Below are 50649 nucleotides of genomic sequence, written 5' to 3'. Positions count from 1 at the left end.
AATATTGTCAAGACCAGATGCATTACCATTTTGTAACTGTTTGATCTCTAATGTCACCGGCCTTTTTTCTGCTGGGTAGGTTCATTTTTGGATGAAGATGTAGTTTCCATCTAGTGTGGAGGTTATGTTTATGCTGGGGCTGGGTTTGTATTTGCTTTGAATTTATTTGGGATAACTGACATGTCTGTTGATTATTTGTGAATGTTTAGAAGACTATCCGGGTTGCTCTGATCAACAGAAGGGCACTCTGTCATTACAGAGTAGTAACAATCAACATAAATCATTAAATAAGTAAGAATTGACTGTGACTGTGAAAGACCAGTCTGAACAGCCCCATACTTGAGGGAACTCCAGATCTGAATGTCCCTGTCCCGGCCTTCATCCCCAATTCTATAATGAATGAAAACACAACATATGGACCCTGAATGCTCTGACTTTCTGGAGTATTGGCTACAGATCTGAACTCTGAGGTTCATGCTTGTCTCTAGCAAGAATCTAATAAATAAACAACATTTCTGTTGCATGGGATCTCAGTGTGTTTTGCAGCCTGCGTGGACAGTGCTTGCTTCCTTCATCTGTGGGATATTATACAACAATCCAAACCTGGAAGGGAATAATATCCCAGGTTTTATTCCTAACAGTGCATTAAAAGGAGGCAGTGAAAAAATACTGCCCCTTTTTAATCGAGCAGTAAGAATTGTAGAAACGCAGCTAGAAATATACATGCTATTAAAGGAGCTACAGGATTTGGGCAGGGACACCTAAGATGCATAGGAACCTGGGCAAAGAATCCTCACTGTCATGTTGGGTGCTTCTCTTCCCACACTCCAAACCCAACTACTTCCTCTCCTGTGAGGAGGGCTGACCCTTTTCTAGTGACAGGATGCAGCTACTCAGAAAGGCCTGGTCCTGGCAGAGACTCTTTAGGGCTATGGGAAATGCCTGAGTCTGCGTGAGTGATTCACTGATGAACTGTGCCTCAGCCAACTTTCACAGGTTCACTAGCCACCCCTCCATTCTCCAGTCACTGCCTTTGACATCCCCAGTGGACCTCTGTGAGTTTTGGGCTGAGAAGCTGCCTCTGCCACAGCCCAAGCCCTTCTGGGCATGCCAGCTGGCTGCTTTCCCACAGGTGGGCACTTTGGTGAGGACCACTGCTTCTGCCAATCCTGAGGGGTCTTCTGAGGGACAGGATGTGAGCCCCTCTTGTCTCACCACATCCGGCGGAGCAGGATATGTGTCTCACTACACTTCTACCAGAGAGAGAGAAGTAAAAAGAGACCAGAAAGGTGTTCATCCTGGGGCTATATAGGGAAGATAAAATAAAGCTGTCCATGGTCACATTTGAGGTGCCTCATCCCACCGGGGTGCTCTGCCTCAGCTCCAACAGGCTTTTCTCTCTGCAACAGAAATTTCTTTGTATAGATGTGCTGGAGGCTGACACCAGTGGCAATGTCAAGGAAGCAGCTACAGATAAAGAACTAGAGCAGTGGTTTTCAACCTGTGGTCTGTGGACCCCTGGGGGTCCGCAGACTATGTATAAGATTTCCAAAGGAGTCCGCACCACCATTTGAAATTTTTTAGGGGTCTGCAAAGGAAAAAAGGTTGAAAACCACTGAACTAGAGCATTACGTGGTATCTGGACAGTGCCGTAGCATAGCAGTCTTATGTTAAATGGCTACCTGGCAGGGCAAAAGACACAGACAACTTTGTAAAACAATAGATATACTATTTGCAACATTCTGATCCAATGCTTGAGCACTGGATCAGAACTGACCCAGAGGGAAGAGAACCTCCTACTGAATCACTAGCACTGCAGTACCCTACAGCTTTTTCCTTGGAGGGGTATATTAAAACAAAAAGATGGACAATCAGCAAGAATCTTGGAATGGGCTGGAAGTTTGTTTTTACTAAAATATGCATTGACTTTTCAGAGCATGTCATAGTTGACTTCTTGCTGCTGTTCAGAGCAAACTGCTGATTTCTGAGACGTTTCGGGAAATTATATTGTTTTCTATAAGGACAAGACATTAAACCAAGGTGTTGATCTTATGTAGACCTCTAAGATCCCTTGGTGTTTTTTTTAAGAGTAGGGGCATTAACATTGGTATCCTGGCTGAATTCCATCTCAGGTAATTCTGCCTATGGAAATTCTCTCTGCAGTTTCAACTGTATGTGTTATTCTTTACTTTCTGCCCTTAATGGTCACGCAGTCCTGCTGTACACCGTCAAACAGTGGCAGAGTGCTTTCCCGAAAGGTGGCTGCGTTTCAGTGGTGGTCTTGATTAGAAATGCACCAAAAAAAAAAAAATTAAAAAAAAAATCCAAACATTAAAATAAAAACCTCAGATTCATTTCAATGGTGTGACAATTTGGAGAATCTCTGTTCCACTTATGAATTCCAGTTTGATTTTATGAACTGTCTGTATTCATATATCTTACAAGAGTCTTTTACTGTGTACTGCCTCGTGTCCCTTTTGCTAAAGAACAGGGGAATGCTGCCTACAAATCTGTCTTTGAAAGAGCAGGGTGACCAGATGTCCCGATTTTATAGGGACAGTCACGATTTTTGGGGCTTTTTCTTATATAGGCGCCTATTACCCCCCATCCCCGCCCGATTTTTCACACTTGCTATCTGGTCACCCTATTGAAGGAGAGAGTGGTTAAGGGCTATCAACTAGTGAACCGATCTGGCCCATACGACAATAGGAAGGATGAAGTCTGGGGGAAGCCAGTTTTCTCCAATTTCCCTGTAGGGGGTTTGGACAGAGCAATGCAATTTCTCAGCAGCAGACAAAGGAACCAGGTGTTAGCGGCAGGACTTACAAACTTGAGGGATTCACAGGCCAAGGGAAAGAGGAAGCCTTTGACACAAGATAGGAACAAAATAGGGTATGCTTTTGTATCATGGGGGATTATTTTTGATGGAGAACCTAGCCAAGACCAAAGGAAGCTAATCTGGAAGAGGGAGAGAGAGAGTCTCCATGATTCAGAGAAGTCATAAACTGCTTGGCAAGGATCTTGGACAATCTAGAGGACTCTGACCTAAGCCCAGATAATGCTCCAGAGTGGTGAGGAAACTGAGGTAGGGAAATGTCTGGAGGTGTGTTTATTATTTTTGTCTGGCTCTGTATATATTTTGTGTTATATAAGGTAAAGAATGATTGTGTTTAAAAACCTTTGCAAAACAATTGGATCTATTTACTTCAATGATCACGTGTCATAGCATCATAGGGTTAGAAGGGACCACAAAGGTCATCTAGTCCAACCCCCTGAATGTCCTTCATGTCCCTGAAGAGGTGAACTTTAAACCCAGAGTACCCACAAGGTTAGAGTTCTGGGAAAGGCTGTGCTCCCAAGCTACTAGAGGGTCTTTTTTCGGCATTGGGGGCAGCATTGGTCCTGGGGACTTAGGGTAGTTGGGTTATAGAGCCTGGTTTCTGTGAAGGGGTAACGGAGAGCCTGTACCTGGGGAAGTGTACCACAGAGGCCAAGGGGAGAGACAGCACTGCCGCCTACTCAGACCAAGAGATGCTTAAAGAGCATACGGGCCCTGTGTGTGAGGCCCAAACCCCCTGCAACCCCGTTAGTCCCTTTCTACAAATGTTCATGTCAGCACATGTTTGTTCACAAGAATATTCACAGAAACAAAAAGCAGCAGCTGGCACCCATCCTGAGAGCTCATGCAAATGTTGTACTTGCACCATCAGGGTCTGGCAGCTATCTTAGAAGTGTTTTGTGGGTTTGGGAATCATCCAATCAGGGAGCAGAAACATTATCCTGTGACTGAGATGTCCAATCACACAGCACAAAGAGTGTCTATTCAAGCAAATACTCAAGGAGTATTGCTAATTTTTCTAGTATAGAGAGCATAAGGTTCAGAGGATTTGGCCCATTATGTCATTATTTTATTTAGGGCTCACTGTGACATCTGGTGGTAACAGTGCATCAATTTCAAGAAGTCTAGTTCTATAGATATTCCTTTCCACCCACGTGTATCAGTGGGTCTCTGAGATTTTGTTTTAAATTACTAGCTATCCTAAGAAGCAGGTGCTCTGTTAGCATCAGAAGTAGGACATTTTACTTCAGCCCAGGAGCAGACGCTTACAGCTCAAAAGCCATAGACTGAGACTCAGTGATCAAAATTAACACTGCTTGGTGTCCAGGAGATTGACCTTAAAGAATTAGACATTGAGTTGTCATGTGTGTCAAAAAGAAAATATCATTTATATGACATTAAAGAAAAGCAAGGGGTTGATGAATGCCCACAGCTAGCAGATCCTGGCAACTGCTAATAAGAAAGCTTGGATGAGTTAGACAATTTTTATGGCTGAATTTACAAGCTGTGACTGCCAGAGAATTGTCATCACTGTCCTTTTGTTTGCTGACTTTACAGATACTTTTGATATGCTAGATTTAGATGGATGCATAAAATGTGCGTTGGATGTAACATTACTGTAGCGTTTCAGGGTGTACAGAGAAACAGAATGTCCTACCAGAAAGAGAAAAATTGACTTGCATACTGAGGAAATCTGTACCTGGTTACATGTGCCTTCCGTCAGAATTATGGGTCAGTTACATTCAGGCTCTTGAGAGTCTTACACAGTGGGGCTGGAAATATTTGCATAAGGGGGGTGTATGTGTGCTAAGAGCCATTGAACCAAACTGTAAACCATGTATATGATGGAAACCACTTCAAACCAGGGGGTGTCGCAGCACCCCTAGTTCCAGCCCCTGTGGTCTTACATATCTGGAATTTGAGAGTCCACTGACGTAGTTAGGGTATAGATTAGAGATGGGCCCAAGCTACAAGCCTAAGATGTAAACTTTGAGGGTGTTTGTATCTGAACAATTCCCTCTGCTGTAGCTGTGAATCTTTTAAATAACACAGATGCAGGTGGATCTGGCTTTTATTCTTGTATAGTATCTTTATTTCCAAAGAGTTTAAAATTCTGACTTCAGAAATAATAAAATGTCCAAATCAGGGGAAGTCTAGTGAGATAGCTTAATCCTATCCCTCCGAGTGACTGCAATTTCTTTCCCTACATATGCTATATTTGTAGGCGCCCATTTCATTCTCATCTTACTGGTAAGGACATAATTTCATAGGCCAAGTAGTGTGTACAAAGCTATATATAGAAAATCTCCACTTAGCATTAGTGTTGCAATCAATTTAGGGCTAAGGCTGAGGAGAGGAATTTTACACTCTGACCCTACAGCTGATTTAATGCAGTGTTCACTACAGTGTGGGAAAGAGACTGGCAAAAAACCCCAACCACCGGGGACTAGTCCTAAAAATACCTTCTGTCATTTGTGCCAATAAGACCATTTAAAATATGCTACTGGAGCCTTTATTCACATTTCTTTACAAGACATAGCATTATATTGTTAGCTGGAAATGGGCCTGATCTAAAACCCTGGAAACTTTTGAAGCGTTCTTAGGCCCATGCCATCCAAGGGACCAGTACAATATAACAAAGCCCAGAGCAGGCAGGTCATATTCACAGGGGATTTCCTCCTCCCTTGGCAGAGATTAGATGTCTTAGGTACACTGCGTCTCTCTTGAAATATCAGATTCATTGTTCCATTTGACCTGCCTGCAGGAATAGGAAAATGACATGCTGAGTGAATTGCCCACATTAGCCTTGAACTTTCTCCGTGTGCAGAGTTCTCAAACTAAACTCTGGTCTGAACATCTCCAGTCCGGCCTTGGGAAGGGAAGGAGGGAGGGAGAGGCTTGGAAGCACAAGGAAGGAAAGGGAAAGACCAAAAATAACGGATGCATGCTGTATTATGAAAGCATCATAAAAAATAACCCGCAAGGTTACTGTCCGGCTATTCCTGTGTAACAGTTCGGCCTCCTCCTCCTCGCCACGATTCTTCCTTAACGCAGACACTCCAAACCTAGCGAACTCAGGCAATCTTGAGGCTGGGGAAAGATTTCACTGGGTCTGCAATGTCCTCTCGACCTGTCAAAGCCCAGATAAATAGCCACTCAATCCCCCTTCCCACAGCTAGCCCCATAATAAGGGAAACCATGAAACAATAGTGGCGGAGCATAGATGAGTTCTGCAGACACTCTGTCAGGTATTCCCCCGGTGTTGGTTTGTGGGTGGTGCAGATCATGGTCTATGTCAGGTCACCAGCAGCTCTATTCAAAGGCAAAATGTTTAGGCATTACTAGAGGACAGTTTTCAGCCTTAATGCTGAATGTCTTGGTTGTATCCAGTTTACGCCAGATAGTTAAATGTGATGTAAAACAGGTCCTGACCGTTTGGTTGATTAAGGATCCCACTGCAGTGTAGGAATGTTGACCTCGCTGTCCTGGCAAAGCACCAGGTTGGCTAACTAACTGCATTCTGCCAACCTAAATGCCCCCTAAAATTTTAATGGAACAATTTGGGGATTGGTCCTGCTTTGAGCAGGAGGTTGGACTAGATGACCTCCTGAAGTCCCTTCCAACTCTGGTATTCTATCATTCTCATTTATTCCATTTATTTACATTTTCTTCTCCCAGAACAACTTGTCCCTTGTATCTCTAGGGTAAGAAATGGCTGTCTTACCCTAGCGATACATGCAGAAACTCTAAAATGCAGCTATCATCCATAGGGCCAGATAGTCCCCTCTGAGATTTGTCCAGGGAGCAATGGAAGTAGAGGAAAACCCATTACAATGGCTGAAAATGGGAGCAATAGGCGTTGAGCCAAATGGCATCTTAGCATCCCCTCCTTCTGAGTCTGTGGAACATTCCTCTCTGTGCCTGCGGCACCTCAGATTTAGGCGGGCATGACAGGAACAGAGAGGAGCGGGGCTGAGTATGTTGATAGAAGCATTCCTCTGCTTGGCCTCGTCTTCCAACAAATCAGAATGAACGCTGAGCCCTCCACGCAAAATCCTGGGGACTTTTTGCCCCACACTGGCACGCATCTCTTGGAAAGAGGAAGTGGGGACAGGTACAGACAGGGAGGCAACGGCAGCGTGGCTCAGGCTGGAGAAGACCTGCCAAGGAGACCTGGGGCCAGGGAATAGCATGGATATCTGGAGATCCATGGGACTGCCTAGTGGATTTTGAGACAGTCGTCGGTTTGGCAGGGCCATGCCACCTACTCGGAGGTAGAGCTGGTCAAAAACATTTGCAAGAATTATTTTTTGAAAAGTTTTCATCCCATTTACAGCTTGGCCAGACTTTTTCAAATAGCCAAAATTTCAACACTATTTTTTAAATTTTCAGTTTTTATTTATTTTTGACTGGCTCTGTTTACCAGAGAAATTTGTATGTACTTTATGTATGCAAACGTGTGGGGGTTAAGCATCTTTTTACCCTCTAAGGGGTTTATTCTGTCTCATAGTTTGCAGAGCACTTTGGAACCCATGAGGATGAACTGTAACGTGCAAATGCAATTTACTATTGTTTGTATTCTTTTTATTTGTACCTTTCGTGTTTAGCATCCTGCCCTTTCATACCATCTCATTTTCACTGAATGCTAAGGGTGCTTCACCTCTTCTGTCTCGTTGTTAAACCATAATGCATAATAAATCAGATCGCTAAGCAACAAAACACTCATGTCTGTTTAATTTTTCCTCTTGAAATGGCCTGAAAAGTTACGCTTGAACCAAGCAAAGTGGTTTTTGCGTTACAGCAAAAATCTTCCTATAAATCTTCTATGTTTTGGGCACTTGTAACAGTTGGTAGAGCTCTTCTGTAGACCTGTGCCCGCAAGGGCTAGTGGGGAAGATACCAGCGAAAGGAGGACACTCAGGCCTAAGAATAGTAAACTATGCTTTATTAAAGGAAGGAAGAATTTACGCTCCAATCTGTGTGGGGAGCCCCTAGGATGTGTGGAGGGGCTGCAGGGGACTCTGGCCGTTCGGGACAGCTGACCAGGCAGGACTCCGCTGGGGGGAGTCCTCTGCGGCGCTATATTCTCCGCGTTTATCTCGGGGTTACATGGGGTCAACAGCTGGCTACATTCTTATATGTACGATTTATGCTTATTACATAAACTGACTCGTTTACAAGCAAAAATATGCTGAGCTATGCTACAATATCTTTTGGCAGGGTCTGTCGGACAAAGTTCATTGAAACTGCCTGCATCCTCCGCTTACATCCAGTCACCTACTCAGTCCACCACGTAGCTCCTCGCCAATCTTCCGCAACCTTGCCCCTACAAGACCCCTCCTGTTAGCATTTTTAAATGAGAGCTGATGAAAGCTACCAGATTGGCTATCATGGAGACTGAAGTCCTCTGTATATCCATACAGTATGGATACAGGACGGGCAGCAGCCATGCCACATGCCACTCTGCTGACTTGTCCTCAATTGGGAACAAAATCTGTCTGTGCTGCCAGCCTGTTCAATCCTTGGCCTCTTTTTCTGAGGCCACTAAGATCAAGCGGCCAAACATGGTGTGAGAGTTTTTGTAATGTGGACTGAAACCACTCAGCAACTGAAGGTGCTAATGATGTTTCAGTCAGTACAGGGCTGGATCTGTAAGGCTTTGTATCTCTGGAGCCCTCCAATCCCCACTAGAGTGAAATTTATGGCTAACTTCAGTACTCCTGCCAGTGAAACTTTATCCTGGAAGAAAGGTTGATAGACACTCAGCTTTTTGATATTGGGAACTGGGATTTTGCTGCTAAAGCAATCATGTCACAACTTCACCACAAGCCCTTCCAGATTAGAGATCCCCTCTAGAGTCAGTCCCCAGACTGGAGGTGGGAATGTCATTAAGGAGTGACACAAGGTGCTTCCCTCACTTTCCCAGCCAGCCCCAGCCCCCGTTGAAATCTACCAGAAACTCAGGGTTTGGAGTTAAGTGAATGCAACTTCCTTGGAGGAATCTAGCAACGTGCAGCAGACACATGAATTGCAGTGCAAGTTAGCTGGAAAAACAGGCGTTCCTGGCAAAAGAGCGGACCCTGATAATGGAGTGGGAAAGCAGACGCGGCCTCCTTTGCTGTTCCGTCTACACCCCCAAAGGCTATATCTACACTGTGAGCTGAGGGAGTGATCCCCAGCTCGCGTACTCCAGAGGGGTAGCTGGTGTACAAACGGCAGCAGGGGCACCGGCTTGCTGGGCCACCTACACACAGACAGGACTCAGGCGGGTTTGTAAGTGGCTTGGCTAAGCTCTGCTGCTGCCGCCTGCGGTCCCGTGGCTACACTGCTCTTTGTGCTCCTGCTCGCTCTCATCAAGCTAGTGCGACCACACACACACACGCGCTGGGAATTACCCTCGCTCCTAGTGTCGGGGCAGCCTTCGATATACTCACCAAATGCTCAGCCTGTGCTGCGTTACCGCTTACGCCCACTTTCTACACGTGTTACCAGCATTACACCGGCACTCAGCTGGGCCCTCACTGTGTTATTCCCTGGAATAAAGGTCACTCAAATGAAGTACCCCATCTCGCAGGGGTCAATTAACGCAAGCTCAGAAGACCATGTGAGGGGCTGTGGGACTACGTGGTTTGGTTCATTTCAGGTCCCAGTGAAGCTTTGGCGCCTTCTCCTTCCAGGGCTGGCAGGAAAGAAATTACTTGGGAACCTTCCTGCTGCTACTGAAGCTAGTGGCAAAACCTCAACTGAGCTGAGCAGAAATGAGCTTATTTTACCCTTCCCATATACTGAGCTCAATTAATCTTGGGTGCAATTTCACTGGCTCCAGTGAAGCTACACCGGTGATTATAATTAAGATTCCCAGAAAGCAGCAGGAAATTTTAATGCAGATATTAACCAGTCATGAGCCACCACAGGCCCAATAAGGTTGTTCTGTACACAGGCAATACAGATTGTACCAGGGATGGTTTGCGTCTATTGTAGCCTCTAGGCAGGAACAGGGGTCTCTTTAAGAAACTTTTTTATTCTCTTTAAGAAACTCTTTTATTCCACTATATAAGGGAGATGAGAAAGAAACAGTCCTGACTTCTTTTTTTTTTTTTTTAAACTTTTTTAATAATGTTTTAGGACCAGGGTACAAAAAGGTTAATGCATTCATTTTTAAAAGATAAATGCACTGCAGTAAGCACATCCTACATACATAGAATATATTTCTCTATAGAATATCAACACAGATATAAAATAAGTTATACTTGTCTTGGTCTTTTCATCACAGCAGGAGCTCAGCATATAGCAAGTGACAACAGGAGGTGGAACCACAACCCGTCTCAAATGAAAAAAGTAAAAGGGGTGAAGGGGAAAATGAATCTAAAATGGAGGGATTATTACCAAAGTAAAATCCCAGGAAATCAGAAATTTCATAGTGAATGAAAGGAAGAGTTGAACATTGCTTGGCTCAGGATGGAAGTTCTGGATGGAATAAAGAGTAATTGTCTGCGGGCTAAGCAAGGACTCATTACCGGTATCCAGGCTATTGCTCACAAGGACACAGAAAATACAGCAAGCCCTTCCTACTGCTACATGGTGCCTCTGTACGCTTGATAATAGATGATTCATCTGACAGTGTTGGATTTTGTTTTTATAAGATAAGAACATGAGTTTGCAGTTTGCATTGTACACACTTCTGTGATAACAGGGAAACATATAACTTTCTAGGAATGATAAATACCATCCATTGTCCAGAAAGCTTTCAGAAGGGGAAAACACTGAGCAGTTCCATATGACACATTCAGTGGATTATTTGAGGATGATGAAGTGGGGGAAATTCCTCCCCTCTAAACCAGCTGATCTCTGCCTCTAAACATTCAACTATTTCCATGCCTTCATCCCCTCCTTCTCTTTGTTTTCCTGTGGGTTGTATTATCATTTTCTTGGCCATGTACTGAGTGGGAATCTCCCACTGGTGTCAAGGGGAGATACAGGTGCTCAGTAGCTCATTGGATCTGACCTGCTGTGGTTAGAGGAATTCAAGCTGCCAAATTCAGATCCAGATTTCAAAAGCACTGAAGTTTGGGTGTGTTCAGATCTGCTGTTTTGGCTGAGCCCACTCGAATGACAGGGGCCACTTGGAAAATTCATAACTAGATCTGGATCCAGATTGCAGACACCTCTATAGACCCTGTCCATGAGGGCTTTTATCTGGGGTTTCTGTGGGGGCTCATCACTAACTGTGATGTGCTCTTTTACTTTGATCTGCAGCTCAGGGATTTTTTTGTCACTTCTCCTTTCCCATCAGGAATTTCACAGATCTCAGGCTGCATCTGAACCCAACTAAACAGCGTGGATGAAGTTGAGGAATGACTCTGGAGATTATCCTCAGACAACTTGCGCCTAATCCAACTCCAGAAGACACAACCTACTTGATTCTTCCCTCCACCCTCTTCTGTCAGCTTCTGCTACTGCTTCTAAGCCTTTCCTTTCTCTTCATCTTTACAGACTACACATTAGGAAGCAAAGACATTACATAGGGAGAGTTAGTTGCATGTTATTATGAAAAAGGGCTGGGCTTTTTTGTTTTGCTTTAGGTTTTCCTTTGTACATTAAAATTGTTATAAATCCAAAGGCGACCTCACATCTAAAGGTATAATTTAAGTTAACGTGTCTCTGTGTCTTCTCTCTTTCTCCCTCCTCCCCTGTGTCTCTCCAGTGACCTTCCTTTCACTCTGTCAGTTTCCTCTTGGATGGAGGGAGGAGATGGGAAGGAAGTTCATTTGGGAGCTCATGACCTTCCAACTTGACCTTAATGAGATGATTAGCCAAGGCAAATTCCTCATCATCCAGCATTCCATCCTTGTCGATGTCAGCCAGTTTCCATATCTTGCCCAGCACGGTGTTGGGCAGCTTGGATCTCACCATCTCCCTCTTGGCGTTGGCCCCAGTTATTTTACCATCGACGGGTGACAGTGTGTAAAAGATCTCATCGTACATGGGCTTGTCCCTGGCCACCACCCACTCTGCATCGTCGATTCCTTCTCCCGCTCCTTCACCGTAGCCATGTCCAAATGGGCCATGCAGGGTGCCCTCAAAGGCACCTCCCTTCACCATCTGCATGGGCTTTTGGGATTCTTCCTGGCGTACCAGCACCATGAGCTGTGCAATGTCATTGGCCAGCATGTCTTCCACTGTCTCCAGCAGTTTACTCTTCAGTGGCTGGAATTTGCTGAAATCTTGACCCTGCAGCTGATCCTTAAAGCAGGACAATGACAAAGAGAGGTTAAGCTGCAAGCATTAGTGAGACTTAGCCGCGCTCAGTACGCCTCTTTTCTGCCACAGATCCCAAAGCACTTTCATAAAGGGGGGTGGGTAAAGATCAGGGACTCGAGTAAGGGGGACCAGGGGAGAGCACAGCTCCCCCGCTCTGCTAAAAGCAAAGGGAGAGCTCTCTTGTCCCCTTGGCCGGTACAGCTAAAAGTGCAGAAGGTAGACGGACCCCTTCCTTCCTGGCTGGTGTGGCAAAAGCTCTCACTCCTGATTCATCAACTTTAACCCTTGGTAAAGATTCTTATCCCCGTTTTATAGATGGGGAGAGACAGGGTGCAGATAGGATCAGAGACTTAACCAAGGACCAGGAATAGAACCTTCTTGCCAGAAGGAGACACAAGTAGTACCATGCAGGGCACCCTCCCTGAAAGCCATGACTCCTTGACCCATTCAGCCCACATCTGCTTCTGCGTCTCAGAGCACTTCTGCATGGCTTGCTACACCCCAGCTGGTCTCGCCAATGCTCTGCACGGCAGAGCTCCCACACCCATGCTCCACAGAGGAGGGAGGCCACCGCTGGGGCAAAAGAATTATTTATATGGCTTTGATTTTTGCCATCATGAACCACAATTTCAAGACCTCAGAAAGAGGCCAATACTTTATGGCATGTATTACGGAACATACTGCTCCATATTACTGTGTGGGAACATACAACCCTAGTATTACATGGGAATGTGCTATCTCATATTACACTAAAGAGAGGCACAGTTCAATCTACGTCCAAACAGTTTTAGAAGCAACTGCGACATTTCAGGAGTAAACCTTCCTTTAAAAATGCACGAGCTCCCCTCTCCACTATCTTATGGAGCAAACTGAGGGAGTGCCTGGCATGAGCTATAATTTCATTCTACCCTTTGTACTTCAGGTTTCTCATGATTGCCCATGAGAATAAGGAGGGGAATTTTCCCCCTTAAGCGCAGCATTGCGCAAATTGTTTTCCTCTGAAACATCAGATGCCAGTCACTTTCTACACCTGTGGACTGGCCTGGAACTTATCTGATGTGACAAACTCTACTGGCCCCACTTTTCACAGCTAAGTCAAAGTGCTTAGAGCAAGTGTTACTAGTTCATCCCCTACTGAGAGAAGCCAAGTGACCTACATCTTTATCCTTCAACCTCTACTTCTTTCTTAAACAGCATCCATTTACTCCTAACAGTGGTATAAAATTCACATCTTAACAACTAATCAACTAGATCCTCCAGCTGGCTCTCAAGGACTTGCGAGTATTTTCCTTCTCTTTAAATGAACAGCAGATTCCATCTGCTCCATAAAGATGTGGTAATAATCTTCACAATGGCAGGTTTCAGAGTAGCAGCTGTGTTACTCTGTATTCGCAAAAAGAACAGGAGGACTTGTGGCACCTTAGAGATTAACCAATTTATTTGAGCATAAGCTTTCCACGAGCTACAACTCACTTCATCGGATGCAAGCTTATGCTCAAAGTCTCTAAGGTGCCACAAGTACTCCTTTTCTTTTTGCGAATCTTCACAATGCAACCACTGGAAACAGGCTGCAGCCTGGATTGAAGCCAGCCAATGGTTTGAACATCTCCAGCATGGTTAGCATACACTACACGACGTCCTGATTCAGCACTCACTGAAGTCACTGGAATGGCTCCCATTGACTTACACGGCCGCTGGCTCAGGCCCCAAATGTGTAGCACAGAAAACCTGCTTGTCCATTTACAAACAGAGAGGGATACTTTAATTGTCACATCCTCTTTCTCTGCAGGAGTCTTTCTTTGCTAGAAACAAACAAGCAAGGGAGAAGAGAGCAAAAAAAAAAAAAAAGCCCCTATTTGAATATAGAATACTATAAATATTACATTAGTAGTATTTGTGAGGCTAGGCTGGTCCTGAAAGCTGTAAGCCCAAGGTCTGAAATAAGATAGAAGGAGCTAAGTAACTCACTGTAAGAGTTGTTTGTGCCATAGACTCAAGTGAAGGAATCTTCCCTCTTGTGAGGGCGTTAACCTGCTATTGTTGAAATATGTATGTCTAAATATAGCCTGGACATAAGGCAGGTTTCATTTCTGCCTTACAAAAGTCGTGACACGCTTGTAACAGCATCAGTTCAGCATTGCTTCTGACCGACTCCCTACAACTGCTATAATGCTCTTGCCTTGGTCAATGCTCTGGCCTGGTTATTCCAGTGCTTACCTGCATCTTTCTGAGATTCGGGAAGTCTCCTGGTGAGATCTGATGCTCCCGTTCGATCCGGCTATAAATCTCCCCCAAATTGTTCACAAGCTCCTTCTTCTTATTGTCTTTACCAAACACTGATGGCATTTCCTTCTTCAGGGAGCTAATGATGTAGGCATGAACCTGATGGGCATAAAAAAAGAGATGGGAAAGAAGACCAAGAACAGCATTAATGGGTACAGCTGAACATTATCTTCAGCAGATGGTACTCATGCATCCAAGCTTTGGAGTAAACCCTATCCTCTCTCCCTTCCCCTTCACTTAGCTCTTTCTCCCTGCCTGCTCTTGCTGGTTATCACTACTGCACAACACATACCATTCTCAATTGTGTGTCCTGATTGGTCTGATACAAGAACATTGTGCATGCTGGGAGATGTGTTTGTACGTCATCTGTCACAGGGAATTGTTTTGTTTCATTTTACACCTCCCTTCAGGACAAAGCATCCTTCCAGCTAGCAAATATACACAGTGCTCCTTCCCCTCTCCCTCCCCGCCACCCCAGTGCAACATGATGGACAATGGCTATGAACCAGTGAGCTGAAATAGCCAAGACCTCTCCTCCATCCTCCCCACCGTAAACTCTACAAGGCTGAATTTCTCTGGCAGGACCCACCTTGGCCAGCCGTGCCCGCTTGATGAGATCATTCAGCTTCCGCAGGGCTGCATTGCGGGGCAGGCTTTGAATATCCCTGAACAGGTCCTGTTCCTCAGCCTCAAACAGCTTGCGGTTATCAGGGATCAGCAGTGGATGGGACCAGAAGGAGCCGATATAGACCCTGATCACCTCGGGCGTGTTGACGATCTTTCCCAGGGACCACATGAGGGCGCCATATACGCGCATCAGCTGCTGGGTCTCGATTTGGTCAGCCTTGTTGAGCACCACCCTCATCTTGTCCTCGTGGTTCTTCAGCGCCTTGATGACGTCCGAGAACTCGTCTGAGATGTCCAGCTTGTGGGCATCGAAGAGGAGAATGATGCGGTCGACCCGCTCTGCAAACCACTCCAACACGGCTGCAAAGTCATAACCTAATGGGAGAGGAGGAAGAGCAGAGAGACACATGGGCGACGAGAGAGGCAATGCGATGCTGTATTCATTGACAGGCTGAAAAAGAATAGGCAACATGCTGCAGGTTGTGCAGAGCTCTGTGGGAACCAGATAAGAAAGGCACTGGGGACATCACTTTCCCCTCCACCATATCCCTGACCCCAACATGTGTTCTTCCCACACCTCATTCTTACCAACACTATTTCGCCTGTGACATGCACAGTTTCTTCTCCTCTGGACCGGCTATCGGGGAGCACCCAGACAAGTCTTATAAGTCACACACACAAGAAACTGCCATGTTCAGAATGCAAACTGGTATATCCCTGCACACAGCCACATGACAGGAAAGTCTAGCCTCTTAATTACTTTTCATCAAGGTAACCCACGAAGGCTGCAGGGTTCTGGAGATTTATAACCTGTACCCTGGCTGCTCTGAGTGTATTTTGTTCTCCTAATTAACAATATTTAGCCTTGGCAGAATTTAGTTTGTATTTTTTTTATATAATTTTGAGGGATAATATGGATTTTACTTTTAAATTTTTTTTTTAGATTTTTATCCCTGTTCACAGTTGCAGGAAATGATCGGAGGGTATAAGACAATAATTATTTAATGATAGTAGTTGTTGAGATTCAAAAAGTTAAAGCTTTCTAACTAGTAAAACAAAACTGTCAAGATCCCGTGTCAAAATATACAAATATATAAATAGCCTTAAATCAAACTCTAATGTAAAGTTCTCAAATAGTCTATTTTCAGGTCTTATCTAGTTTTATGGGGCTATCTTTGGCCCATTATGTTTAAAAAATTGACACCAACCATGTTTTACATGAGAGAGATCATCTCACCACATAGGTCAGCCACAAAAGACATATAATTTACATTTTACTTCACTTTTAAAGGCAGCATTGTTGATAATCCCAGAGATGCAAACTTTTGAATCGGCTGCTCAGGATGCACTAGAGTGCAGGATAGTCAGACCGAGGCGTTAGGTTTGGCTGTGTCTCTAAATCAGACAGTTTGTGAAACATGGATATGGAAAACATAGATTTTTATTTTCCCCTCTGGCCACATGAGATTTTTCGGTTCTCTTTGAAACCCTGCTGAGCCCAGCATACAATATGACAGGCCAGCGTCCTACTCACACGCCCCTGACATCACCTTTTGCACTGCTCAGCATATTGGCTAGCTGAGGAGCTCCAACTGCTACACTCCTCTAGCCAACAGAGATGCTCTTCCCACCACGACCGTACCATGCAGCTTCCCTTCTGCTGGGTTCAAAGAGGTTAGGGTGCAGCAGTTGCTATTTTCAGCCAAATCATTTTTAAACTCCCGTTCAACTCCCTTGAATAAATGTATGAGAATGTATCAGCTCGTCTTTTGCAATACCTTGAGGGAGGCAGCGTGCCCTTGTACTTAGAAGACAGGACTCCAGGGCTCTGTTCCTGGCTGTGCCACCGACGTGTGTGGCAAGTCACCAAGGGTGACATCTTGGGTCTACTGAAATGCATGGCAAAACTCCCATTGACTTTAACAGGGCCAGTATTTCAGCCCTAATCTGTGGGCCTCGATTTTCCAACCAGTAAATGAGTAGGATACAGTGGAGGAAGCCACAGCAATTATAATACCTTGCTCTTAGAGAGCACTTTTCATCAGCAGATCTCATTGAACTAGCTGATGAATTACTTAACAGAGGTGTATGTGCATTCTAGAGAAAGGGGGGTTCTCCACTTTATCAAAGAAAAAGTCAGACAGAAAATGTAAAGATCTTACTTTTATGCAGTCTTTTCGGGTGGCCTCCCAAAAGCTTTATACCATTTTACTAAAGTACCATATATGTACTGAACATGGATCACTTCATCCACCGCTGAAATGCAGCCACGTCTGGGGTGGTACTTAGCACAACAGTTTAGGACAACAGGCAAAGAGAAATACCATATCCAATTGAAACAGCCATGGGAATTCTGGAGGAGTTAGAATACAATTACTCGACTTGGAATTTGGCCAGGACATAGGGCCTGATTCTGATCTCACGCAGGTGTACATCAGGAGTAACTACAATGTTGCTGGAGTTAGACTGGGGTAAAATGGGTAAGTGACAGCAGAATTAGGCCCTATGTATCCATCTAGGCCCATATTTTGTATAAAAACATATGTGCTTCAAGTTAGGATGTTAAGTCAGTATTTAGGCACAAAAGTAATTGGCCTGATTTTTGAGTGCTGAGCACCCCCAGTTCTCGGGGAAGTCAGTGGGAGCTGCTGGGCTGAGCACTTTTGAAAAGTCCTTTGAAAATAAGACTTTTTATGCAGGCACCTTTTAGGATCCTATCTTTAGGCAGGCCTTTGTTTAAGACTTGGGCCTAGATTTCATACCAAGCCCATCACCTTGGTATCTGGGTGGCTAAGTATCTGAGAGTTAATAACCCATACTCTGTTATATGTTTGGGAAAAAAAAAATCGAAGTGCTCATCTGGTCAGCGATTTCCCCAGGCACTTGGCTAGCTGAAACAGCACCTCAATAGGGCTCGCCTTCCATAGAATTCATGTGACCTTGTCAGGACCCAAATGAAGGGAGTAGCTGTAGCATAAACTCAATCATTTCTGCAGTCAGCCTTGGTTCCATACCCATCTCCCCTTTTCCTTTTCGCAGATCGTCCTGTGCTGAAGAGTGCAGGAATTCCCACCCCTCTCTAAACTCTTTTGTTAAAAAATCTCCCCCACCTGCACCTGTTTTCCTTCTGAATCTAGCTGTGCCTGTCAGTGCAAATGACTACAGGGAGGACTGAAATGCAGCAGTGGTGCATGCGAGAGGGCTATTTATCACTCTGCTTGGCACAAATAGGAGCTGTGCTCATAAATTCCTTCCAGTGTCAAATGCAATGCAACGCATCTGAGTAGAATGTAATTCCTTTGGGCTTTCCATGGCCTGCTTGAGTTAATGAGTCTCACGGTGCTGATTGCTGGAACTTCACTGGCAAAACACAGCAAGAGATATAAGCAGATGCCCTGCCCCAGCATTTACTCTCGCTCTGAAATCACCTTCCCTTGGTGCTACTTAAGACTCGGGCATGAATGGAAAATGAGTCCCAAAAGTGGAAGGGGAAGCAGACAAGATAAACAGGAAAACTATTTGCTTCCATCAGATGTTTCTTCATGGGACAGGTTTCCTTCTGCCAGCTTGAGAGGCAGTCAACGGATTTATCCCAGCTCCAGGGCCGACAAGCATGTCAAATCGGCAAGTCTGATGGGGGGATTTTTCATAGGGCGGACTAAATGTAAAGAGATACAGGTCCTCTTGTGAACACCTCTGTGCCCAGCCCCAGCTCCACGCATTCTCTGTAGCACTTAGAGCTTTGGGGAAATAAGATCAAGAGGAGATAAAATAGACAAGCCATTTGCAGCCAGCAACCTCCACGGTGCTAAACGGTGCAGCTTCCTGCACAGTTTGGCTCCGTCCGCCAGTGACTTCCACCCCCCCCCACCTCAGATTTTGGCGTTGCCTGCAAATTTGAACCTGGCCACTGAATTTATACCAAAGAAAACCCTAAGGAAGTGAGATTGCATCTTCCACTGATGGAGAGATTGGGTCTGAGTCAAAAAACGCTCCTCCTGGATACCCTAAGGGCATCCTACACTGAGCTACAAACCAGTGAGGCGTACCATAACTTGAATACTAATAGGCTCAACTTGTGCAACAGTATCTCAACTTTGGGGAGCACCTGGAATTACTCTGTAGGTCAGTCTTCAGCACTATTTTAGGCCGTTTTGCATTCTGTACTTGCACTGCCCATGCAAACGCCAAATGAGTTCCCACCAGCCAACATAAGCCTGTTTCCAGCAGCCTACTTTGGAGTAATCCCTTCATTGCATCCCCCTCAGCCTGAGATCTTATCAGATGTCACCAGGTAGGAGGGATCAGTCCTAAATAATAATAATATTTGACACCTCTAAAGCAAGGATCTCAATGTGTTTCCAAACATTAATGAACTGAGTCTCAGAACACCCCGGGGAGGGAGAGACATTTTATCACGCCCAGTTTACAGATGTGGACACGGAGGCACAGAAAGCTCAAGTGACTTGCCCAAGGCTTCACAGTTAGTGGGCTGCAGCGTCACAGAGGGGCACATGAGTAATGTTGAAGGAGCAGAGATGATGGCCAGGAGAGGGAGCAGCCACACTAAGAGATCTGAGTTTAGTGAGAAGATTGAGTGAGTAGCCACTTTGGTCAGAGAGTTGATCTAGGGTTTGAAATCAAATGAGGTGGTGAGGAGGCAGGATCTAATGGATTAGACAGGACATCAACCTGGGAGCCGAAATCACCAGGGTTGAGGGCAGGAAACTGGGCAGCGGAAGGAGAGGCAAGAGACTGAATCGGAAAAGTGGGCAGGGAGTCAGGTGGGTATAAGTGATGGCTCCATGGAGGGGCAAATGGAGACGAGTTGGATGGAGAGTTCTTTAGAGAAGAATGAGTGAGAAGGGGGAAGAGGAAGGGCCTAGAGGTGGAAAGAGGAGGAGCCCTGTGCCCTTGCCATGGCCCTTTGTGCATGAATCAAGGTAGGGAGTGTGCAAAAAGGCTGTAGAGACAGCAGCTACAGGGAGATGGGAATCTAGGTTTCAGCCAGAGCCAGGAGAGGGAGGGAGAGAAAGCTGAAGAGGTCATGGATGGTGGTGATCGTCTTTGAGGTGGAGTACCTGTTCCAGCTGGAACAAAGAGTGGAGGCATGGGGGTGAAGTCTGAAAGGGAGGGGGCGAAGGGGAGAAGGAGGGCAGGAGGGCCAAGGCTTGGGTAGATGCCTCTCGAGGTGAGGATAAGTGGATTTATGGGGAGAAGATAGGATGAGGAGTATAGTTAGAGCTGGGGGGAGCAGCAGCAACAGGAGGGCAAAAGGGAAGGGAAGATTAAAACAGAAGGAGGCATGATGGATCCTATGTTCTTCTTCACATCTTGTCCTAAACTATTGTTTTAAACAGCTGCCCTGTTCCTCCACAGAGGTGGCTGCATTTCAGTGATGGTAAAGATATTTCTCTCTCCCTCTCTGGATGTACTTGTAAAGTGCATAGGAACTCTTCAGGATGAAAAGGCTTATATGAATATAACATGTCATCATTCCCAGAGCAGGGCTCATCATGATACTTCCGCCCTTGCCTGTGCTTAAGGAAATAATCGAACACGGAGCTAGCAATTTAAAGCACTAAGAGTGCATGAAAAATGGTGAGTGGGTGGAGTGTGTGTGTGTGTGTGTGTGTGTGTGTGTGTGTGTGTGAGAGAGAGAGAGAGAGAGAGAGAGAGAGAGAGAGAAACTGGCTAGTGGAAACCTCTCACACATCTTGGATATGTAAATGTTTCCAAAGCAAAGGTATAAGTGACTACATTGCAGTGCAAATCTCACTGCTTTCTCAGTTAGGAATGATGTGTTAATGTCAACTTTACAATACTAACATTTACATTAACAAGTATTTGGAATAGAACAGAGAAATCTCCTGCTTTGTAGTGGTTTCAAGGCTAAGAGGAGACCAGGAGCCTGATTCTGTTCTCGCTTAAACCAGGGTAAATCAAGAATAATTTCAGCAACAGCATTTCAGTCAGATGGGTGTAAAACCTGGGGGAGACGAACCAGTTCTCACGTTTCTCAGAACCTACATTCCTGGCAACATGCTGTTTTTTATTACACAATATAATTGCTACTTTCTTTAAGTGTTAAATCTCATAGTTTGTATCGGCCAGACTCAGCATTTCTTGGTACTTTGGAGCCACATTCTGAAAAGAACTCAAAGTGAGATTTTTTAAGTGCTCAGCACCCACAATTGGGACCAGATTTTCAGAAAAGCTAATTTCCCATTTAGGCACATAAATAAGGTCCAGATTTTCAAAAGTGCTCAGCATCCAGCAGCTCCTATCGTGACACTTGTGGCCAGGTCTCTTTTGAGAATCTGATCCCATTTATGAATATTGACTTCTGAAAATCTAGCCCCAACCCAGAGTGCTGAGCCCTTGGAAAAATCTAGCCCTTAATAACCATCTGCAGTAAGAACCTTCACTCATCCAGCCACAGCTACTGGCAACTTTGAAATACCTTCACCATCAATCATTATTCACTGCATTGAAAGAAAAAGTGATCTGCTTAAATAATGTGAATTGATTTAAAATCTGATTCATAAATATGATAGACCATTGCCTGATTAATAAATGAGACACTTAGAAAACATCGAGAAGTCACTACCGTTATAAAAATAAAATATCTTACAGAAACCTATTAGGAATTAAAATGTTGTTTTATTTCAAAACCGTAACATTTGCCTCTCCGCGGTTGGTGGAAACACAACACAACTGCAGCATTTCCACCACTGAGCATTCAAAATTCATGAGTAAGGGCTGTGACAAAAAATCATGAGACTGGCTTAAAAATTATGAGACATTAGAAATAAATCTCGGGTTCTTTTTATTGGTTCTGGTTTCTGAGCCTTTGGTGTTATGCTCAGGTCCCATTTTCAAGCCTTTCTCTGCAGCCAGGATGGTTACAACTTGCTTTTTTTAAAAAAAAAAAGCAAATCTGAGTTTCATGTGACTCCAGGAGCAGAGGCATTTGGTAAAACACCAAATATTGTGATAATATTACAAGAGCTGGCAATACTGTAACAGCGTTGTGCTGATGGATGAGAACGAGGAAGCTGAAATTGGCCAATGTCGTTTCTTCCTGTGAGTTGAGTGAAATGCAAAATGTAAGCAACCAGCATCTGTGGCGAAGACTCGGCACAGGTTTAAAATTTGTCCCTTTTTAATAATTTTGGTTAGCTCTGTATCACACTGTTCTTGATATTGATAAAGAAACTTTTTGTAAAATTAGTTTCATGTTGATAGTATCCATTTAACTTAATTTTTCATGCAGGATAGGAGGTGAAAAGCCCTCTGTCTGCTCTCCTTTCTGCTTCAAGCACGGCCGTTACAGGCGGAACCTATCGGTGGGTTCTGTAGTCACATAAGATTACTACTGATTTCAACTTTACACTGTACCATGAAAATGCATGACTCTCACGGACAGACTTGCTCCTCAAAAGAATGACTTTGCCCTGCATTTCTCATCACTGATGCTCATTCTTTCTAAGGGAGACATCTGGGCTAGAATATACATTTCCTTGGCTGTGCAGATCCCTGGGCTGGACTTGAGCCAGCAAAAATGGACGTGGCTAAATGCGTGTGTTGGAAATGAAACCTAAAGCCATTTTCCCACTCTTATCCTTTATCTCCAGGCTAGGCTCTCACACTCAACCGCTAGTGGGGGAAGAAAAGCAGATTGGCTCGAAGGATTTTCACTAGGAGAAGATTTAGTTCAAACAAGCGCTCAGGTTTCTGGATGTCTATTCAAACCTTACCTCAACCAGGAGCCCAATACAGCCCAGCCAGTACCCCACTGCATTCAGTGGAATTCCATTTGCTTAGCCAAGGACTATCTTTAGGCCAGTGTGAAGCTGTCAATCATTGGTTAGCAAAGTGTGCAATGCTTAGCCCTCCAGTGCTGCCCTGCTATAGCAGAGGATGAATTATTGTTATCAGAGGATTATTGGCTTATTTAGGAGTGTGGTTCAGTTTACTGCTCCATGCAGGGCATCGCTGCAAAATAAACAGAGGAAGCATGGCCTAGTGATTTGCACATAGGGGCAAGGAGGCAGAAGCCTCTGACTCCTGGTCCCTACTCTGTTACCGAGTCCTTGTGTGACATGGCACAAGCTGCGCTCTCCCCCCTTGTGTCACAGTTATTCCCATTTCACAGGTGTGCATAAACCTCCCCTCCCAGGAGCATGGTGAGGATTAGTTATGCAATATCTGAACAATGCTTTGAAGAGAGGAAGCATTCAGTATTATTATCAAATGATCAAAGCGGCCAAGACTACAAAGCGACCGCTGCTTTGGTACGAATACCTCCATACGGGCATCTACGCAGACTGCTATAGCCCTCCTCTTGCGCTGGAGGAAATAAAAGAAAGGGGAAGGAAATGGAGTGAGAGACAGAGGTAGATAGTGACAAATGCTTTAAACGTGGACACTGACACCCATCTCAACAAGGGAAAGAGAGAATAAATGGCCACTCTTCTCATGCCCAGGAGAGTCCAGAGCAGTGAAGGGATGCCCTGTGCTGTGGCTTCCAGACAATACTTCCCTCAGGTACCTTAAATCAAGCCTCCTTTTGCCTCCCAGTGAGCTAGCTCCACTCTTGAAGGACAGCAGCATTGACCCTAGTGATCCCTAGGCAAGGAACGTATTATGCTCCAAGAGCGGAAGAAGGCAGCAAGGTTTCGCGCCTTTCCTGATTTCACAGCCATCTACCCCCTCTGTGGAATTTCCCTCTGGCACTCGGCCTTATGACTCTGGTCCTGTTCTGCTCGAGCAATGGAGTTCTTACTACACAGTTAGACACCCTGGACCTTTGCACTGACAGACAGCATGGGCCTTCAGCTCCTCCATGTCCTGCGCCTGACTGTTCTGACATCCAGAATCCTCAAGGTCCCTCAGGACTTTCTTTTGGCAGGGTGACCACTGGTAACGTTAGTGCCCGGGAAGAGCATTGGCTTGGAGCTTTCTGTTTACTCACAGCACAGCTGCAACGTGGGCTGTGATATTGCACTCCTGCATGCCTCATCCCTGCTTGGGAGGGACCACCCCTAAGAGTGGGTGAGGTGTCTAGTCTCCAGGCTCTCTCTACTGAGACTGCCAGCAAGGGGGCAGTTAGTGCTAATGTGTGCTGGTGTTCTGAGGGGTCACCTGGCTACAGGAAATGGACTGTGACCACCCCCACCCCTGTTTGACAGTGGCTGTTCAGTAGCCTAGCAGACAGCAGTGAGTTTTGGTCCACATGACCCTTCGCTGGGTTCAAATTAGTGAGAGGCTCCCTACCTCACTCTCAGTCCCCTGGGCCATGCAGTCCCCAAAGTGTGCTGATTCTGCCTTGAACCAGTGTGTCCCTGTGGCACCCAAGACTCCCTGGACCATTGGGATAGAGATTATTACTATGCTTCTTTTCCTAGGACTAGTGGAAACATGCCAGGCCCCTGTGGGTTAAACCGCTTGAACACAGCATGCCCAGTTCTCCTAGTATAGCTCTAGTCTCCGTTTTCCAATAATGCCCGCTCCAAATCAGTGGGAGAAGGAGATCTATGGATGCCAGCAAGATGTTGCTAGCTGGGAGAGCTCCTAGCTTTAAGGATTTTTTTAAAAAAAATAAATTGCTGGTTTAGTTCATTCAAGGGGAGAAATAAATCAGCTGCATCCTACATATTTCACCACCCTGTTATCAGTCTTATTTTCCCCTTCAAATAGTTTTCAAATATTGGGATCCGTGGAAGCTGTCCCTTCAGGACACTACACCGGAGGTATGCTGGGGGGAGGAAAGCAAGGCTTCATAGTCCTTACACGCAAGCTCCCTGAAGAAAAGCCATTCCTTCCCTGCTCCTAGCTATTTCGCAGTCTCAGCTAAGACACTTCAAGGTCTCCATTGGGAAACATCTGCCAGACATTTGTCTGAGTTAGGTGCCCAAGTGAAATCTCAGTAAGCTGGCAAGGTGTGGGACCGGGGAAAGCATTTTGCTGTATCAGCAATTCCTGGCACTTTCCCATTCTCTTCCCAGAAACCACACTGCTGCTCCACCCGCCTCTGACATCAGCTTGCCAATGAGAGCAACTGGCTAGCCAGGCAGGTGGGGCCAGCCTCCCCACCTCTTCTTGCTTCTTTTCCATCATGGTTGGGAGTTAAAATTCCCCTTTTCAAACATGGCTTCCTTGAGAAGAGCTGTGGGCAGCCTCTTCCCTCATGCATCACACCCTGACCCTTTAGACCCTTTCTGTGCTGTAAAGCAGATCCTTTGGTGGTGCAAGTCACCATAATGCCATTGACTTCAACAGGTTTCAGAGTAACAGCCGTGTTAGTCGGTATTCGCAAAAAGAAAAGGAGGACTTGTGGCACCTTAGAGACTAACCAATTTATTTGAGCATGAGCTTTCGTGAGCTACAGCTGACTTCAACAGAGCTACACTTATTTACACTAGTGGAGGATCTGGCCCTACAACTCTAACCAGGTCATTGTACAACCTGCTACAAGATGAATGTAGACATAACCCAGCCATGTATCCATAATTAGGCTAAAGCCTCAGACGGTCCTGGATTTTAATTCAGTTATGGGGACATTACATCTCTTCTACACCATACCTTTTGATTGGGTGGTGGTCGGGGACAACCACGATGTCATTGCTTCCCTTGACTTGGTTACAATTTTAGTGTAGAAAGGGCTTTGGCATGTGGGACAATTAGCTGCTCAAACAGCAGCAGATGGCCACGTTCTTCCTTACACAAACTGTGTGGCAGCGGTTGTCAGTGATCCAAGATGCAACTGGAGCTGTACCGTTGATTTTTTTACTTCAAGTCACAGGCCCAATCCATCACCATCTGACTGCATTAGATTCAATAGAGTAAAGGGAAGAACTGGGTCCTGTGTGCTGAAGCACTCCTCCAGCCTGTAATCTGCCAACTGATACTGTGTGACCAACTGACACAATGCTCCAAGCAAGAGAGCTCCTTGTATGCTGCCTGCCATAGCTAAGATGGGGGGATAGGACACAGGATAAGTCTACACTGCAATCAGAGTAACCCATGCTAGCTGTGTCCTAGCTAGCGCCGGTAACCATGGGCAGCATGGGCTAGCTACTCGAGTACATACACAGGCTTCTGGGTGGGGTTGTACAGCCTGCACTGTCATGGTTTCATTGCTGTCATTATTCAAGCTAGCTTGGAAATATTCACATGTACTGCAGTCACGTCTCTGACTGCAGTGTAGACACACCCTCAGAGGCACGTAGAAAAGCAGTGGGGAAATTTACCGCAGAGATTGCAGCAAACACTGGTCCATTTTGCTCCAGGATATTGTCAGTGTATCTTATACCTCTGTTGTTTTTTTTAACTGAGAACTTGCTACCAGGTGTCAGCAAAAAGCATTAAACCTTGGTCAATGCAGAGCTGGTTACTCAATGACAAGAGAAAGTGAAATGTACACGAAGAGCCCTATTTATGGGATGGAGACGAGTGCAATACCAGAAAAGGCATTCAGGGCATCAGAAACATTATGGGAAGGGCATGCATTAAGGTGAGGGAGAGGGATTAACAAGACCTGCGTTGAGATTTAATTGAGCAAACATTAAAACATGACTTTCACGAACATTTATTTTTTTCAGACCTGTGTTTGAGGTTGTCGGTATCGCTTACTAGGTTATTCATCCTAGCGCCTGCATAGCGCTTTCTGTCATCAAGACACTCTGCAGACCTGAACTGCTGTATCACCATAATCTGAGGAAATGCAAGTGTCACCAATCCCACTTGACAGATGAAAAAACAGATTCCAAGATGTTATGCCCAAAACGTTGAAGACTATCCACTCTTTTTGGGTGCCTAAGATGAGACATCTGCATGTCTCAAGCTGGGCTCTCAAAAATGGAGACACCCAAAATGAGTGGACACTTTTGACATTTCTGTCCTAAATGATTCCCGCAAGATCACACAGCAAGGGGCAGAGCTGGGGTTAGCACAAAGGAGTCCTGAATACCACTAAACTGCATTGCGCTCTTGCCACTCTCTGCTTTGAGTCAGGTCACTCCTGCCTGCGCTCCTGCTGAATGCCCACCCAGAACCTGCAGTGCAGAAAATTAAATAAAATAAAAAAATAATTGTGGAGAAATTACCAGGCAACCAGACCTTCTCGAACCTCAGAAAAGTTCAGCTTAGGTTCCAGGTCAATGCTTATTCCATTTGTATTGGTTCTCCCATATCTGCTTGGGTGAGATGCAATTAATTCAGTCCCTGCTGACAGCCCATTCTGAGACCATTTCCGGTACCATATAGGATACTGCACACTAAGTCCAATATTAGATCAATATGACCATGAGGTAACTCTGAAGACTCCCATTATGGTTACCTAACTCTTGAGTTCTTATTGTTTGAAAAGAAACTCTGAATACTGGTCTCTATTTGTGTCTCCACGCCAGAAGATGGACTCGCCCTTACCTCGGCTAATTCTTTGCTTCTCTCCTGAAAGGATCCCTGGAGTATCGATCACACTGATGCTCTCGAGAACTGGGTTGGGCAGCTGGGCACATACAAATCTGTATAAAAAGAAGGGGAGAAAAATCTTGTGATAAATTGATACCTCTGGATATATGGTTCAGAACCTGATCTCACTTACACTGTGGTAAATCCAGAACTCTGTTGACATCAATGGAGTTCCTCTGCATTTACACAGGTGGAAATGAAACCAGTATCTAGTCCCTTCTGTGCTTATTTGGCTCTTCTGGAAAATATTTTTATGTTCACTCTGTTGGCATACAGCACTTTTTCCATGTGGGCCCCAAATGTAGGTTGCTAAAGAAAAACAATGTGCAAATCCCAATATGGAGAAAACTATTTTCTTTTGTTGTTTAGATTGCAGTGAGAAAGGATTTTTGTTTTTCTTCCAGTAAACATTCACCTGCAGGGTTCTGGACTCAACTGAGCTGAAACAGCAACACATCTGAAAAAGCAACAGCATAGTGCTAATGTCAGGAAACCCAAAAGTAAAGCTGGCTATAAACAGAAAGCAAAACTGACCCTTCTGACCTCACTGATGAGAAAGCCAAAAGCTTAAACTGTTATTTATCTTGTTGGCCCATGGTAGTATTTCATGGGTGCCTCTTTTGCAATCATGTCACGAGGGAGGGGAGTTGTGTGTGGGGCAAGGTGGAAGGTAGTGGAAGTTGGCATGAAAAGTAACAGCCAGGCATTGTCATGGGAGGAAGCAGTAGCACCAGAAGAACTTTTGGCCCAGAGGTAAATTTGGCACACTGGACAGCTGGGTGCTGTCAGGATGGGGGAACACAGTCCAACAGTGCTGCTGAAGTCGCCGTGGCATCTGGACAAACGAGTGTCACTGATGTCGGTTGTTTCTTCAATACCTTTTCACTCTGAAGTATGACACAGCTGGTTTTTATACGAATGAACTTAGTCATCTGGCAATGGGAGTCCCACAAACTTCTGCCCCACACTGTTAGGAATTTCAGTTCAAACACCACCCCAGCTTGGCAAGTGGGCATTTCTCACTGCATGATTGTTAGCTAACAAAACCGGAGCATTCAGCAGCATTTCTGGCATGGCTTTCTCACTGCACAGCTTACGTATCAACAGTGCAGTCAGAGCTAGAAAGACCCATTAGGACATGTAGCCCATCCCCTGCCAAGACAGGATTGTTCCCTCCAGTATATGCCTGAGTGCTCTGTCTGGGCTAGTTTTAAATGACCCATGCAGTGGGACTTTCGGCACTTTCCTCAGGGAAGCTATTCCACAGAGGAGATCAGATCTGAAGCCAGAAGAAGGGGATTTAATAGATTGCCAGTACACATAATTGCATCCTGGCCGCTCTTGCAAGCCTGCCGTTGTTTCCAGTGGGATAAGTTATTCCTCACTAAAACGTTGTGTGGGCAGCTGTTCTGTGCCAGCAATACATGTTCCACTGCAGAGCTGGTTGTGTCTCAGTAGTTATGTAGGTGGGAGGAAGAGGTTGAACTGAATGCATTTTATTTACTAGCACACTCATCTCAGGTACTGCTTTCTCAAAAAACAAAAAGGAGGCCTGTCTATTAAGTATTAAGGGTTTTGTGCATCACATGGAGGCAGCCACAATGTATTTTCAACAGTGTAGTTGCTATGATTCCACTACTAAAGTGACCAATGAAACAGAGTTTAAAATTTGGTTATACCAGGGAAAGGAACCACGTACAAGTGACACCGTCTTATTTCACAGATAATGCTTGATTAGTTGTGCTAAGCACTTCACACACTTAGTGAGACAGAGCCCCAGAGCATACAATCTAATACCCATTGCTGTGGCAACCAGGATGGGGTTAAACACTTTCTCTGGGCAAGCAGAGGTGCTAGATCTGGTGGAAAGGGCTGGCAGGTGTGGCTTGTCAGACTTTGAGACTGAGAGGAGCAACTGACAGCTGTGCTAGGGTGGGCATGAAGCAGCCCATAAAAGGGAAGCAGCGGAGTATGAGGGGGAGAGAGGAGTTTCTCTTCAGGCAGTAGTTGTCATAGTCCTAGTCCGAGGGGAGCATAACTGTGGTAGTTAAGGGCTGCTAGGACCCAAGAGGATCATATTATCATGGCAAGACTATTTCTTGGACACAGCAGTGAGGTGGAAGGCAGCTGCTCTGCAATTGTTTCATGCCTTGAGAACTAAGGTTAGGGGGAACCATGCCTGGGCTGGGCTGTTTTCTCAGGACTGAGTCTGCAATGTTTCTTTTGGTCCCTTGCTGTTTCTCTGCTGGGTTTTGATCTGCCTTCAAGGGGGTGTGACTGTAACTCCATCCGCTACCCCTCTCTCTATCCAGAGAGTAAAAATGCCCCTTTGATGGTGGAGGAAGGAAGGGAGAGCTGGATTCTGTTCTGACCCAGGGGGTGGTAGCTAAATTCCAGCTGCAGGGCCAAACCCGGGTGAAGAGAGTAGGGACTGCACAACTGTACAATACATGGGGGGCAGACTAGCTTCCAGAGTCTCTGTTACTGCTGACAGTACTCAAACAGGGAGACCCAGTTTGGCCAATGGTACAGACTTGATGTGAAAAAGTGATGAGCCAGAGTTTTGGTCCTGCTCCATGCACTTTGTGCCATTCAAGTTGCTCCAGGAGTGGGGGCACTGGGAGCCCCAGCTGATACAAAGTGTATGTGTCTCTCCCTCACTTCAGCCCCCATGGCATGTCATGGTCAAGGAGAGGGCCAGAGTGTTGCCCCAGTGATCCCCAGCTGGTGTAGGATCCTGCACCTGGTTCTCTGTAGAAACTGAGCGCAACAGCTGTTACCTGCTTACTCCTGTCTCTGCTTCACTTAGGGGAAGCTGAATGCAGCAGAAAACCTGACCCAATACAACAAAAATGAACCCCTATGAGAGTGGTCCCCAAACTTTTTACCTCATGTACCCCCTTACCCCTGTCAGGGCTCTGGCTTATGGGGAAGGGGAATGGATATGTGCTAAGAGGCTGGAAGCTGGTAGGCAGGGCCCTGGGGGGGCTCCCTCTCTGGCCCCTGTGGGGGCTGGCCTGGACCCCAGCTGTGCCTCCTAAGCATTCCTCTGTGCTCCTGTAGGGGGTGCACTCCACAGTTTGGGGACCTCTGCACTATGATGTCCTGCTGATACCACTTTGCAGAGTAGAACTGCACTGTAAGGTGAAATGGTACCAGGATCTTCATCCAGGAAAAATTCCAACCACATTACGCAACTACAACCCTGAAATGCAAGGGGGAAGGACAGGTTGTCTGATCTTCATGGTGACTGGCTGACAATTATGACTGACTATTCAGATGACTCATTCACTAGACCAAGTTATATTTGCTACCTCCTTTAACAGGCTGGTGAGACTCTTGTCTCAGTTAGAAATTCCACCTACTTCAGACATGGGTTGATTCTCTTAATTTGTTTAGGGAATGTTACTTTTTTTTTTCCTCCATGGTATCATTGAGCAAGAGTTCTACAGGCAACTGATCATATGTGCCAGAGTGATGATGGCTTAAAATAACCACCCACAGTTCACTACAGATACAGGGGATTGCCGGGGTGCACTATGGAATTTGGTTCAACAACAGAACTACATACAGGACAGAATATAATCTTTCCCAATCTTGATGGGGACTTTTGGGTGCTGCTGCAATATAACAGCTAAACAATCACAGCCATCGGGTGGTAGCCACTACTAGCCCGGATTGGATTTGAACTCTTAGAGGCAAGAGGCTCAGTATCCACATACCATTCTCCTTAGATTGAACATACTGAGCCAAATTCACCTTGGTGTTACTAGGTTGGCAGAATTACAAAAGCAGGGTGGTATTTGGCTCTCTGTTCCCTGGCTTTAACTATTCATGGCCTGATTGTCAGAATTTAAGATATGTTCTCTCCAGAAGTGTATTTACTGAAAGGCTAATGAACTGAGCAGCATGTTCATTCTCTGGAATGACCCACGGAATACAATGCAAAGGGATGGAGCAGCCAATGCCTCCCTGGGTGATGATAGCCCCATCTCCCCTGCATATGCAGATCCTGCAAGTGTTCACTGGCAGAGAGATACGTACCAAGAGCAGGATATTTCCCAGCTGTAGCACTTGCCGCACTTGGAAAATAAGCTTCCTAATTCTTTTGGGGACCCTGCCTCCCTCCGGCCAGTGGGCCGGATCCTCAGCTGGTGTATTCTGGTATAACTATGTTCACTTCACTGAGGATCTGGCCCATAGCCTCTTGCGGCTAAAACAGCAGGACAGTTCTTTTGGGTACTTACTTATCTTTTGAAGCAGTTGGCTGTTGCTTTATGTAGTTGTATGCACTAGGCAAAATGCACTTCCATGTGCATGTACCAGACTTTCCCTCTTTGAAGTCTCTACAGCCGGCAGTTCAGAAAACACTGCCCTTTTCTATTTACTGCATAGGTGCTGGCAAAGAGGGGGTTAATCAGATTTCTTGGCTATTCCCTGAATTAACAGCAGGACTTGTGCTTCTCCTCCTGCCACTGAATCACTGGTGCAGACAACTGCCGCCACGTACCTCCCATGTATCCATCCAGCTCCTTCAGCACAGAAGGAGGATAGGATAACAGAGCATGGTGTGATGAGATGAGCTAGTCCACTGGAAGCTTAGTAACAGTATGAAGATTCATGGTTTGTACTAGGAGCAAGTCATCAGTATAAGTCAGGCAGCCAAAGTAAGGTGCATTTGTATTTCACGCTCTGTCTAGCCTCTTTATTACTGCTCCTGTCCCCCGACCTGAATGTTTCTGGCAGCAAGGGCTCTCCTGCATTGTCTTTCTGGGGTGAGGAAGCTTCTGCAACTCCTTTCTGAGCTGCTCTTAATGGTGCTTTTTTGATCTAATGCCTCTGTGCCCTAAGCAGATGATCTGTTATTTCCATAGTGCAAACCACCCCCTATCCTGGAGGAAAGGGTGGGTTGGCACAAGTCCTGGTCATTGGCTGGATGCAGATGTTCTGGGCCCTGTGGGACATTGAAAACAGCTGGAAATCTCTCTGGAACTAGTGCCACATCACATTGGTATTGTCAGAGTGTGCTGTGATCAAATGTTACTTTCAGAGTCAACCGAAGGCACAGGGAGGCTCTTTGCAGACTGACACCTATAGGAATCCATCTGACTCTCTGTCGCAGGACATCTCTCCCCACCCGCCCTGTATGTCCATGCCATCTCCTGCCTGCTGCAGCAATACCCCCACCTTTCTCTCTGAGTGGCAGCTCTGCTGCTTTTCGATTACCGCCTGGAAGCCAGGAGTGGAGCCAAAGTGCAATGCTGCAGAACATGTGGCAGAGTGTCTGGCATGCCCGCCTTTGCTGCGTACCAGGCACTGTCAGGGAAAGTGAGGGAGGGCAGTTAGAGAACTCAGTTTCTGCTGCCAATGCTCGCACTGGAGTTGGACAAGGCCACAGGAAAGGCTGGGACTGGTGCTCTGTCTGGATTAGGGTTTGTGTGTTGCTGGGCCCCTGGAGTGGGGAAGGTCTGCATGGCTGCCTAATGCTCACACTGGCTGTCTTGGGCCTGGAGAAATGAGCCCAAACCCATTCAAAGTCATTGAATTTTGGAGAAGTTAAGATCCGAACAGCACAGCATAGGGCCCACGTCTAGCTGTGACACAGCATACGTGCTCCTTGCAGAGGTTGTCCCGTGGGAAGTCGGAGCCCTAGTCAGTTTGTATCTGAAACCAGTGCAACAGAATGGAGAGATCCGTATACTGTTTCAAGGGATGCTCAAGCAATGCTGAAATCCAGAGATGAAACATGAACACATTGGGCCAGTTTCACTTCTGATATTTTTCCACTGGCTTCAGTGGAGTTACACCAGAGATGAATATGGCCAAGGAACTGAACTGATTGCATAGTAGAGGACTCTAGGAATATAAAAGCAGGGTAGAGCAGAGTGGAATGTAGTGATCCTTCAACCCTATTAGTTTCAAGGTAGTATAGGACACAAAGCAAGTTTGGTGTCCTCAGTGCTCTCTAGTGAATGCCTGTCCGTGTTACAAAACAGCTCAGCCCAGGCCATTATGCCTGGAGGTCTGGCCCATGACAAGGAATTGTAGGGAAGGAGTGCTCCCTGTGTGACTGGGGTGGCTTCGCACCAATGCAATGTGGGGAGAAGCTTGGGTGATGTCTTGCCCCCATGACACTCATTGTACTGCTCACCAGGGACTTATGACACTGCAGAGCAGCTCTACCTTGGTGTACAAGCGCAATACACTGACCTGTTCAAAAAAGCATTGCCAAAAGCATTGAGTTTCCTGAAAGGTTTTTTCGGATCCACCACCAGTGCATTACCAGGAATGATCCCCTCCACGTCCCCCTGCATCACTGCGATGAAGGAGTCAGTCGTAGGCTCTGGTCCAATTCTCATCCCTGGGAAATCCTGTTCCAGCAGGTACCTTGAGAGAGAAAATGGGGTATGATGATGCTTGAGATCTGAGCTGTTGAATTTCTATCAGAGCTGCTGCTGAGGTGCACGGTGCAGCCCCTTGAGACTATTTTTAGCATTGGAAATCTGCAAATGCAATGGTAGCTTTTCACTTGGGATCTCAAAGCTACGGCTGCCTCCGCATAATCAGATGAAGAAACAGAGAATGTCAGATGCTGTGAAGACATTCGCATCGTGATTAGTCATTCTGTAAGTCTGTGCCATGACCGCTTAGACATTTAGACCTGATCTATTTGTTATCCAAGAAAAGTGCAAACTGCCCCCATTCATTGCACATGGGGTTGTTAACTCTGACATTAAACCTAACATTCAATATTAACATTACTTCACTGCTGATCATTTTAGCAGAAACGTTCAGCTGATGGGCTCAGCCCACAATCCAGAACTGCTTCGCAGATGCGGAAAGCCACAACTATCCCATACTCCGCTGTCAAAATCTCCCTCTCCCCTTCCTCCATGATAGCTTCTGCAATGCAGTTCTTTTTACAATAGCACACTGAACATTAAAAGGATAGGGGGCAGTGTTACATAACCTATGTAGAGGGGCGGTAAGTCAGTTTACTTACCAATTCTGTGCTATAGAACATCCCTCAATTAATAAAACCCTCAGGTTTTTTTTAATGTAGACAAAGCTGGAATGCTGCAAAAATTAGGGCAAGTCTGTCACAGTATATGGGGCATTGATTATAAGGCTGCTGGTGAATACAGGGCTGCACATACTGACTTGGCATTGCCTAGTTTGTGAGCACTGGGTTGCTATAGGTGATTGAGTGCTGGACTATGCACATTAGTTTAATACTGTATTGATCATCAAAGCCAGGTTGCTGGCACTTTGTTTTTTCCGTTGCTTAAAGCACACCATTGAACCTTGTCATGAGGTGAGGAAAACAAATATAGACTTGTATGGACTCTGCAAGTCAATACGGGGGGAAAATAGGCTGCATTTTGAGATTATGGTCTTTACCAGCTAGTGGAGACACAAGGATGGGGAGGTTATAGCTTTTCACAGCTAGTGTTGTTTTGATATGGGATGAGTTTTATGAAGGAGGGTGATACTGGGCATGTCACCCATAACCCATCATCCATGTGAGGGTCTGTGGGTCAATCATTTGGGTGAATTCTCATCTTCTCTTCACCTTAACGAATGTCATCTGATCCACAGCAAACCATATAGACGTATTAGGAATGGCAACCTTTATGCTCATCTGGCTACATTGTACTCCCGGGACCTGGGCTGGAGCTGCATTTTCCACTCTCGCTGGGCAAGGAGGAACTACGCTACAGACAAGTATAAGACTTAAAAGCCAACTGAAAGGCCACGTGGCAAGGAAGCACACAAGATTGATGGCTCTTGATCCTGTAAGGGATTAATTAACAGTAGAGCTACAACAGCATTAACTCTACTGGTGAATCTCCAGATTCCAGAAAGAGCTGGTCTTGCTCTGCTTCTCCTGCCACAATCATTTTATCTTACATGCCTTTCATCCCAGTGCTTTCGAAGCTCTGTACAGACTAGAAAGATTCACCTACACTGAAATATAAGGAGCTTTGGGGTGCACTGTGGAAACTGCTTAACAGTTCATAGCAACACTAAATTTAGGACAGGAAGAGAAGAAAATACAACAGCCCAATAGCTCCTAGACTAGGCTACCTAAAATTCACGAGCAGTTGACTATTGCAGAGGTTCTCAAATGTCTCCAGAACAGCAGAATCTCAGAGTTACTAACATCTCGTGAATGGAGGTTGTTCGTAACGCTGAACAAAATGTTAGCGTTGTTCTTTCAAAAGTTTACAACTAAACATTGCCTTAATACAGCTTTGAAACTTTACTATGCAGAAGAAAAATGCTGCTTTTAACCATCTTAATTTAAATGAAACAAGCACAGAAAGTTTCCTTACCTTGTCAACGAAAATTTAAACTTTCCCTTTATTTTTTTAGCAATTTACCTTTAACACAATACTGTACTGTATTTGCCTTTTATTTTTTGGTCTCTGCTGCTGCCTGATTGGATGTTTCCAGTTCCAAATGAGGTGTGTGGTTGACCCGTGAGGTTCTACTGTAGATGGCCACATCTTAGCACAGAGAGATTATCTCACTGGCTCAGCTCCCCTCTCATTCATGATTGTATGAGCCACCTCCCTTCCTGATCATGATCCCATAGGTTCTCTGTGGCAGTTACAGCAGCTCCTTACATACAAGAATATTAGGAAAACATGGATGTATGTTTTACTATCTCTAGTGGGATTTAGCAGCACCAGATGGCCAGCCAACTTTCTACCAAGTGCTGCATGGACCTCCGTGCAACTTACCTGGATTCAATTCCTTGGGCCTATCTTTCTGAGTTAGGAAGGGCTAGCTCACTTCCTGGAAAGCTCATTTTAGCTTCCCCGTTAGCTAGTTCAGAAGCTGCTTTGATGGAGTCTAGAAACTGAACACAGACTTCCTGCATGGCAGTGCAGACCCCTAGACTGATAGCATAGCCCGAAAATACTTTCATTTCTATTGGCTTTCCTCTGATCTTTTTGCAATTTTTTTTTAAATCTGAGCCAATATACACAAAAGCTCTCCCCACACAGACTAGATTGAATCCACAGAGTTAGATATTTTAGAATTCCCACTTTAAAATGTGATAGGAAAATAGATGATATACTCAGAGGAGATAAAGGCACAAAGGGGAGTTAGGTGCCTTTTTGAAGATCTCCACCCTGACCTGTAACTTTGTAATAAAAAAGTCATTTTTACACTCCTTTCTGTGATGAACAAGCACCATGACATCATGCAAGTATTCTATAAATACAGACTTTTAAGAAGCCTGTGGTTTTCACCTTTCAGTTATAGACAAGACCTCTAATAAAGAAGCAGCAAATAATGATCCTCTTCTAGCCAGCCATCCCCACTCATCCAGTAATCCCCCCCACCCCCCGCAACTGTTTGTTATATAAAACACTTTAAAAAACCCCAAGCACTCACAGAGATACAAAAGAAGTTACAAGTTAAAGCTAATTGATATGCAACAAGCAGTATGAAATCAAACTGAAGTAGATTCTAAGGTACATGAGAATTTACACTGCCCAGGGAGAACTCTCCAGGAGATTTGGGCGCATTGTACAGCAGGACAACTACCGAACAGGGGTTCTGCTATGCTGTGGGCAAACACAAGGCAATCCATTAACGTGCTGTGTACACTCGTCTGATGGGCTGATGGCACAGCTTCAGGTCAGTGAAGCAAGCTGCCTGTGCTGAAAGAAGAAAACTAAAGCACGCTTGTGGGGGGAAAAAATCCTATAAATACACAGGCACAGTGAATGTAATGGCTTGTAAAAGGTGTTGGATGACAGCACCAGAGTTCTCTAACCCTTGAGACTGGGAAGCTGCAGTGCAAGCTTCCCCCAGCCACTGTGCCTTAACCCTCAGCTGTGAGATGCCCTGCTAGGGATAAAAGGGAAGAGACATCTCCACTGCCCACATGGTCTATCAGGTCCATACTGTCTTGGCAGCCTCTCCAGGGCATGCTTGCAGGCTCCTCCGTTCTAACCCCAAGACACTGCGGCCTCCTGCTAGAAAGGACAGAAGTGCTGATCTTCATGCAAGGATGCTGCAGGATGAGTCTGTGTGTGTGGGGGAGGGAGGGTGTTTCTTTAGCGATGAGTCAGGCAGGATGCTGTGGAGAGGCAGAGATGATGTAGTGATTGTAGAGGGGCAGCGGGGAGCAGTGGCTGGAGGAGCAGCTTGGAACTGGCCTGGGGAGCAGAGCATGAGAATGTTTGGAGTGATGAGATGCCTGCACCAAAAGCAACCTGTGCTGATGGACAGCAGGACTCTAGCCCCTTGTTTATTTTATTAACAGGGAGGCTGGACCCAGGCCAGAGCTATGTTTAGCAGAGACTACAGCCCACTAATTAATTAAAATAGTAACATCCTGTCCTGCTGTCCCCTCCCCAAGCAGGAAACATAAAAGGTAATAATGTTGCAGAGCCAGACTCCAATGGGATCCTGCTGTCACTGCTAACATCAGTCTAGGCCAGTGGTTCTCAAAGCTGGTCCGCCGCTTGTTCAGGGAAAGCCCCTGGCGGGCCGGACCGGTTTGTTTACCTGCCGTGTCTGCAGGTTTGGCTGATCCCACTGGCCACGATTCGCCGCTCCAGGCCAATGGGCTGCGGGACGCGCTGGCTGCCCTTCCTGCAGCCCCCATTGGCCTGGAGCGGTGAACCGCGGCCAGTGAGAGCCACGATCGGCCGAACCCGCGGACGCGGCAGGTAAACAAACCGGTCCGGCCCACCAGGGGCTTTTCCTGAACAAGTGGTGGACTGGCTTTGAGAACCACTGGTCTAGGCTGCTGGTGGTTAAAGGCTGCTGGTGGTTAACTTCCCAGGTAAAAGTGCCAGCTCGCTGTGTCTCTTCGGGCACATGTGCCCTTTCTGCGGATCTGGAAACTCTGCCAAGACAGCCTTGGGAGGAGTGAGGGATGGTTGAAATGTACAAGCTGAAATTCAGGACGGTACATCTTTCACCTAGCAAAATAAGGCTCAGTCCCCTGCGTCACTGAGAACAGTCTGGTTCCACCACAACCAAAGGGAGCATTTCAGTCTCGCTTCACCGACTTCCAAACACACAGCAAGCCTCCCCCTGCCGGGCCGCTAGAAATATTTCACAGATGACCTTGATTGTCTTGTTTCCACCCCCACCTCCAGATACAGCAGGAGTCTGATCACAAGATGCTGCTGCTTAGTCCTCGAGAGAGAGAGAGACCGCGTAACAATTTCATCTGGATCTAAACCTTGGCTAGAGATGCCCTCCTTCAACTTTCAGGGAGGAGGCTTGGGGGCCAAACCCAAATTTTGTGGCTTAGGTGTTGTTGTGTTGCTGGGAGCGCCTTAAATCAATGTTCGGAGACTCAATGGTCAGGTATATGACTGAGTTTTATTGATCATATCTGCACTGCACAGCAGGACCGAGTAATCTCTCCAGGTCCTGCCCTGAAGCACACAGAGCTCAAAGTAAAGATAAGAGGGGTTCTTTGGGGGCAGCCTGTCCTTCAATTGTTCCAGAGTCCTGGTGAGGAATCTGGAGGGGAATGTCCCCAGGATGGGTCAGAGCCATCGCTAGACTAATCCTAATGCTGAGGCAGAGGAGGAATTTCTTACTTCTTTGCTGTTGTGTTTAACTTCTGATGGTTTCATCCAGACTATCTGGACCCACAGGATCTGCAAGCTTGGGCTGGAACCTCTCAAAAGCTTCCTGGCATTTCCTGTTTCCGGCAGGCCAGAACTACCTGGAGACCAGCCTGTCATGTTCTTTTAATGCTTTTGTTTCCAGTCCCAGCATCCCTACATCCCCAAAATTACTCCCACCACCCACTGGCACATGCAGAGGGACAGACACACTTCGAAAGGCCCACTCATCCATCCTGATGGGGTTCCTCCCGGGAAGAAACAGGCTGGCCTCTTCTGCTTTGCCCAGGGCTCCCAGCTGAGCCCACAGCGGGAGCAGAAAGCAGAGCAGCCAGGCATGGGATAGCTGATGAGAACTTGCTGCTTCAGGAGAGACAGCTGACTCACCACACAAGTGCATCAATCCGAGAGGTGGGGGGATGCTGCCTCCCAGGTCACTAATTACCCCCTAGCAGTTGTGGAGTCACACTTGTGTCACCTGGGCATGCTCACCTAGTGAGGAGCCCAGCTCTCAGGCCTGGAGAGAAGAGAGGGACTGAGTGGCAGAGGGGATCTAGGAGGGAAGGTGGGTAGGTGGTGGTGAGTCTTGTACTGCTGGAGTTAGTGATGGAAATAGGGGAGAGTGTGGTGGTGGGGGGAGCCAGTGGGGGCTGCAGAGACCAGGGAGGAAGCACTGGGTGTAGATGGGGGCTGAGAGGCAAAGAGAGGGAGTGGATGTGCAGGCAGCGAGCTTAGAGGGGAAGAATTAATGACCTCCCCAGATCTGGAGTCAGCTCTGCTCTGAAGTGTGGCTGAGAATGAAAATGAGGAGGGATCCAACATGTGACCCCACCATGCCTTTTAAATCTTCTGAGGTCTGAAGCAGAGTTTAAGAACAAAGATTTGGGTCAGGTGTGTGGGGGAGAGGAGGGCAGGGTTAGCCCAGCCAGCTCGGCTTCGCTTTATGCAGGGCAATTCCCTCCCCTCACCCAACCCTTCTTTAAAAATAACTTCATGAGACCAAGCAAGACCTCTGCACTGTCTGCTTTCTAGCACACGGGGTCATGCGCCAGCCAGGTGGCTGGCTAGGCATTGCAAATTCATTCTGTGTCTAGTTCTTGGTTACAGCAGTAGGTTGCAGGAATATTAGAGTAGGTAAAAACGCCAGCATTCCACAAAGTCGTTCAGGCACAGCCCATTTCACTGGCCCTCTCCTATTCTCCCCACACACCCGTTCAAATGTTGGTACAAAGTAAAGCTTACTCTCAGGCAGATAAGGGGCTGGCCTCACCTCTGCCTTACTGTGGCTTTATCCAGTGTTACTCCTTTGATTTCAGTGCAGTTACCCCAGTGTCAAACCAGAGATACTCAGTGGTGAATCGGACCCAAGATATTCATCTTGTGAATCCACACGGGAAATGGAGAAGGTGCGGCCCAAGTATGATCCGAGGAAAGAGGGTACTGGGAGCTGACCTGGGGTTAGTATCACTGCTGAGGTAGATAAGTGGTGCATCTGAACCGACCTGCAGTCAAGACCAGCTCATCCTGAGATTGTGAATATGTTTAACCCTCTCTCTGCTGGCCTTCCACCAGACCTGCTATCTGCCATTAACCTTCCACTGAAATCAGGTCGCCTTTAGGATGTACCTGACACGGGCAGCAGCACTGTTGGTACATAGGTGCTAGATGGATCCGAAACAGCTAGAAAGGGCTGCTTTTAGAGCCTTGCCGTTTGACTGTCCTTTTTCACACCCACCCCCTCACCCTCCCACCCTTCTTCATAGGGGCACCTCAGGACACTGTACAAAGAAAAAACAATCCGAAAATAACTTAAAAAAATATAAATCCCAAAGAACCCACAATAAATTTTACCCAGGGCTTGTCATTTAGGAAATCAATGAATTCCTTGAGAGAGACATGTGCGGGGCCACACTGTTCCACCGCCTTCCAAAAGCAATGGGGAAATTCAATAGTAAGGCCACATTAGGGTCACGCTGACCATGCAACTGCAGGAGCACTGAAGTGTAAATGTTTGGCATACCCGATAAAAAGGCGTCAATGCGACTTATTTCTCGTGGGTGATGCCCTAGCTCTCCAGCACTCTTGCTGTGGGTCATTTGGTCCTGATCTGAGTACGTTTCTGCCATTTAGAATTTGACCTACCTATCATTTTAAAGAAACAGCTCCGAGAATTTCCTATGAAGCCACCTTTTTGTAAGTCGTTGGTGGCTGGCATCCCAGGAGACAGATGGAAGAGAACCAGGGCTGCCCCCACCATCAAACGTGAGCAAAAGAATACTATAGGCCAAAACCTACCCTGGGAGAGACGCATACAGTTCCCATCACTGTCAATGGGGGTTGTATGTGTGTATCAGAGGGCAAAATTGGCTTCTTCCAACATAGCAAAACTTTCCACCCTTCAAGTAAATAGGCCAAGTTATTACCTGATAAAGGTGGTCTTCCCAGTGGAATACTGCCCCACCAGCAGCACCATTGGCTTATTATCAAAGTCAGCATCTTCTAAGGCTGGCGAATGAAACTCGTGGAATTTGTAGTAGTCTTCCAAAGGGAGCAGCTTGGTCTTGTAGAGCTTTTTGAGACCCTCGCTCACAGTCTGGAACACTTCAGGGTCTTTCCTCCTCCTGTCATCGGTACCCAACCAGCTGAACATGATGGAATGGCCAGAGAGGTGATTGTCTTTCAGTGAGGCTTGGTCTTCAGAACACAAAGCAGAAGAGGTGTATGGCTCAGCCGGAACTCTTTCTGGGGAGGGTTCCAGGCAGCAATTCCTAAATTTAGTCACTGTGTATTTGTTTATGTTAAAGCAGCAAATTTCTGTTTATCTTCAGAGGTTGCTGGTTATCCTCTAGGAAAGAGCATTCTCTGCAATGCAAAGCAAGACGCTTGGGCAGGATGCAGGGGAGAGGGGGAAAGAAATACCCGTAGTGGCTGCAAAACAACGTCCTTTTTCTTGTGTCAGTGGAAGATGAGATGACTCTCCTTGATTTCCTCCAGGACCTCTTGTTATCCACAACCGGAGCTTTGATTCTTTTGTTGTTTTAAATCTGCAGTAGGTAGGCTTTTTTAAGCATTTGCATAAAAACTCCTCTTGAATTGCAATTATAATGCAAAATAAAAATGCCTCCCCCCCCCCAGCCCGGTTTGCGAGGCACTTAAATGCTAAACTTCATTCACTCTCTCCTTTCAGATCGCAGAGGTGGGACTGAGGCGCTGATTTGCTCCCGGAGGGTGCATGCTGCAGCTCTGGAGAAGAGGCGGCTGATCACGACAGCATCCTCCCCGGGAGCCGCAGCTGGTGTTTAAACGCCAGCCTTTCAGGAAATCGACGAGCAGCGGAAGTCACCAGCTCCTGGCAGGGTCTGCCCGTTCTCACGGGCCGGGTGAGGCTGAGCAGGGAAACACCATGTCTGGAGGAGGAGCTGGCTTTGCTCCTGCTCAGGATTTGCTGCAGTGCTGGGCATGGTCAGATTGCAAGCTGCAATCAAGGACGCAGTCATCTCTGGAGTGGGAGAGGATCAGGGCACAGCGCCCTCTAGAGGGAGACGCAGGGATCTCGATTAGCAGATTACACAAAGACACGGTTTATTGATTTAAAAATACTTCGTTTTTCATTTTTAATCTGGTATTCACTGGCATAGCTCCACTGACTGCAATGGTGATGTGAAGAGGCATGCCAGGTTAGAATCTGGACCATAATGTATGTGTATTATGGTGCTTTTCATCCCAAAGAATCTAGAATGACAGAGCTCTTTAACTCTGTGTGTGTGTGTGTGTGAGAGAGAGAGAGAGAGAAGCCTTGTGATCTCTCATACTGCCCCCCAAATGTACCTCAATTCTGACCCACAGGAATGACCTCTGGGTATTGACCTTGAGAGGGTAGTTCAGTTTCCAAGGCCTGTTTGGGGTCTGGTATCTTCGCATAACCTGCCAGCAAGGAAGCTTGTATTGTGGTGGATTTCATTTTTATATGTGTCAGCAGCCACTAGTGTGGCTCTCCATGATCTGTCTTATGTTTGCATTGGCACCATACCTGCCTGCTGAGTAGTATAGTTCATTGGCAGTTTAGCTCTTCTGTTAGCAAACTTATTATTTTTCTTTAATTGTGTTACATTACAGTAGGGTTTATAACCATGCAATTAAAATATGAGCTATATTAATCCAGCCTGTCTACCATATACCAAAAAGATGGCTGGCATGGTACAAGAAAACCATGGCAAATATTTTCAAACTAGGGTGCCTAGAGGTAGGGATCTAGCTCCACATTTAGCCACCTAAATAAAAGGGGGCTGATTTCCAGAGGTGCCAAGCAGCCTTCTCCCAGTGAAGTCACTTTGAAGCTTTACAGGTCCTCTGGAACCTCCTGTAAAGCGGGCCCCTTTTATTTAGATGCCTAAATGTAGAGTCAAGTGCTTGACTTTGAATATTTTAACCTATAATCTTACAGTAATAACTAAATATTATTTAACAGGACAGTTAAATTTGGTTGGCCCATAATCTGAGTAACTTTTCCCCTTTAAATGTTTTTAATGCAAAATAACCCTCAGTAAAACCAGCCAATGGGAGCTGCAGAGCTGGCATTTGGGGCGGGGCAGCGCGCAGAGCCTATCTGGCTGCCCATGCATCTAGGGGCCACAGGGACCTGATGGCCGCTTCCAGGAGCCGTGCGGAGCTAGGGCAGGCAAGAGCCTGCCTTAGCCCTGGGCCCCCACTGCGTCACCGACCAGACTTTTAATGGCCTGGTCGGCAGTGCTGACTGGAGCCGCCAGGGTCCCTTTTTGACTGGGTGTTCTGGTCGAAAGTGGATGCCTGGCATCCCTAGCCGGGACCCAGCATAAAAGCTGGGGTTCTGCAGCACCACCTGGACCCCTAGTTCCTGTGCCTATGCCTCCACTGAGGGTGTGTCTACACTACCATTAAGTCAATGTAACTTGAATCACTCCGGATGTGAAAAAACCACTCCTGAGCAATGTAAATTACGTTGACGTAAAGCGGTGTCCACACCATGCTATGTCGGCTACTGCCGCCAATGTAGCGTGGTAGTGAAGACAAACCCTGAGTCCTTTGCCAAGAACGCTGTCAGGAAGCACTTTTGGAAAAAGCTCCCAGCTGTCAGGAGACGTTTTTGGAAAAGTGTCAGAAGCTCTGACACCTTCTCAGCAGGTGGTGGGTGGTTCGTATAACAGTGAAAAGAGTCCCTAGGCCAAATTCCAGCTAAATTCAAGAATCCCTCAACCAAATGTGTTTAGCATAAACAACTCCAACTCTGCATGAAAGGCAATTGATATATATCTGCTGAAGCTAGGGCTGAATTTGGCCCTCTGTGTCTGCCATACGGTATGACAACAAACAATCCTTGCATTTGAATAAGAATGAGCAAGTTAGGGATAATAGGATCGTCAGGGTCTTAGATGTGGTCATCCTTTCCTAGTAATCTCCAGTGAAGAGGCACCCTTGAAGGCCAAAACTAGTGTCTGACCACCAGTGCTAGTGTTTACTCCAACCACACAAACTAAGAGATTCCATAAATGTAACTTCTTGTGAAAGTGGGATCATCTTAAAGGTCGGGGTGAAATTCTGCCCCAGTGAAGTCAATGGGCCAAGATTACACTTACATTATTCACTTGTTTCTGTTGTATCTATCTTTTGTGAAGAATATAAAAGATCTACATCTGCCCCGAGGGCCGGTTCCATTGTCTTTTGGCTACTAAATATTTGATAATAAATTTGGGTTATGTTTTTCCTGTTGGTTAAGCATTTTGTCATTTCTGGTTGCTTCCATCCTATGATCTGATTTATTTGTACAAGTAGTTCTTCTGGCTGGTCTCCCAATCTAGCATAGAAGTTGGATAGTTCAGAATCCAAGTGGTGATTTATCTGTTCTGCAAGGATATCCATTGTGGCAGTAAATTATATTGTTATTGCATTTCCTGCAGAAGATCAAGGTTCTTACTTCAGTTTCTTCAGTAGTTATTAGAGATGGTGCAAAAGTAGAATTAAAACAAACAAACAACTTTAAAGCAATTGTATCTCAACTGAAAATTTTTGCAAAACTATGTTGATTTCTTCAGAATTTTTCATTTTCAAAAATGATTGTGCGTTAATTTTTTTTTCTCTAAAACTTTTAAAAATGGATAATGCTGAAGAAATCAACATGGCTTTTGCAAAATTTTCCTGTTATGTTAAAAATGGCCAATTTCAGCTCCTAGTTGTCTCTACCATTCAAGAACGGTACACTTGCGAGGCCATTCTAGTATCTACCCAGCTGTTTTTGCATGGCTGGACTCTTCCACTTTACAGTCTGTGTTTGTGATTGCCTTGCTTTTCACAAACTAAGCCACACTTAGCCCGGTCAGGCCTTGGATGGGAGACAACTGATGAAAACCTAGATTCAGAGATTATAAAGCAGAAAGGGACCACTGTGATCATTTAGTCTGAACTCCTGCATAGCACAGGCCATAGGACTTTCCTGAATTCTTGTTTTGAACTTGAACATATATTTCAGAAAAAATATTCAATCTTTATTTCAAAATTGCCAGTGATGGAGAATGAACCCCAACCCCAGGTAAATTGTTTCAATGATTAATTTATGCCTTATTTCCAGTCTGACTTTGTCTAGCTTCATCTTCCAGCCATTGGATCTTTTTACACCTTTGTCTGGTAGACTGAAGAGCCTATTATCAATTTTTTGTTCCCTATTTATGGATATATAACCGGTGATCAAATCACCCCTTAATCTCTTCTTGAAGCTAGATGCTGTAGAAAGTGGTGTTGGTGATTCAGAAGCACTGAATCTATGCCCCATGATGATTGTGCTAGGTGTCCCAGTGCTTCCAGAGGTACTGTCTTTCTAGTGAGATGTAGGACAAAGGTCCTGACCACCAGTAACATAAGAGCCCATTGTACTGCTCGTAAGAGAGAGATGTTAACCTCCATGTCTCTGTTAAATTCTGCTTCTGGTATTACATCTTGCCAACGTAAATTCCACTTGTAGTTTCAAATGGATACTGTTTTCTTTGTTTCCTGTTTAAACCTGTTACTTATGTTGATTTTAAATAGCTACAAGACTCCACTCCAGGGTGGATATATTTTAGTGCTGGGTGAAGTGATCATTATTTGTATGTATCCTTTGTTTATTCCATAGTGACATAAGGAAGCTTAATTTTTTAATATCCATAAGATTGTTGGATGAAAAATGCTAGGCAAATACTAATTCTTTGGGTCTAACAGCCAGTATGGTTGTCTCTATTTCTATCTTAACAGTATAGGCATTAAATAACAACCACAAACTTTCTGTGTCTAAGTTCTCATTCTGGTTATATTTTTCAGGTAGGTGGACATATCATTCCTTAGGAGATAAAGCTCACTGGGAGTCTAGTGTTTGGCATTCTGTCCCTGAACCTGCCATAGAATCTCTTGTGATGCCTCATGCAAGCCATCTAACCTCTGTGTCTTCGTTTTCCCATCTGTAAAACAGGGACAACACTTCACAGGGGCGGTATCAGCATATTGTGCTGCTTTGGATGAAGGCAGCTACAAACGTTTGCTGAATGAAGGAGAACAAATGCTAGGTACAATGTGGGTAGATCCAAGAACTACCTGGGTACTACTGGGGGAGGCAGCATGATCTGGTGGATAGAGATTGATGCTAGGAGTCAGAAGTTGTGTTCTGTTTCTCACTCTGCCACCGAACTGCTTGCGTGATCTTGGGCAATTCACTTCACCTGTGCCTTAGTTTCCCCTCCAAGTTTTTGTGTGTTTAGATTGTAAATTTGTTAGGTCTCTCTCTGTGTTTGTACAGAACCTAGCACAACAAGTCTCTGATTTCTAATGGGCCCGTAGGTGCTTTACATAATACAAATTGTAATAGTAATTACAATATTTTGCTCAAACAGCTCTACACAAACACTACCTCACCTTCCTGGAAGTGATGTCCATATAAAAGCCTGTTCTCTTTCCCACTTTCTGAGCAGTGGAGGGGCTTGGAGAAAATACTGCTTGTCCAAGGAATGTGGTTTAGCTTGCTCTAAAACTGACAGATAAATACAGCTGCCGTATAAAACAAGTCATATGATCAATGGTGACATGAACCTTTGTGGGTTATCTATAACTGTTACTGATACCTCTCTTTAAATACCTAGTGCAGCATTTTTAAGGACATATCCCTATTAAAATAACATGACTGTACAATGTGAAATTCACTATCAGGCTTCCGTGACAGCTTGCCACATTGAAGTGACTAGGCAGTGTCTGAAACTAAAGCTATACAAAGACAAAAAATGCTAAAACTGTTGTTATTAACAGGGTTATTATGGCTAAGTGGCTCCAAAATAGAGCTGGACAGGAACTGGAATTTCCATTTTTTCAGAATATTCAGTGATTTCAACATTTGTTTTTGTTCTGAATAGGGACAACCAGAAAGAACTTGGAGAATTCCCACAAAATGATTTTTTCCCAGAAAATATTTTGGGTCATTTGAAATATTTTATTTAGATAAGATAGATGTCTCTCGTTGATTTTGCCTTTTGCCTTATAAAAAGACATTTTTATATAAAATAAAAAACCTCAAAACCAAAAATTTATTTTGAAACAAAAAATCAAAATGTTCGATTCAGAAATGTCAAATGAAAACATTAAGATGTTATCAAAATACTTTTTTTCTTTTTTTTTCCAAAATGAAATTTCATTGAAATTGGCACATTTCCATGAAAAAAATCGGTTTCAACAATACAGCATTTTCCAATGGAAGAACAATCAGCTCTACCTCCAAGCTTTGTTGTTCTGCATTGTGCAATACAGTCTGCCTCTAATGAACAATATGCTCTTTTAAAATGTACATTGTCCCCAATAGCTGTGATGTTGACGAAAGCGATGCTGTTAAGGGAACTTCAATAAATAGTAGAAGAGAGAGCAAGAGAGTTTATTGCAGGGTATTTACAGAGATTATTAGTATAAATTGGTCAATACAATGGAGCAGATTTTGCTCTGTTACACAGGTGTAAATCCAGTACAAGTACGTTGAAGTCAGCAGTCTGTAACAGAATTACACTGGTTTTACTCTGATGTATCAGAGCAGAATCGGGCTCACAGCATTTATTTTGTGTGTTTTTACTTATTGTACTGATGCAAACTTGTAACCATTCCTATAGCTGGTCAGAACAATTCCATCTAAATATTTAAAAAATAAAAACAACTTCATAAGTTTTGTTTGTTTTCTGCCCAGTCCTAACTAACCACAAGAGAGAATCTAGTTAAAAATGTATGCAAAACAAATTAAAGTGATCTATTAAGAGACTAGTCATCCAGGTATAACATATTATGTATGTGTTTATAGAACCTCAAGATAACTTTACCTGCCTAGTGCCGATCAGAGGTTTGACCTACTTCACTAGTGTCTTGAACCGTAGTCAAGACATGAAATATGCATTTTGCAGTTCATATTTAGTATAGCTGAAAAGATCTGACAATCTTCCAAATGGGGAGAATGTGAACATGTCATCTGCTAGTATTATTAGGAAAGTCAAGGTAGAAGATTTGGTTGAATTGTGCTCATCCGATACTGAACTAAGTTTCCAATCCTGCAGCTGTCCGTGTCTGTGAGCCATGAATTGCGGGACAGGGGTCTAAGACTCTTGTTGTGAAAGTTAAGCTAACTAACCACTATAGCTGAGAAGTCAGACACTTACAAAAGGAGCTTTGTATTATTAACCACTAAGCTAATCACAGATGTCACAGGCCAAACAAATAAGAAACAAAATGCATGTCCTCCACTTTTATGAACAGAAAGTTCCCCAGTTTGGGGTCTTTGTTTCAGCAAAATTAGCCCCCAGCCTCTCACTTTTTTCAGACATTTTTCAGAGGTGTCTACCCCACAACCTTTACAAAGGTTTTAAAAAAAAAATGGCTTACTTGCTGACTCCTTCCAGAAGGGAGACCATCTGTTCTGATGGTCTCTCAAAGTCTTCTCACCTTGTGGAAAGTAGAGCGGGTTGAAAAATAAGGCAGAAAAAAACTGAGAAAAATGTCAGAATAATTTTTGTTTCATTTTTCCCACCTATTAATTGAAAAGTTTAATCCAGTTTGTATTGTTTGTTTGTTTTGTTAATCTTTTGAAACAGGACATTTTCAGATGTGATTATGTTGGTTAGGTTAGTCATATGGTAACAAAAATTATATAAAAAGTTTGTAAAAATAATTTTTGAGAATGCCTTATTTTAAAAAAGATTTTAAAATTGATAAAAGTTTCCAAAAAACAATGAGTTTTCATGAAAAAATGTCTGTGTTGAGAACAGGGCAGTTTTCAATAAAATGGTTTGATCAGTACTAGTGGAAAGGTCACAGTTTATATACTCCCCTTTTTTTCCACTGTGCCTTGCCAGAAGCTAGTGTAACCCACTAGTCAGTCCATGTTATGTGTCCCAGATACAGAGGGGATGTCAGTCTGTTACAGCACCCAGCTACTGAGGTTGGTTTTTCAGCTCAAGCTGTAGCAGCTGGTGCTTTTAGCTCTGTAGGCCCCTGGTTCAATCTCTTCTGTTAAGATGGTGGACATCACATAAATGGGGCAGCTGTCTAGGCTTGCTAGATAAGGTATTACTAAGGTATGAAGAAAGATGGTGGAATCAGGACCTTAGTTTTCTTAATCTTATAACACCCACATTCCTGTAAAATAGGAGGTGAGTCTTTGGTTTAAACACAACATTGTCAAGATTCAGCTAGTCTCACTTAAGGTTACATCGATGCACAGTGTCGATGACACAGTGTTTTGGGATTTTGTTTTTTCTCCACTTCCCTGTTGTGTTGGAAGGTGTGTCTTCTGTTGATGCCATCTGAGGTCGAGGCAAGGTGAGCACAGCACCTCATTTTGAAAACAACCCCTGATTCATTCAGTCTCATAAACTCATGGCTTTTTGTCTCTTTTCCAGGAGGTTTGAGGAAGGAATGTATTAAGAAAAAAACCACTTCCTATCAGGAAAATCACAGAGGCATGAGTCCTGTTCATTACGGATCATTAATGCCTAATGAAACGTGTCAAAGAGTTCAAGTAGCAATGGGTGCAGAATGAGCAGGGGCTAGGCAGGGGTGCTGGAACAATTTGTATAGTGGGGGTGCTGAGAGCCATTGAACCAAACTGCAAACCCTGTAGATAATGGAGTGTCACTTCAAGCCAGGGGGTGTGGCAGCACTTATGGGGCTAGGTGGGAGGTGAGGGGTAATATGGTTCCCCAATGTTAAACCAGTCATTAAGGAGAAGGAGAGTTTCCCTTGCTACATTTTTACCTATGGACCAAGGCTCTCCATATCCCAGTGTTAGGAGTAATGGAGGGAGAAACACAAAGTAGCTGAGGTGGAATGGAAGAGAAAAGGAGATAAAGGCAATAGATGGAAGGGAGGGAGATTTTTGAGCTGCAATGGAGAGACAGAGAGGAAGTGTGTGTGTAGGTGGGGACAATTTCCTTTTGGGGTGTCTAGATCCCACATAGCAAATGTTCCTCTACCCTTTCTCTCTCCACTGCTCTGCCCTTCCACTGTCTCACTCCATTGTTCCCTATGTTC

General features: G+C 45.2%; 1 protein-coding gene across 1 annotated transcript; it reads right to left on the bottom strand.

Annotated features, from left to right (window-relative positions):
* Positions 1–11370: 11370 nt before the first annotated feature.
* EHD3 (EH domain containing 3) lies at positions 11371–41746 on the bottom strand. Its single transcript, XM_077811918.1, has 6 exons — positions 41520–41746; positions 33698–33874; positions 27443–27540; positions 14973–15385; positions 14318–14482; positions 11371–12082 (listed from the first exon to the last, which is right to left on the bottom strand). The coding sequence occupies exons 1-6, from the start codon at positions 41744–41746 to the stop codon at positions 11555–11557; spliced, it is 1608 nt and encodes a 535-aa protein (XP_077668044.1). The 3' UTR covers positions 11371–11554.
* Between the last annotated feature and the right edge of the window lie 8903 nt (positions 41747–50649).

Source organism: Eretmochelys imbricata, chromosome 3, assembly GCF_965152235.1.
Source record: "Eretmochelys imbricata isolate rEreImb1 chromosome 3, rEreImb1.hap1, whole genome shotgun sequence".
NCBI lineage: Eukaryota > Metazoa > Chordata > Testudines > Cheloniidae > Eretmochelys > Eretmochelys imbricata.
This window is presented reverse-complemented; position numbering and strand designations above follow the sequence as displayed.

What these genes read in the sequence shown, in the direction of transcription:
- EHD3 (XM_077811918.1), bottom strand. Translation starts at nt 41,746, where the DNA reads ATGTTCAGCTGGTTGGGTACCGATGACAGGAGGAGGAAAGACCCTGAA. An exon ending in GGGAAGACCACCTTTATCAG is followed by an intron (nt 33,875 to 41,519) that starts GTAATAACTTGG and finishes TTCTCTCTCAAG; the next exon opens with GTACCTGCTGGAACAGGATT. An exon ending in GAAGCAAAGAATTAGCCGAG is followed by an intron (nt 15,386 to 27,442) that starts GTAAGGGCGAGT and finishes CTCTCCCATTAG; the next exon opens with GTTATGACTTTGCAGCCGTG.